Here is a 72,089-nt window from a genome sequence, read left to right as displayed (position 1 = left end):
AAAGTTCCTCTTCCAGTGCCCTTGCTTCTTGCAAAAGAAGCACTCCGCCTGGCTCTGGTCGAGCTTGCGCTTCTTGGTCTAACCCTGTGCAGACATCCCAGCATACGACTGCACCTTCTTATTCTTCTTCTTCTTGTTCTTCTTCCCTTTCTTAAAGGGTCGATGATCAGAAGAAGACCCTCCCACAACATTCACCGACTCCTTATGGAGCCGGTGGTCCTTCTCAAAGTTCTACAGCAACCCCAACAAGCCGTGGTAGTTCACTGCAGGCTTTGTCATTCGAAAATGAGTAAGGAAGGGGAGGAAGGACTTGGGCAAAGAATTAAGGATCGCATCCTTACCGAGCTGCTCGTGCAAGGGAAAGCCCAGTTTGCTTAGGCGCTCAATCATTTTGATCATGTATAGTACATGATCAGTGACTGAAGCCCCATCCCTCATCCGAGCATTGAAAATGGCACAACTAGTTTTGTGCCTTTCAACGTCGTCAGGCATGTCAAGGAGTCGTTCAACATTTGAAGCATCTCCTGTTGTGATCCATGTGGTGTGCCCAAGGCCTAGGGGATCAAAGCTAAGGACAAGGTCCATCATTCATGAGGGCTTTATAGAGGCTCTAGGGCTAGTTGGGCCCTAGGTTGAAAGGCTGTGGGCTTTTCGGGTTCTTGAGGTCTAGGTTATGTGGGCTTCAAGGGACCAACTCTTTATGGGCCAGGTCTAGGCCCAGGATAGGTGAGATTAGGTCGAGTCATGGGTGTACATGGGCTTGGATTAACCTAATCTCCCATAGAGTTGGTCAAGGGAGTTTTGGGTTTGGGTCACTTGACCCTATGTTTATATATACATGCACTGTATAGGTTTGATTAAGCCAAGAAATACGAAAACCCTTTCTTCCAAGTCTCTCTCTCTCTTCTCCATCTCTTTTCATCTATTCTCCATGCCCCAGGAGCAAGAAACCCTAGGGTTTCTTGCCGCCAGGTCCATAGAAGGCAGGAAAAGCAGGGAGGCGCTAGGGTTTTGAGCCCCTCCCCCTTTGTGCCGCCAACCATATTGCCTCTCCCTCTCTTGCAGCTACCCAAACATCAAGTCTAGGACTTGAAATCTCTTGCTACAAGGTTGGTACAAGTTTCTCTCAGATCTGGAGTTGATCTGAGGTCGTTTGAGGTGCGGGTGAGATCTCCATCAACAGATTTACAGGAAAGGCTGCAGCAGGATAGATCTGTAAGGTCTGATTCTATCTACCTTCTTTCCTATCTAGAATATCCCGATTCAAAATCTATGAATTGAAAGACCTCGGTGCAGGCCTGATCTAGTTGGGTACCAGATCTTGAATTTTTTAGAGGTGATCTTAGAGGCATTCTTCATCTGGAACGAAAGGCTGATGAAGAAGATAGCAACCAGGCTGATTTTGTCAAGAGCCTTCAATCGAGTCCAGAAGTCTCCAGATTTATTCGTTGCTGGTTCTGCTGCACCCAAGGTTCATGGGGGGAGCCGGGATAGTGCTCCAATAGTTGGTATCAGAGTCACATTGGTGAGGAAGCGGTTCCAAGCATGAGAAGTTAAAGATCCCAAGTGCTGAAAATTTTCAGCAAGGTACCATCAAGGTATATTCCACACTTCTTGATTTTATATTGCTTGTTTGGCTTGGATCCAGTCATGGGCAGCAACATGAAGGTTGATTTCGAGAAGTTTGATGGCAAGAGAAATTTTTTCATGTGGAAAATTCGGATGGAGGATCTTCTGGTGCAAGCAGATCTGGATCAGGCTTTGGATGAGAAGCCTGAGGGAATGATAGATAGACAGTGGGCATCATTAGAGAAGAAAGCATGCTCGATGATCAGAGGATATTTGGCGGATGCGGCGTTGTATTCAGTGCTGGAAGAAAAGACCCCGAAGGGCCTTTGGTCGAAGTTGCACACCATATATATGGGGAAGAATATGTGCAACAAGCTAATGCTGAAGAAGAGGTTGTACAGTCTTCGGATGTAGGAGGGATCTGATGTGATTGGCCACATTCAGAGGTTCAACCAGTTGTGCACGGAGTTGATGAATATCGGGATGAAGCTGGATGAGGAGGATAAATCTCTGTTGCTTTTGTGTTCGCTGCAAGGATCATATGACTCTTTGGTGACTACACTGCTCTACGGCAAGAAGACTCTAGAATATGAGGACATGGTCTCGGTGCTGAGGTCTAATGAGCAAAGGAAAAAGTTGACCAGAGATCGGGCTCCCCAGGAGGATTTGGCAGTAGGGGAGAGGACAGGTAGAGGCAGAGGCCGAACCAAGTCCAGGGGGTGGTCCAAGTCCAGGAAGGGAAAGAAAGAGATGAAATGCTTCAAGTGCAACGAGTTCGGGCACTTCAAGCGAGAATGTCCACTATGGAAGAGCAAGAAGGGAGAAAGAAGTGGCTCAGAATCAGTGAGTGCAATTGCTGGGCAGCAGGTGGAGGATGATCTACTTGTGGTATCAGATGGTCACAGGCATTACACAGAGGAGTGGACACTAGACTCTGCGTGCTCACATCACTACACACTACACAGGTCTTGGTTTGCGACATACACCAAGACGGATGAGGGATCAGTGACTCTAGGCGACAATCATCCTTGCAAGGTGGCTGGGATAGGGACAGTCAGGGTGAGGATGTTTGATGGGATTGTGAAGACATTGACAAATGTAAAGCACGTCCCGGAGCTGGAAAAGAATCTGGTGTCACTAGGCTACTTGGAGTGCAGTGGATATAGCTTCAGCAGTAGGGCTAGAAGCGGAGTATTAAACATCTCCAATGGAGCTATGGTGGTGATGAGAGGCAGGAGGTTGGACAATAATCTCTATCGCATGGAGGGATCTGTGGTGACCGGAGAGTCTGATGTAGCAGTTGCAGCACAGGACCAGCGGGGGGCTTACAGGATGTGGCACTACCGCCTAGGCCACATGGGTGACAAGGGGCTGAGGGAGTTGAGCAGGAGAGGACTCATCTCTGATCTGGAGGATGGTGCTACAGGGGAGATCTATGAGCCTTGCTAGATGGGAAAGTAGAGGAGAGTTCAGTTCAACATCAGTACAACCCGTAGTGCAGCCCCTCTAGAGTTAGTACACACGGATGTGTGGGGACCAGCCCCAGTTTCAGCTAAGAATGGGGCCAGATACTTCATGACCCTGATTGATGATTTTTCAAGAAAACTTTGGATTTACTTCATGAGAGAGAAGTCTGAGGTCTTCACCAAGTTCTAAATCTGGAGAGCTGAGGTGGAGGAGCAGGGGAGGAGCGTGAAGTGTCTGAGGTCAGACAATAGTGGGGAGTACACCAGCAGAGAGTTCCAGGACTACTATGAGAAGTGTGGGATCAGGAGATACTTCTCAGTTAAGGGGACTCCACAGCAGAATGGGGTGGCCGAGAGGATGAACAGAACACTTTTGGAAAAGGCACGATACATGAGGCTGCAGGCATGGCTTCCAAAGGCATTCTGGGTTGACACAGTAGATGCAGTGGGTTACTTGGTCAATCGGTCACCTCACATCAGGTTGGATGGCAGGCTTCCAGAGGAGGTGTGGTCTGAGAGGACAGTTGGGCTGGGCCATCTACGGGTATTTGGGTGCACGGCCTATGTGCACATTGGAGCTGGTGAGCGGAGCAAGCTAGATGCCAGATCACGCAAGATGGTGTTTCTAGGCTATCTGCGAGGAGTTAAGGGATACAGGCTGTAAGATCCCTTGGAAAAGAAGGTCATCATTAGTCGGGATGTGACTTTTGATGAAGAGTCAGTCCTACAGAGGCGAGCAGGCATGGAGGAGCAGCAGGAGCAGAAGGAGGTCCAGCAGGGTGCTGCTGGACAGCTTACCTCTTTGATTTTGCCTCTTGTAGGTATTACTGGAGGACATGACATTCAGGTGGAGCACCTACCTAAGGTGTCTCCACAAGTGGAGAGGACTCAGACAGATGATCGAGGTGAAGAGGTCCAGCAGGAGCGAGCTAGACCAAGGACTGATATCGGTGTTGCCCTACACAAGCCCAAGAGGACCACCAGGCAACCGGACCGATATGGCTTCGAGGAGACGCTGTCATATGCCCTGGTGACAGTGAATGGAGACCCATATATGTATCAGAAGGCTATTGAGAGTCAGGACAGAGAGTGATGGGTCCAGACGATGTCCGAGGAGATGCAGTCTCTCCACCAGAACCAGACGTGGTGATTGGTGCATTGGTGCAGTTGCCACAGGAGAAGAGGCCCATTGGCTGCAAATGGGTCTACAGTCGTAAGGAAGGGCCTTCAGAGCAGGGAGGTATCAGATTCAAGGCGAGGTTAGTGGCCAAGGGATACTCCCAGAAGGAAGACATCGACTTCAACGAGGTCTTCTCTCCCGTCGTCAGACATACTTCCATCAGAGTATTGCTGAGCATTGTAGCAGCTCAGGATTTAGAGCTGGAGCAGATGGATGTCAAGATGGCATTCCTCCATGGGCAATTGGAGGAGAGGATTTACATGGAGTAGCCATCCGATTTCAGGGATCCAGGATCAGAGGGAAAGATTTGTTTGTTGTAGAAGTCACTGTACGGGCTGAAGCAGTCGCCGAGGCAATGGTACAAGCGGTTCGACTCCTATATGCGCAGCATTGGACTTTTCAGGTGCGAGTTTGATCCTTGTGCTTATGTTCAGTCTCTTGAGGATGGTTCTAGGGTGTTCCTACTCTTGTATGTGGATGAAATGCTTATAGCATGAAAGAGTAGGAAGGTTGTGCAAGATCTGAAGGCATCCTTCTCTCGGAAGTTTGAGATGAAGGATTTGGGCCCTGCAAGGAAGATCCTAGGCATGGAGATTTTCAGAGACCGAGTCTGGAGGGTGCTGCATCTATCTCAGGGGGGCTACATACAGAAGGTCTTAGAGAGGTTCGAGATGAAGGGAGCAAAGCTGGCGGAGCTGCCACTTGTCGGTCACTTCAGACTCTCAAAGACCATGGCGCCACAGACTGAGGTGGAGGCTCAGGAGATAGAGATGGTCCCTTATGCTTCAGGAGTTGGGAGCTTGATGTATGCGATGGTCTATTGTAGGCCAGACATCGCTCATGCAGTGAGTCAGGTTAGCAGGTTCATGGCGCAGCCTGGCAGGGAGCACTGGAGAGCTCTGAAGTGGATATTCAGATACCTGGCGGGTTCAGTTGGAGTTGGCATCTGCTACGAACAGTGAGGAGGTACAGTGGGATACTTTGACATGTCCAGGGAGGCTCAGGGGCTGATTGGCGGTTATGTAGATGCAGACTTCGGTGGAGATGTGGATACCCGGAGGTCTACGATAGGCTTCATCTTTAGCCTGTATGGAGGTCCTATTTCTTGGAGATCGAGTCTGCAGCCTATCACGGCCCTATCCACTACAGAGGCGGAATACATCGGGCTGACAGAAGCAGCTAAGGAGGCAATTTGGCTGAAGGATTTGTTGACAGGGATGGACCTTACTCAGGAGGCCATTAGAGTGCACTGTGACAGTCAGAGTGCACTTCTACTAGCACAGAACTCAGTCTATCATGCAAGGACAAAGCACATCTACATTCGATATCATCGGATCAAGGAGCTTGTGGAGGATGGCGAGGTGGAGCTGGTAAAGGTACACACCAAGGAGAACCCAGCTGACGCACTTACGAAGGTACTTCCACAGGACAACTTTCAGAGATGTGTTGAGCTGATTCGGCTGATGGATAGAGTGGAGCTAGTTGAGGCCTTGGGACACCAAGGTGGAGATTGTTGTAATCCAGGTGGTGTGCCCAAGGCCCAGGGGACCAAGGCTAAGGCCAAGGTCCATCATTTATGAGGGCTTCATGGAGGCTCTAGGGCTAGTTGGGCCCGAGGTTGAAAGGCTGTGGGCCTTTCGAGTTCTTGAGGTCTAGGTTATGTGGGCCTCAAGGGACCAACTCTTTATGGGCCAGATCTGGGCCTAGGATAGGTGAGATTAGGTCAAGTCATGGGTGTACATGGGCTTGGGTTAACCTAATCTCCCATAGAGTTGGTCAAGAGAGTTTTGGGTTTGGGTCACTTGACCCTGTGTTTATATATACATGCACTGTATAGGTTTGATTAAGCCAAGGAATATGAAAATCCTTTCTCTCAAGTCTCTCTCTCTCTCTTCTCCCTCTCTCTTCAGCTATTCTCTATGCCCCAGGAGCAAGAAACCCTAGGGTTTCTTGCCGCCAGGTCCATAGAAGGCAGGAAAAGCAGGGGAGGCGCTAGGGTTTTGAGCCCCTCCCCTTTTGTGCTGCCAACCATATTGCCTCTCCCTCTCTTGCAGCCACCCAAACATCAGGTTCAAGACTTGAAATCTCTTGCTATGAGGTTGGTACAAGTTTCTCTTAGATCTGGAGTTGATCTGAGGTCGTTTGAGGTGCGGGTGAGATCTCCATCAACAGATCTACAGGAAAGGATGTAGCAGGACAGATCTGCAAGGTCTGGTTCTATCTACCTTTTTTCCTATTTAGAATGCCCCGATTCAAAATCTATGAATTGAAAGACCTCAGTCCAGGCCTGATCTGGTTGGGTACCAGATCTTGAATTTTTTAGAGGTGATCTTAGAGGCGTTCTTCATCTGGAACGAAAGGCTGACGAAGAAGATAGCAACCAGGCTGATTTCGTCAAGGGCCTTCGATCGAGTCCAGAAGTCTCCAGATTTGTTTGTTGCTAGTTTTGCTGCACCCAAGGTCCGTGGAAAAAGCCGGGATCGTGCTCCAACATCTCCTACGGCTGGGCGTTCTCAAATCTGCGGCTGAACTCATCATTCATTGCCGCCAGCATTATGCATCGAACAGTGGTGCAGTCGTTGAGCCACATCTGGTAAGTGTCTCGGACCGTCTCTTTGCAGCATTTTTGCCACGTGAGAGGATAAAGATAAGTGGTTGCTCATTTGAATTCAAATCGAATTTGAATTCAAATGCCAACCAACTCATTTTTATCCACTCTACGTGTGAGAAGAGAAGAGGCATGGCTTCTCTTGTGCGTGGAGAATTTACACGAGAAACTCTTTCTCGTGTAAAACAAATGGTGCAAGGATAAAGCTAGGTGGCGTATGGATTGGTTGCACATTTGAATTCAATTTTTTTTTTGAATTTGAATGGCCAACCAACCATCTTTATCCACCCATGTGGTGCACAAATGTGGGGTGTGGGAAGGCCTTTGCATGGGAGAAAATTTACGAGATGTTATTTCTCGTGAATTCAAATGGGCGCAGAAGAAGTGAGGTGGCGCAGGGAGTTGAGGTCAAGGTGGTTTCTAATTTTAACTCAACCTAATTGAACCAACTTAATTAAAATAAGTTAGGTCCAATTAGACTAATTTAAACCCAACATAATTAGACTTAATTAGGCTCAATAAAATTTTAATCAAATCAGGAATTGACTAAGCCCAATCCCTGATCAAATCAGGGACCAAACCACTTCGACGATTAGGTCAACACTTAACCTAATCGGGTCAAACCCAACTGAATCTAATTCAATTGAACTTGATCCAAAAATAATTACTCAATCAAATTGAGTTAATTAGTGATCAAATCACTAATTAAACCTCTCATAAATATTGAGTCCAAATCCGATGGGCAATCGAGTATCAAAGTCCATCGATATGAAATCTTGATCGAAGAGTCCCAAATTAGTGGGACTCTTGACCCCGGTACCCAAAATATGTGGGACTCATGATCAGAGAATCCTAATTCTCGATCACAGAGTCCCAGACACGTAGGACTCATAGTCCATGAGTATTAGGACTCTTCATCAGCCATCAGATCAGATAGGAACCTCTAATGTGTGTGATCCTGCAGGTTCAAACCTAAGCCGGTAGCACAGGAACCAATTTCTGTACTAATCGAAGTGACCATCTAGCAATGGTATCTGACATCTGGATAGGTTGAATAGTCGCAATCACAATATTCAGAACCTACGTGAATATGGTTACTATATAATTCATCCCTTTTGACCCCTGTGTTTAGGACGACTTAGGGTTAAACTGTCAACCCTGATTAGATCATTCGAATCATGCTCAATTCAAACAGTCCTGTGACTCCTCACTAAGACTATCCTGATCAAGGTTTTGCTAAATTGAAACACGACTGTACACAGCTCCTGAACTGGAGTGGACAATCCCATCTCGAAACACACACCGACAAGTCAAGTACTTGACTACACCCAGCATTCTTCCATCGCTGAATTAAAAATTCAGGTAGTCCAGTGCCTAAGTGCAGTGAGTTGCTTGCAAGTCACCGTGGCGGTCTCAGGTCAGAGGGATAGTTATATCCATATCCCATCGGAGTAAATCTTGACAACAGAAATAGCTCCGAAGTCGGTCACGTTCAGTGTAGATGTACCCTTATATCTCACCTGTATACCATACCAGTATCTCCACACTCCTTGATTAAGAGGACAACTAACCCATATGGCACACAATGACCTATACTTGATAAACGTTGTTGTCCTTGGTAACAACGTATTATTTGGTCGCGAATAGGTTTAAGGACTAAACGACAAATCCTCCTTTGTCGAGTCTAAATAGTCCTAAGGACTTCACCACAACACAGGAGTTCATTAGAAGATAAAACAATTTATGATGAAAAATATCAAAATAATTTTTATTAATTTATAATTCATATACTAATACAAGAATGAGCATAACCGTCAACAGGCTGACGATTGACTTTGGGACACTATTTCCAACAGTGGGGCCACATGGACTTTGTTACAGGGAGTGGAGTGGTGTCCGTTGTCATAACTTGTCAGAGAGTGGTGGGGCCACGTGGAGTTTGTTATAGAGAGTGGAGTGGTGTCCATTATCGCGACTTGCCGGGGAGTTCAGGCCGGACGGCTGAAGCTCGATTGGGACGTCTGGCGGAGCGGAATAGCTTTCTGTCTCAGCAATCTAAGAGGAGCTCGGATGTTTTCGAGGTTGCTGACAGGTTAACTGTTGTTGGGTGCCTTAGGCGTTGATACCACAGACGAAAGTCATCTGCTGTAGAAGTCCGGACGAAAACTTTCTGTTGAAGAAATCCGGTTGGAGTCCGATTGCTAGAGAAGTCCGTCTGAAATTTATCTGATGTAGAAGCTTGTCTGAAGACTATCCGCTGGAGAAGTCCGGTTGCATGAGGGATCCGACAGAAGGTCGACCAACAGCAGAATTCGGAAGGCGTTGCGGAAGTTCATCCGCTGGAGGAGTTCCGAGGGAATTTATCCGTTGGAGGGGTTTGGTCGGTGCTGTTGAAGTTCGGTTGGTGCTATTGAAGGTTGATGGAGCCCGTCCGTTGTAGAAATCCGGCTGCTGGAGCCCGTCCGTTGTAGAAGTTCGTCTGGAATCCATCCACTGTAGAAGTTTGGACGGAGTCCGGTTCTTACAGAAGTCCAAAAGGAGGCCGCTTACTGTAGAAGCTCGGATGGAGATCGGTTGTCGTGAAAGCCCAGGTGGAGACCGCTTATTGCAGAAGCTCGGCTGAAGTCTGCTTGCAATAGGAGTTCGGACGGAATTCGCTTACTGTAGAAGCTCGGATGAAATTCGGAAGGCGGTCGATCACTGTAGAAACTTGGATGGAGTTTGGTTACTGTAGAAGTCCTACTACTGGAGAAGCTCAGATATTGACGAAGTCTGGGAGAAGCTCGGAGTAAAGTTGATCGTGATAGGAGGAAGTCTGGAAAAGATTCAGAGAGCAGTCGATCACTGTAGAAAATCAGCCGATAGTGAAGCCCAGAGAGCATTTGGAGTAGTTTGATAGACGACTGAAGGAGCTCATTATCGGAGAAGTCCGGAGGGTACGATAGGAGTTCTTCCGTCGATGGAATTCGAAGGGTACGATAGGAGTTCGTCCATTGGAGGAGTCTGGAGGGTACGATAGGAGTTCGTCTGTTGGAGGAGTCCGGAGGATACCATGGAAGGTCGACTGCTGGAGGAGTCCGAATGGTACTGTAGAAGCTCGAACGGTCGGAAAAGTTCAGAAAGATGCCGCACAAGGTCAGAAGCCGGAAGAGTCCTGGGAGGGTTGGCCTCTTACGAACTTCGACTGGGATTATTTTATACCCAACACCAGTCCCCCTACTTCTGAGTTCGGGTTTCGAATGAAGAAAGTACAAAGAAATTTTTGCAGCCGAAGTTATCCCCCTTGATTTTCGTACTCGATTGTTTCTAGATATTTTGGTGTTTGATGCGTCGGTGCTGGAGCCTTTTCAAATCGAGGCGACCCGAAAAGATTTTTTCAAAATTTTTGTTGGAGCGTTGCTCCAGGTACGGTGCAATAATGATTCTGTCAGTTGTCAGCCGTCTGCCATGATGAGTGGAACATGCGGTGATTATAAACCGGCCAAAGGAGATCTACAATCATTATTGCGTCAGACCCTGAGGTCTATTTAAATCCGTCCTCCTCCTTCAGGGGTTTCACCTTGTCTGAGATTTTTCTTCGGTCCCCTCTTCTTCCCCAAGAGCTTCATCCTCCTCCAGCATCCCTCGCGGTCTTAGGCACCCTTCAGGTCGACCTCCATTGCCTTCGCTACCCTCCTGCTCCTCTTAGACCAGCCTAGGTTAGTTTCGGAACCCTTCTTTTTCTTATTGTTCTTCTATTTTTCTTCCTCCACATTACGCCCGTTCAGTTTCTCCTCGAGCATCTTGTTTCCTATTTTTTTTAATTTTTTCAAGATTTTTATTTGATTCAAAATGTCCTCCAACACTTTCTCCTCTAGCAGTTCTAAGAGTTCGTTTGCTCCAGCCCCCCAAAATCCTGGTACTGTAGATGAATCCGCAGTTAGGATCGAATCTCGTTCGGTCTTTGTACTAGACACCATTCCCAGCTCATTGACCTCGGATGAACTCTCACTGATTAGGATTCAGTACGGGGTTCCTCCGGAGTATGAGCTTGAGCTTCCCGGGCCAACTGACCGGGCTAGCACTCCTCCCCCTGGCCACTTTTACTTATACCAGGAAGCCTTCCGCGTCGGGCTTCGACTTTCACTTCCACCTTTTGTTATTGCTCTTTTTTGCTTTTTGAATATTTCTCTAATTTCTGTAGCACCGAACTCCTTTAGGTTTCTGATAGGATTTCTTTCCTTCTGTCATTTAGCTGAAGTCCGACCAACTCTTTTCTTGTTTAGAAACTTTTATACCTTTAAGCGTCACCCTTCGACAAAGGACTGGTGGTACTTCTCCCCCCAGTTTGGTAGAAAGGGGTTACTGAAAGGTGCCCCCTCTTCTATCCATAACTGGAAGTAGAGGTACTTTTACGTCCGATGCCTGATCCTGAGACTGGGGTTGCCCCCCTGGGCCTCCTTGAGGGACTCCGTCCGTCGGGCTTCTAGCCTGAGAAAGGATAACCTAGAAGCCTCCAATAAACTTAAGACTTATCCAGCTCCTCTCCTCTCCGACCTTCTGAAGGAGCAACTTTTATTCAATGTCGGCCTGAGCCCTCTCAACCCTGCCGGTATTTTTTCTTTCTCAAGTCATTCGCTGCTTCTTCTTTCTCTTATTCTATTTTTAAGCTGTGCCGATCTTTTTCTTTTTTTTTATCACAGATATGGATGCAGACGCAGCTCGGATACTAGCCAAGGGTCTCAAAGCCCATAAGAGGAAAGAAGCCACCACTTCTGGATCGGCGAAAAAGGTAAGGGTAGAGGAGACGAGCTCGACCGTGCTTGCCCAGGCAGCCAATGTCGTCGATGCTCCCTCCGACGTCGAGCCCGCAGTCCCCCGAGCTTCTTCAAGAAGCCCTCCGACTGGGGTTCCCGCTCCCGAATCACGTCTCGAGGAGGCACCGGGGGCCGAAAGAAAGAGAAGGAAGAAGATGGTGGTCCGCAAGATCAGCAGCAGCAGGGCTGCCATCGAAAGGTCCACCGGCTCTAAAGAGGATCCGGGGGAGAATCCCTTCAACAACAGGGATTTAATAAAAAAGTTGGTCGATGGATGCGTTTTGCCCGAGGTCGTCCACAGGATCGTCCATGCCGATCCTGAACAGTGGGTTTGGGACTCTCTGGGGTCCTTTCTTGAGGTAGGCCGATTTACTTTTTTCTTCTTTTCGCTTCTTCACTTAGTGCATTCCTTAGCTTTCATATTGACTTCCTGGTCGCTCTTGCAGATTGGACACCAGCTCATCGCCAACATCGAGGTGATGAACAATATCAAGAAGGAAGCAGCCCAGGCGGAGGAGGGTCACCAGGCCGAGGCTGCCCGTCTTAAGGAGAAGGTCGTCGAAGTCGCGAGTCACCAAGAGGCACTTCAGAAGGAGAGACAAACTTCGATGGATCTGAAGGCTGCCTTGGAGGAGGAAAGAAGGAAGGCAGAGGTCGAGGTCTCCAAGCTGAAGGAGCAGATCCCGACCCTAGTCTCGGAGGCAAGGGCCCAAGCAGTGGAGGAGTTCAAGACCTCCTCCGAGATGAGGGATTTGAATATCAAGTTCGGCCAGGCCGCCTTCATTAAAAGCTTTGAGCTTTGCCAGGAGAAGGTGGTTGAGAAGTTTTTCGAACTCAACCTCAGCTTCCTGGATGAAGCATCCGACGATGAAGCTGGACCTTTCGAAGCTGCTGCCGGTCTCCCTCCAGTCGGAACCTCTTCAACTGCCGTGGCCGACCTTCCGGGGGCGCCGAGCTCCTCCACTTCTGCTCCAGAGTCTGAGACCTCTAATTTTATACTTTTCCTTTGTTACAACTTTTTTCCTCTTGTACTTAAGAATTATTCAATCAATGAAATCGGATTCCTCTTTCTTGTAATGATTTATGTTGTGACACTCTTATTTTTCGACAACAGTGCCCTGCCGAAGCTCTTCCCCTACCGTAGGGGATTTCTTTGAAGTCAATGATCCGAGATCTGAGAAGGAAAGTTCGTCACCTAACGAAGAAATCAAAGGAGATGGACGATGAACTTCACAGGTTGAGGAAGAGCCATTCGGAAGCTACCGTGGAGGTTACTCGCCTTCGAAACCTCCATAAAAAGGGTTTCATGGACTACATCCGGAAGAAGGCCAACTTCGTGAAGGAGCTTGAGGAACTCCAGAAATGCACCAACGATCGATCTTGGACTCAGGCCTCCAAGATCAGCTCCCTTGAGGTCGAGTTGGTGGCCGCACGGGAGAAGATCAGCCAATTGGAAGGGAGTTCGTCCTGGCTTACAACTCAGGCCGACCACGGCTGGGACTGGTCGAAGAAATTCTCTGACCTCCAGAAGCAGCTACAGGACGTCGAGATGAATTACAACACTCATCGAGTCGGCTGGTGCAGGCAAATAGATAACTATAGAAGGAGGCTCAAGACGGCGACCGACGAGGTTGCCCGCCTTCAGAAGCAGTTGTCCGAAAGAGCCCAGGCCATTTCGGTTCAAGGCTCCGACGAGATCTGATCCTTGAGGGGGACCATAAAAAAATTGTTCGTAGCCCTTGAGAAGGAGAAGGTCGAACTACAGTGGCTGAAAATTCAGTTGGCCTATGAGCAGTAGGCGGTCAAGGATGCAGAAGTGGAGACTGAAGTTTTGAGAAAGAGGCTTTGAGAATCGAAGGGCGAAAGCCGACGATTCCACCAAATGTATCGGAAGATGTTGTTAAGAAAGAAGAAACTGGAAGAAGAAGTTGAGAACTTAAAGCAATCCCTGATAATAGCTGGAACTGAGAGTTCGAAGTCAGAAGAAGCCGAGCTTTCTTAGAGCTTCTTTTACCTTTTGTTCCATGTATTCTTTTCTTTTCTTATTATTTTTCTTTTTTTTTGGCCTTCAAAGGCTTTTGTAATGCTCTCTTTACTAATTAAATGAAAAGAAATTTTCTCATTACCTTGTCTATTCTTGCTCTGAGTTGTCATTTACCGAGCTTCTCGTGTCTTTTGTCTTATTCAATATCGATATTGTTTGAAGGTTCCTGGTCATCGCCGCATTGATTCGCCCTTTTTGATCATGACCGAAGGTCTTTTCGAGGCCATTCGAATTTGACGCTTTCTCCCGATGTTCGAGCTTGGGGCCCGAACTTCTCATTACTTTGAAGAAGTCCATTTTCTTCTGCTGGTGCTGGGTTTCTCCTTAGAGACTGAGAATTTTTGATAAGGGTTTTCTTACTCATTGAGACGAGATCCCTTGTGTCTTAGATGTAGTTCATTTTTTTCTTATCTCTGGCGTAGCTCGTCGCTTTTCCTTTTTCTCTCCCCCTCCTTTTTTTTATGTTTGGGCGAGGGTTTTTTCTCTGCTCCTAACGGGGTTGTAAGGGTGTAGAGGAGTCATTGAGGAGGCTTTTCCCCTCATCCGATCTTAAACGATCAGGTCTTCGTTTGTGTCAGGATGAGGTTCTCCTCCTGTTTCCGACACAGTCAATTTCAGCTCACGTTAGGACGAGATTTTTCTACTATTCCTAACAGGACTGTGGGGGTGCATAAGGGCCGTTGCGAGGGCCTCTCCCCCCATCCGATCTCTTAATAATAGAACCTTCGACTTTGCTCATGTTAGGACGAGGTTCTCCTCCTGTTCCTAACATGGCTGTGGGGGTGCATAAGGGCCGTTGCGAGGGCCTCTCCCCCCATCCAGTCTCTTAATAATCGGGCCTTCGATTTTACTCATGGTAGGATGAGGTTCTCCTCCTGTTCCTAACATGACTGTGGGGGTGCATAAGGGCCGTTGCGAGGGCCTCTCCCCCCATCCGATCTCTTAATAACCGAGCCTTCGACTTTGCTCATGTTAGGACGAGGTTCTCCTCCTGTTCTTAATATGGCTGTGGGAGCGCATAAGGGTCGTTGTGAGGGCCTCTACCCCCATCCAGTCTCTTAATAATCGGACCTTCGACTTTGCTCATGTTAGGACGAGGTTCTCCTTTTGTTCCTAATATGACTGTGGGGGCGCATAAGGGCCATTGCAAGGGCCTCTCTCTCCATTCGATCTCTTAATAACTAGGCTTTCAACTTTGCTCATGTTAGGATGAGGTTCTCCTCCTGTTCCTAACATGACTGTGGGGGCGCATAAGGACCGTTGTGAGGGCCTCTCCCCCCATCCGGTCTCTTAATAATCGGACCTTCGACTTTGCTCATGTTAGGATGAGGTTCTCCTCCTGTTCCTAACATGGCTGTGGGGGTGCATAAAGGCCGTTGTGAGGGCCTCTCCCTCCATCCAATCTCTTAATAACTGGGCCTTCGACTTTGCTCATGTTAGGACGAGATTCTCCTCCTGTTCTTAACATGACTGTGGGGGCGCATAAGGACCATTGCGAGGGCCTCTCCCCCTATCCGATCTCTTAATAATCGGGCCTTCGACTTTGCTCATGTTAGGATGAGGTTCTCCTCCTATTCCTAACATAGCTGTGGGGGTGCATAAGGGCCGTTGCGAGGGCCTCTCCCCCCATCCGATCTCTTAATAACTGGACCTTCGACTTTGCTCATGTTAGGACGAGGTTCTCCTCCTGTTCCTAACATGCTTAGTTTCGATTATCTGAAGGAGCTACTCCCTATTGTTATAAGCTCATGCCAAAAGAAAAAATATATGAATATGGAACTTTCATTTAAGGCAAAGTTATCAGTAATACATTCATAAATTTTTCGAATTCTATGATCGCGGAAGGTCTGCTTCTCCGAGCTCTTTTAGATAGTATGTTTCGGGCCGAACTACCTCCCTGACTTCTTACGGGCCTTCCCAGTTTGGGACAAGTTTCTCTTGGTTCTAAGGTTGCGAAACAGTGGCTCACCGAAGTACTAAGTCTTCCGCTCTGAAGGCTTTGCTCTTGACCCGGGAGTTGTAGTAGCCGGCTACTTTCTGCTTGTGGGCTGCCATCCGAACTTGAGCTGTTTCTCACTTTTTTTCTAACAAATCGAGATTGGCCTTGAGATCTCGTGAGTTGCACTACTCGTCGAATGCCACGACTCGCGCCGACGGAAGCTTGAGTTCAATTGGGATAACGGCTTCTGTTTCGAAGGCTAAAGCAAAGGGGGTCTCCCCCGTGGGCAATCTTTGGGTAGTTCGGTATGCTCATAATACATGATAAAGCTCGTCTGCCCAAGTTTTCTTTGCTTTTTCAAGTCTTGCCTTGATTCCTTGCAACAGAGTCCTGTTAGTCACCTCGGCTTCACCATTTGCCTGTGGATGGGCTACTGACATGAAGTTATGGGAGATGTTTAAGTCCTCACAAAATTCAGCAAACCTTGCTCTAGCAAACTGTCACCCATTATCAGTAATAAGAGTTCTAGGTAAGCCAAACCTACAAACGATTGACTTCCAGACGAAGTCCTGTACTTTAGCTTCTGTGATTTTCATCAAAGGTTCAGCTTCGACCCATTTGATGAAGTAGTCAATTGCCATCAGGAGAAACTTTCGCTGCCCGGACGCCATGGAAAAAGTGTTGGGAATAGTGTCCCAAAGCCAATCGTCAGCCTGTTGACGGTTGTGCTCCTTTTGTATTAGTACATGAATTATAAATAAATAAAAGTTATTTTGGTATTTTTTCATCACAAATGTTTCATCTTCTAATGAACTCCTGTGTTGTGGTGAAGTCCTTAGGACTATTTAGACTCGACAAAGGAGGATTTGTCGTTTAGTCCTTAAACATGTTCGCGACCAAATGATACGTTGTTACCAAGGACGACAATATTTATCGAGCATAGGTCGTTGTGTGCCATATGGGTTGGTTGTCCTCATAACCAAAGAGTGTGGAGACACTGGTATGGCATACAGGTGAGATGTAATGGTACATCTGCACTGAACGTGACCAACTCCAGAGCTATTTCTGCTGTCAAGATTTGCTCCGATGGGATATGGGAATAAATGTCCCTCCGACCTGAGACCGCCACGGTGACTTGCAAGCAACTCACTGCACTTAGGCACTGGACTACCTGAATTTCTAATTCAGTGACGGAAGGTTGCTGGGTGTAGTCAAGTACTTGACTTGTCGGTGCGTGTGTCAAGATGGGATTGACCACTCCAGTTTAGGAGCTGTGTACAGTCGTGTTTCAATTTAGCAAAACCTTGGCCAGGGTAGTCCTAGTGAGGAGTCACAGGACTAATTGAGTTGAGCACGATTCGGATGATATCATCAGGGTTGACAGTTTAACCCTGAGTCATCCTAAACACAGGGGTCAAAAGGGATGAATTATACGATAACCATATTCACGTAGGTTCTGAATGTTGCGATTGCGATTATTCAACCTATCCGGTCGTCGGGTACCATTGCTAGATGGTCACTTCGATTAGTACAGAAATTGGTTCCTGTGCTACCGGCTTAGGTTCGAACCTGCGGGGTCACACACATTAGAGGTTCCTTTCTGATCTGATGGCTGATTATGAGTCTTATCTATCTGAAACTCTATGATTGAGAATTAGGATTCTCTAATCATGAGTTCCACACATTTTGGGTATCGGGGTCAAAATTTTGAATTTCGAATTTTGAATTTGAAATTTGAACTCTTTGATCAGAGTTTCATATCGATGGTCTCTGATGCCTGATTGCCCATCGGATTTGGACTCAACATTTATGAGAGGTTTAATTAGTGATTTAATCACTAATTAACTCAATTTGATTGAGTAATTATTTTTGGATCAAGTCTAATTGAATTGGATTCAGTTTGGATTGACTCGATTAGGTTAAATGTTGACCTAATCGCTAAGGTGGTTTAGTCCCTGATTTGATCAGGGATTAGGTTTAGTTAATTCCTGATTTGATTAGGATTTTATTAAGCCTAATTAAGCCTAATTGTGTTGGGTTTAATTTGGTCTAATTGTGCTCAACCTATTTTAAACTAGGTTGGCTCAATTTGAATCAAACCACCTTGTTTTAAATTCCCTGAGTCACCCAACTTCCTTGCACCCATTTGAATTCACAAGAAGAAACTTCTCGTGAAATTTTTCTCACGCAAAACCCTTCCCCACGTCCTCATTTGTGCACCATATGGATGGATAAAATAATTAGTTAGCCATTCAAATTCAAAGCATGTTTGAATTTGAATGGATAACTTATCACTTGCCCTTTCATCCTTATCCATTTTGTGCACCACATTACTTACACGAGAAAAGGTTTCTCATGAAACTTTTTCCACGCACAAAGAGCCACGCCCCTTCTCTTCTCACACCCAAAAGGATAGGGATAAGTTGGTTTTCGTTTGAATTCAAATTTGATTTGAATTCAAATGTGTAACCTCTTGTCTTTATCCTCTCACGCGGATAAGACACGTTCGACGTTGTTTTAAAAAGAGGAGAAAGGTGGGACGTGCGTAGAAAAATTAGGAGAGAAACTTTGGGGCGTGAGGAAGGCTTCTGTGCAAGGTGAAGGTCCAAAACCTTCCGAGAGAAAAAGAAAGAAAAGAGAGAAAATTAGGCGCAGGGTTTTTGGTGTGTACCCTAGGGTTTCTACCTAGGGTTCGGGAAGTGAGATTGGTGTGCCACGAGTGTCGTGAGTCTACCAAATTTCAGAGAGAGATCCATCAGCCTCTCAAGTAATTGTGTAGATGATCCAGAGCATTTGAGAAGTCGGCACACATCGATCGAAGGAGTTCGATCAACATCTGCCATCAAAAGGGTGAAATCACGAACTAGCATTCGTGAGGAGCTAATCAGATGGGAGCTTCATGTGGACGATCCGCAGAGGCCAGATAGTTGGGTGGCTACGACGTGATGATCAGAGCCCTCCGACGGTGATCAGATTGCGGTGATCGACTACCCGCAAAAGGTGATGTGTTCTGAACACAGTACTGTAAAACGTTTACTGATTCAAATTTGAATTTCAAATTTAAATGCATGCTGTTGTATCATATTTAGATCCTAGTGTAGGGTTAATTAGTATTAATTAATGAGATTAATTAATAATTTCACTGTAAAATAGTAATTTTGAAAAAGTTTTAAAATTACCATTTTGCCCCTGCACTAAATTTTCGCTTCAATTGGTATCAGAGCAGGTTCTAGAATATGATATACATATGCATGCGTAGATTAAGGTGTAATCTATAAGTTTAAATTTGAAATTCAAAATTCGAAATTCGAAATTCAAAAAGATTTAAAATTTGAAATTTGAAATTTGTTAGAAGTTTCAAATTTGAAATTCAAAATTTGAAATTTGGTTGAAATCTCAAATTTGAAATTCGAAATTTGAAATTTGAAATTCAAAATTCAAAATTTGAAATTTAAAATTTGGTTGAAATCTCAAATTTGAAATTTGAAATTCGAAATTTGAAATTTGAAATTCAAAATTCAAAATTTAAAATTCAAAGATTGAAAATTCGAAATTTGAAATTTGGTTGAAATCTCAAATTTAAAATTTAAAATTTGAAATTCAAAATTTAAATTTTGAAATTTATATATTTAGATATACTTGATCCAAGTAGCAAGTAATCTAATTGGGTTGGTTGCCATGGCCGTCCGGTCATAGAAGAAAAGTAGGGTTTAAAGGCCCTCTCTTCCCATTCGATGGGGTCTCCTATGGCGGTAGGGGTGCCGATGCAATTATATCCCATGCCGATGAAGCAGCGAAAGGACTTAATTAAGAAATTTATCATGAATATGTTAGATTAGATCTAAAAAAAAATTTATGATTTATTTTGAGTTATTTTCTGTTATGAAATGAGCAATAGAATTGCTGTTTATGAAATGTGCTGACCCGTTTGTGAAATGAGTTAACACATTTGGTGAACAGAAAATAAAATCTTTCAAATTTGAAAATTGTTTTCGAAATGCCAAACCCTGACCCATCAGCCCAAGTACTTAATTAAAGGAATTAAGTATTGTCTAGTAGGTCTAGAATTGTGAATTAAGACCTAAGACAATTGCATAAACTTTTGGGTCAATGGGTTAGATGAATTAGGTCCATAATTGGGTTAGACCTAAGGTTAGTTTAAAAAATGGACGAATTGGAGTAATTGGTCAAATCTAATCAAAAGTTGAATTAGATTAGGTCAAGGATACTCTAGACTCAACTTTAATAGTTGTAGTTGAATGGGTCCATGTCTTTAACCAGACCAAGATGGACTTAATTCATGGCTACGCGGTGTAGCTCTATTTACTAAGTTGATCAAAATTAAAACTAATGAACCGGTTGGTGTCTAAGGTAAGTTCGGCAGTTTTGACCAGTGGTTCTTAAGCGGGAGCTACTCGCATTGATTCGATCATTGACGAGTTAATGGCAAATCCCCACCACTGATCTCACTTACCTGGCCAATCTGGTAAGTTAGATTTTGATTAGATCACTTGGTGATTAGAGCTCACCCATGTCATTAGATAAATCAGTATGACTGATTTAGGTGCTCCTAATGCCAGCTTTAATTAAATCTTTTTTAATCTGACTTGGTGAAGTCAGTGGGAGGATTGAAATTGGCTGGATGATTTCTTCTCTACTATTCTTTAATAAAATCCTCAAAAATTATTAGGTCCCTAAAATGATTAAGTTATAATGATAACTAAGTCATAGCCTCCCATTAAGTGAATGATAATGAGTCCATTAGTTCAATGATCATTGGAGGCCCAAAGGCCTGGTGCTCATTGGCTAATGGAATTATTATTCATAATATGATAATTTGATTGAGTCTTTCTGATGGTGGTTAGGTTGGCCGGCCAAAGTCGGGCCTGATCATTTATTGGTCCGATTCACTAAATTAAGTCATGTTAATGGTTGGACCTAACCAGATCTTTTCAGTGGAGGCCAAAGCCTACTGATTAGGTTCTGGGGCAAAAATAAATTACTAGAAGTTGTTTAGAGAAACAACTGGTTAAGAACCTACCCATAGATGCACATGGGTTGACCAACCAAAGTTGGGCTCGTGTGTAGTCTGTGTGGATTCTAGTACCCATTAAGGAATTAAAGTAATTTCTCAAATTGGAGGATGAGGCTACCAGTTCGTAAAAATATTGGGAAAAACTTTAGACTAAAGTCCAAGTCTTTAGTATTAATTTATGTACTAATAGAGGTCTCGTTTTCCTTTAAGCAGCTATGGCCACTACCCTGTCGCTCCGGTCATTATTAGATAATGACAAGCTCATGGGACCCAATTTCGATAGCTGGTATCAAAAATTGAAAATCGTCCTTGAGCATGAACGGATCCTTTATGTAGTAACGGATCCAGCACCTGAGGAGCCAGCTCCGAACGCTAGTAAAGCGATCCGAGACACTTACTTGAAGTGGCTCAATGACCGCACCACCGTTCGATGTATTATGCTGGCAGCAATGAATGACGAGTTCAGCCGAAGGTTTGAGAACGCCCAGCCACAGGAGATGCTTCAAATGTTGAACGACTCCTTTGGCACGCCTGACGACGTTGAAAGGCACAAAACTAGTTGTGCTATTTTCAATGCTCGGATGAGGGATGGGGCCTCAGTCACTGATCATGTACTGTATATGATCGAGATGATTGAGTGCCTAAGCAAATTGGGCTTTCCTCTGCACGAGCAGCTCGGTAAGGATGCGATCCTTAATTCCTTGCCCAAGTCCTTCCTCCCATTCCTTACTCATTTTCGAATGACAAAGCCTGCAGTAAACTACCACGGATTGTTGGGGTTGCTGCAGAACTTTGAGAAGGATCACCAACTCCATAAGGAGTCGGTGAATGTAGTGGGAGGGTCTTCTTCTCGTCGTCAACCCTTTGGGAAGGGGAAGAAGAACAAGAAGAAGAAAAATAAGAAGGTGCAATCTCATGCTGGGACAGTAGCACGGGGTCAGACCAAGAAGCGCAAGCATGACCAGAGCCAGGCGGAGTGCTTCTTTTGCAAGAAGCACGGGCATTGGAAGAGGAACTGTCCTCAATACATTGCCTCCCTGGACCCGAACAGGCCAAAGAAGAAGCAAAGTAATTATATGATAACTCCTTGCAACTTTTCGATTTGTGATACTACTGCCTGGGTATTGGATACCGGAAGCCCTTATCATATTTGTAATTCGATGCAGGGTCTGCAGGTCAGTAGGAGATTTGATGAAGGCGAGAGGTTCCTGAATGTTGGAGATGGAAGCAAAGTTCTAGTTCTAGCTTTAGGAATCATGAGTCTTGTAATCAATTCTCGTAATGTAATTCTGAGTGAATGTCACTATTGTCCAAGTTTTTTATTAAATATTATTTCTGTAGGCCTTTTGGCCATGTACGGTTATGATTTTTTAATAAAAGGAAATATTTGCAATATCATTTTGAATGGTGTTACAATATTTGTTGGATAATTAAATAATGGAATTTGTTGCTCCTAGATTGATTTTGATGATTACAAAGCAGATTGAAGGGATACAAATAATTTTAAAATAAAAAAGTCCTTATGCTCTTCAAGGGCAAAATTATAATTTTACTAAAATTTTGATTTGATAGTATCATTTGATAGAACAAATAATTTGTAAACTATTGATGAAAATTTCATTGTATTTGGACTTATATTTTTGAAGTTATGAAGGTTTGAAGTGCATGAGTCGACTCATGAGTCAACTCATGGCACTGTGAGCTGATTGGCACGCAAAAAATTTTCATGGCACGCTGGATTTTTGACTTGGCACGACCTGTGAGTCGACTCATGAGTCGACCCACAAGGCATGAGTCGACTCATGAGTCGACCTCTACTGATTTGAGCCGAAAAATCCAAAAATCAGACCTTCTGGTCTGTGCAACAGAAGTCGACTCATGAGTCGACTCCTGATGCATGAGTCGACTCATGAGTCGACCCCTGCGATGGAAAATATCAGCAACGGCTATTTTTTTGCCCATTTTAATTGCCATTTATGCTTCCTAAAATTGCTCTAACGGCTCTTTATCTACCTAAATTATTTTCTCTTGCTTCTAATGCTACAAAATGCTTGAAATGGTGAAAGAAATTACAGTTTAAATAGCAGATCAAATTGGAGAGAAAAAGAAGAAGATCAATCGGCAGATCAAAGAGAGAAGAACAGAAGAGAGGATCCAAAATCTGCACTAAAAAGCCTGAGATCAACGAAAAATCCAAAAAGAAAAAGAGAGAGGATCCACAATATACCAGAGAGATTGTGAAAGAGAAAAGCAAGAGCTTTCAAGGAGAGAATTCTTCACGCCTATTGTTTCAACCTTGATCTAGAGATCGTTCAAAGCTTTCAAGAGATCTTCAATCAACAATCAACCTCTTCTCAAGCGTTCAAGCGTTCATCCACTTTGAGAAAATCCGAAAAAGGGGTTCTTCATTTGAGTAAAGCTTTTATTGTTATATTCGCTCATTTAAGGAGCTGTTATTGTATTAATCTGTGCTCAAAATTTTCTAACTCTTTGTGAGTTTTTGTTCTTATTTTTGGAGGATTTCCAAAACAAGGAAAGGTTGATCTGAACCTGAAATCGGAGTGTTTTGGGTTTACTTGTACCCGAGAAACAAGTGATCTAGCTTGGGATAGCTAGTGTCGGAGTTTCCGACGTTTTGTATTCGGGTTGAATACAAAGTATAGTGGATTGAAATTCCCAAGTAGGATCTTGGGGAGTGGATGTAGGTGCAAGGTTAGCACCGAACCACTATAAATCCTTGTGTTTGTGGTGTGCTTTATCGCTTTATCTTATTTCTTTATTATATCCTTGCAATACTGCTTTAGGTAATTAATATTGATTTAAAGTCTTTGTTTTGTTCTTCATAAGTAATCAGTTGGGCTTAAATTTTTTAGAAACCCAATTCACCCCCCCTCTTGGGTTGCATAGCTGGGCAACAAGTGGTATCAGAGCCGGTGCTCTAGCCCTTCTTTGATCTAACAATCAAAGAGCCAAAGATCTATGGCAACCCATGTCGGTACTTCTCTAGCCGAGGGGCAATCTACAAACCGACCTCCACTTTTCAATGGGTCTAATTACACCTATTGGAAAGCTCGGATGAAGATATTCATACAAGCACTTGACTATGATATGTGGAGTATCATAGTGAACGGTCCTCACACACCCACCAAGATTATAGATGGTGAGGAGTCAACCAAACCCGAAAAAGAATGGGATGAGGTTGACAAGAAATTGGCACAATTAAATGCCAAAGCCATGAATGTCCTTTATTGTGCACTAGATGCAAGTGAATTTAATCGCATTTCTACTTGTGCATCTGCTAAAGAAATATGGGATAGGTTAGAAGTAACCCATGAGAGAACAAATCAAGTAAAAGAGTCTAAAATAAACATGCTTGTACATAAATATGAATTGTTCAAAATAGAGCATGATGAGTCCATAACTGCTATGTTTACTCGTTTTACTGATATAATCAATGGTTTAAAGAGTCTTGGCAAATCTTATACTAACAGTGAACTTGTAAGGAAGATTCTCAGATCACTGTCAAGAACTTGGGAAGCCAAGGTGACTGCCATCCAAGAAGCAAAGGACTTGAATACTCTACCTCTAGAAGAGCTTCTTGGATCCTTGATGACTCATGAACTTAGCATGAAGCAACATCAAGAGGATGAAATCAAAAAGAAAAGAACCATTGCCCTCAAATCCACAACTTTGCCTGATTATGAAATGGATGAATCTGAAGATGAAGAACAGGATGAAGAGATGGCTCTCATCACCCGAAAATTTAAGAAGTTTCTAAGAAAAAGGAAACAGGGGATGAGAAAGAAATTCACAAAAGGGGATCAAAGCAAAGAAAAGGAGAAAGATCAACCCCCTATATGCTACGAGTGCAAGAAGCCAGGACATTTCAGATCCGAATGTCCACAATTGAAGAAAGGTCCAAAGAAGTTCAAAAAGAAGGCAATGATGGCGACCTGGAGTGCGAGTGATGACTCAAGCTCCGACGAGGAAACCTCAACAGAACAAGCCAATCTGTGCCTGATGGCACATGAAAATGAGGTAACTTCTGAATCCACTAGTGAATTTACTTTTGAAAAATTGCATGAAGCATTTTATGATTCAATTGATGAATTAAAGAAACTAGGGAAGAAAAACAAAGAGCTGAAATTGGAAAATCAGTCCTTAGTGAAACAAGCTGAAAATCTTTCAATTGAAAAATTTACCTTGATTCAAGAAAATCAAAACTTAAAGGATGAAATGAACAAGCTGAAATCTATAGTAGATAAGTTCACCTTAAGTTCAAACAAACTAAATATGATCCTTGAAAATCAGAAAGCTATATATGATAAGGCTGGACTTGGTTATAAACCCCTGAAGAAACAAAAATTTCTGAAGGATATTTATGTAAATTATTCAAGTAACAAGTCTACAAATATTACTTGTTTTAAATGTGGAAGAACAGGACATAAATCATACACATGTCTTATTAACAAATATGCAAACACAAAGAAAATATGGGTTCCAAAAGGAACCATTCTGACTAACCTGAAAGGACCCAAGAAAGCTTGGGTACCTAAGACAGAAACGTGACCTTTGCTTGCAGGTGTGTCTAGCATCCCAAGAAGGAAACAGAAAATGGTATCTTGACAGCGGATGCTCGAGACACATGACTGGTGATGAATCACAATTCATCACGCTTGATGCTAAGGATGGAGGGATGGTCACCTTTGGAGATAATGGCAAAGGAAAGATCATCGGGATAGGTAACATTGGTATCACTCCCTCCAAATACATTGAGAATGTTTTATTAGTTAAAGGTTTAAAGCATAACTTACTTAGCATTAGTCAATTCTGTGATAAAGGTTATAAAGTAAGTTTTGAATCATCTGTTTGCATTGTGACGAGTCCTATTAACGATGGCATTAAATTTATAGGACATAGGCATGGCAATGTTTATATGGTAGACTTGAATGATTTAACTAAATTAGACATGCAATGCCTAGTTTCCTTAAATGCTAAAATAAATGAGACTAGTTGGCTGTGGCATCGTAGACTTGCACACATTAGCATGCATTCTCTCTCAAAATTAATTAAAAAAGATTTAGTTCTCGGTTTGCCAAAGCTGAATTTTGAAAAGGATAGAATTTGTGATGCATGCCAATTAGGTAAACAAACTAGAGTATCATTTAAATCCAAAAATACTGTTTCAACTTCTAGACCTTTAGAGCTCTTACATATGGATTTATTTGGACCAACAAGAACCACCAGTCTAGGAGGAAAACGATATGGCTTTGTAATTATAGATGATTATTCTCGTTTTACTTGGATTTTCTTTTTAGCTCACAAAAATAAAACTTTTCAAATTTTCACGAAATTTTATCGAAAAGTCACTAATGAAAAAGGGTTTTCAATTCAAAATATTAGAAGTGATCATGGAACAGAATTTGAAAATCATGACTTTAAAAATTTTTATGATGAAAATGGAATTGGCCATAACTTCTCTGCTCCTAGGACACCCCAATAGAATGGGGTAGTAGAAAGGAAAAATAGAACCTTAGAAGAAATGGCCCGTACCATGCTTTGTGAAAGCAACCTTCCAAGATATTTTTGGACAGAAGCTATTAACACAGCATGTTACATTTTAAATCGTGCTTTAATTAGACAATTTTTAAAGAAAACCCCCTATGAACTTTGGAAAGGAAGAAAACCAAATATTGTATATTTTCATGTTTTTGGTTGCCGATGTTTTGTATTAAATAATGGCAAAGAAAAACTTGATAAATTTGATGCAAAATCAGATGAAGCAATCTTTCTAGGTTACTCCTCCACTAGTAAAGCATTTAGAGTTTTCAACAAAAGAACTTTAGTAGTTGAGGAGTCCATACATGTTGTTTTCGATGAATCTAACGATCTTCCTTCAAGAAAGAATGAGGGTGTTGATGATGCAGATCCACTAATAGAAGGTATAAAAGAGATCACTCTGAAAGATTCAGCAACTCCAGAAGACAAGGATCAAGAAGACGAACAAAATGAAAGAGGTGAAGAAATTCAAGAACAACCTCAAGGTACAAATGACTTACCCAAGGAATGGAGGTATGTTCACAACCACCCTAAGGAGTTAATAATTGGTGATCCTATGCATGGGGTAAAAATCCGTTCTTCACTTAGAGATGTACTTAATCATTGTGCATTTGTATCTCAACTTGAACCTAAAACTTTTGAAGAAGCTGAAAATGATCATAACTGGATTAATGCTATGCAAGAAGAACTTAATCAATTTGAAAGAAATAATGTTTGGACCTTAGTAACAAGACCTAAAGATTATTCAATAATTGGCACAAAATGGGTCTTTAGAAACAAATTAGATGAGCATGGAAATGTAATTAGAAATAAAGCAAGACTGGTTGCTAAGGGATATAATCAAGAAGAAGGAATTGATTTTGATGAAACCTTTGCACCTGTTGCTAGATTAGAAGCCATTAGACTTCTACTTGCTTATGCTTGCTTTATGAAATTCAAACTATTTCAAATGGATGTTAAAAGTGTATTTTTAAATGGATATATTTCTGAAGAAGTATATGTAAAACAACCCCCTGGATTTGAAAATCATGCTTTTCCCAATCATGTCTTTAGATTAAATAAAGCTTTATATGGTCTAAAACAAGCACCTAGAGCATGGTATGAAAGGCTAAGCAAATTTCTACTAAATAATGGTTTCTCAAGAGGCAATGTAGATACAACCCTATTTATTAAAAGAAACCAAAATGATATGCTAATTATACAAATTTATGTTGATGACATAATTTTTGGGTCTACTAATGAATCCTTTTGTCAAGACTTTGCTAAGCTTATGCAGGGAGAGTTCGAGATGAGCATGATGGGAGAACTCACCTTCTTCCTCAGACTCCAAATCAAACAATCAAAAGAGAGAATCTCCATCACCCAAAGCAAGTACACCAAGGAACTACTCAAAAGATTTGGAATGGAGAACTGCAAACCAATTGGCACACCAATGAGTCCCTCAAGTAAGCTTGACAAGGATGATGAAGGTAAAAGCGTAGACTTAAAATACTATAGAGGTATGATTGGCTCATTATTATATCTAACTGCAAGTAGGCCTGATATCATGTTTAGTGTTTGCTTATGTGCTAGATATCAATCTAATCCTAAGGAATCTCATTTGAATGCTGTTAAAAGAATCCTTAGATACTTAAATGGTACACAAACTATAGGGTTATGGTACTCTAAGGACTCACAAATTAATTTGTTAGGATATTCAGATGCTGATTTTGCTGGATGTAAATTAGATAGAAAAAGCACAAGTGGAACTTGCCAATTTCTTGGAGTTAACCTAATCTCATGGTTTAGCAAGAAACAAAATTCGATGGCACTGTCTACGGCTGAGGCCGAATACATTGCAGCCGGAAGTTGTTGTGCTCAAATCTTGTGGATTAAGCAACAACTCGAAGATTTTGGAATCAAACTTAATGAAACACCAATAAGATGTGACAACACAAGTGCCATAAATCTATCTAAAAATCCAATACAACACTCAAGATCCAAACATATTGAAATAAGACATCATTTTATAAGAGAACATGTTCAAAACAAAAATGTAATTCTTGAATATGTTTGCACTGAAAATCAATTAGCCGATATCTTTACAAAGGCCCTTAGTGAGGATAGATTCTGTGAAATTAGGAGAAATCTAGGAATTCTAGATCCATTTGCCTAAAATTTCTCAATTTTCAAAGAATTGATTAGAGCTCAATTTTCAACATCCATCCTGGTCCCAAAAGCTCAGATTTATTATTCTAAAAACTTATCATTGAGAAAAATTCCTTCTCCCAAAATTTTGAATTTTTTTGGAATTTATTTGCATTTTTGCTGAATTTCTGAACTTCATGAGTCGACCCCCATGAGTCGACTCAATGGCAAACTTGTAAATCCCACAAACTTCCCACGGGCTCATTGTTTTTAAACGGAACCCTGTTTGTGAGACGACTCATCTTCTCATCGTCTTCCTTCCGAAAGCCGTTCTTTCCAACTCTTTCTTGCTCCAAAACCAAGGATTTATCTCGAGGCAATTCTCCCTCCTACTCTCCACCAAAAATCGCCTCCTTGGAAAAGAGATTTCTCATGCTTTCTCGCATTGCTCGGCGCGGTTGGAACGTGCCCTAGCACTTCATCGAACTTCCAAAATCCACTTCTTTTCTTCACTAAAATTCCTCTTTACTCTCTTGTGATCCCTCCTCCTCTCAATTCAAGTCTTCTTGTCTGCTACTTTATTGGTTATGGCTCCAAAGATGAAGCTTCCCCAAAGAAGGAAATCAATCCGTGAGCCTGAAGAAGTTATCCGAAAGAAAAGGCATGCTCAGTCTTCAACTGTTCCCACTCCAGTTTCAGTACCTGCTCAAGGTCTCTCTCAATCCTCCATAAGCCCCAGTGTAAATCCTCTTTCTGATAGAAAAGTAGAAATCGAGAAAAATATAGATTTTCGATTCTTTGAGAAAGAAGGCTTTACTTTTGCTACCAAGATCAAAAATCAAGGATGGGAACTCTATTGCTCTCTTAAGGAAGTCACCTATGTTGACCTTGTTAGAGACTTCTACCAGAACCTACATTATGGAAACGGGTCAGTGACTTCAACAGTCAAGGGGATTGACATATGCTTGGATTCTAGGATATTGGGAGATATACTTCAGTTGCCTAGTGAAGGATACTCATATATGGAACTCCCAATTAAAGAAGAAGGGATCAGAATTATTTTAGGAGAAACCTTTTCAGGAAATTTAAACAAATTGGATGCAAAGCTATTATCCATTGAGATGAGGGTCCTGCATCAGATTGTAACAAAACTCTTCTTTCCTAGGAGTGGTAGGCATGATCTACTATCTGGCAGAGATGTATGTGTCATGTTTCATATCATCACTCAGACCCCCCTAAACCTTCCTGCACTTATGATAGAGGCCATGAGAGAAACTTTGAACAGATCCAAGGCACACTTGCCTTATGGTATGGCCCTTACTAGAGTATTTAGGAGGTTTGGAGTTAGCTGTGAGGGGGAGACACCTACCAAACTCTCACATGTGGACACTTTCAACCAACACAGCCTGCACCGAATGGGAATTACAAAGACTGTTGGTGGTTGGATCAAGGGCTCTGAAGAAAGAGCTGAGGAGAGAGCTGAGGAAAGAGCTGAAGACAGAACTGAAGGCAGAGTAGAAGAAGAAGGTCCATCTTCTCCTGTACATGACTTCAGGGAAGCATCACCGGATACCCAGTTCATTCCTGATACTGAGGCTGGCCCTTCTGAGTTTACTAGGATGCCCACACCAGTGTATCAGCCAGAGAGCAGAGCACCTCATTCAGAGTTCAGACTGGCTGACGATCAGATCGAGCATATATCTCAGCGTGTGGCTTCTTTGCTGTCTAGCCAGTGGGGTAGTACTTCTTTTGCACCTGGAGCTACCTCTTCTGATCAGACCATTACTCCCCACATCTCCACTGTGTTTCAGATGATATCAGATCAGTCCATCAGGATCCAGCAGCTTGAGGACACAGTCTGGAGACTGACTGGCAGAGTTCTTGACTTGCAGGGGCAAGTCCTTGCATTGGCCCATCCCCAGCCACAGGAGTCTACTATTGAGGTCACAGACCTCACTGCAGAGGCTGGCAGGCTCAGAGGAGCTCTAGAAGGTGGATATGAATTACTGAGGAAAGAAATCCGAGGATCGAGTGAGCATGCTACCACCCAGTTCACTGCTCTACTTCAATCTGTTTCCAGAGCACTGAACGTACTCGATTCTATCAGACTCATGGTATCAGCCCTAGCATCTCAGCATTCTCAGCCACCCAGTTCATCTCGCTCTCTTGCTCGTGGCAGAGGCAGACGGGGTAGAGGACGCACTTCTGATCCATCATCTCCTCACCCTATATCTGATGACTCCGATCATTGACTTATCTTGATCTTTACTAGATCCTAGGTGTTAGTGTCTTGTTCTAGGATCTATACCTTGGGGCCATGTATTGACATTTAGCTGGTTGAATTTTATGTATTGAAACAAGTATGATATTAATGGAATCATCTTTTACCTATATTTCTACCTCTTTGTAATGATATCGATCATATTTTGGTTATATATTTTCTTCTTATGGAAATATTGTCTTCTCCTTGTTGTTGTTTGCTGTTGATAATTGCTATATTAAGGGGGAGCAAACATCTGTGAAAAACTCAAAAGGGGAAGAAATTAAAGAATGTTTCAGAAAAAGAATGTTTGATGATGTCAAAAAGGTAGAGAAATTAAACAAAAACAAAAATTGAAATTAAAAAAAAAATAAAACCCTAAATTATGAGAAAAAGGGGGAGAAATTAAAGAAAAACAAGAATTGAAAGATTAAACCAAACTAGAGAAATTAAACAAAAACAAGAATTGAAAGATTAAACCAAACTGGAGAAATTAAACAAAAACAAGAATTGAAAGATTAAACCAAACTTGAGAAATTAAACAAAAATTGGAAGATTAAAAAATATATTGGGAAACAAATATTGAAGAAATTAAACAAAACTTTGAAAAATTTGGTATCGAAATTTGGTATCAGACAGAACTTAAACTAAAAGCCATCCATCAAAAGCAAAATCATAAGTACAATGCAAATAAGTATTTTTTTATATGCTCTGATATATTTCAAAATTCAAACTTGCTCTGATACATCTTTTGAAATTTTATACAACTTAAGAAATTTGATTTACTCTGATACACCCTAAAATTTCTTTTAACTTGCTCTGATACATGATAAAATTTGAGCTGATACAGTGTGAAAGTTTCTCTGATATATTATGACATTTGCTCTAATACAGTGTGAAATTTTCTCTGATATATTATAACATTTGCTCTGATACAGTGTGAAATTTTCTCTGACATTTGCTCTGATACAGTGTGAAATTTTCTCTAACATTTGCTCTAATACAGTGTGAAATTTTCTCTGATATATTATAAAATTTTCTTGCTCTGATACATTGTAAAATCTTTTCTGATATCATTGTAAAAATTATTTTTCTTGCTCTGATACATTGCAAAAGTTATTTATCTTCTCTTGCTCTGATATATCTTAAACTCAAAATGATCTAATACCCTTTTCAAATCTTTAAGAAAATGGACAAACTATTTTTGCATTTATATTACATGCCAAAAGAATCATACTCTTTTCAAGCATATACACCTATAATGGATTCTTTTGAAATTAATGCATTAACATAAATATTTTTATTCAAATGTTTTGTCATCATCAAAAAGGGGGAGATTATTGCTCCTAGATTGATTTTGATGATTACAAAGCAGATTGAAGGGATACAAATAATTTTAAAATGAAAAAGTCCTTATGCTCTTCAAGGGCAAAATCATAATTTCACTAAAATTCTGATTTGATAGTATCATTTGATAGAACAAATGATTTGTAAACTATTGGTGAAAATTTCATTGTATTTGGACTTATATTTTTGAAGTTATGAAGGTTTGAAGTGCATGAGTCGACTCATAAGTCAACTCATGGCACTGTGAGCTGATTGGCATGCAAAAAATTTCCATGGCACGCTGGATTTTTGACTTGGCACGATCTGTGAGTCGACTCACGAGTCGACCCACAAGGCATGAGTCGACTCATGAGTCGACCTCTGCTGATTTGAGCCGAAAAATCTAGAAATCAGACCTTCTGGTCTGTGCAACAGAAGTCGACTCATGAGTCGACTCATGAGTCGACCCCTGCGACGGAAAATATCAGCAACGGCTATTTTTTTGCCCATTTTAATTGCCATTTATGCTTCCTAAAATTGCTCTAACGGCTCTTTATCTACCTAAATTGTTTTCTCTTGCTTCTAATGCTACAAAATGCTTGAAATGGTGAAAGAAATTGCAGTTTAAATAGCAGATCAAATTGGAGAGAAAAAGAAGAAGATCAATCGACAGATCAAAGAGAGAAGAACAGAAGAGAGGATCCAAAATCTGCACTAAAAAGCCTGAGATCAACGAAAAATCCAAAAAGAAAAAGAGAGAGGATCCACAATATACCAGAGAGATTGTGAAAGAGAAAAGCAAGAGCTTTCAAGGAGAGAATTCTTCACGCCTATTGTTTCAACCTTGATCTAGAGATCGTTCAAAGCTTTCAAGAGATCTTCAATCAACAATCAACCTCTTCTCAAGCGTTCAAGCGTTCATCCACTTTGAGAAAATCCGAAAAAGGGGTTCTTCATTTGAGTAAAGCTTTTATTGTTATATTCGCTCATTTAAGGAGCTGTTATTGTATTAATCTGTGCTCAAAATTTTCTAACTCTTTGTGAGTTTTTGTTCTTGTTTTTGGAGGATTTTCAAAACAAAGAAAGGTTGATCCGAACCTGAAATCGGATTATTTTGGGTTTACTTGTACCCGAGAAACAAGTGATCTAGCTTGGGATAGCTAGTGTCGGAGTTTTCGACATTTTGTATTCGGGTTGAATACAAAGTATAGTGGATTGAAATTCTCAAGTAGGATCTTGGGGAGTGGATGTAAGTGCAAGGTTAGCACCGAACCACTATAAATCCTTGTGTTTGTGGTGTGCTTTATCGCTTTATCTTATTTCTTTATTATATCCTTGCAATACTGCTTTAGGTAATTAATATTGATTTAAAGTCTTTGTTTTGTTCTTCATAAGTAATCAGTTGGGCTTAAATTTTTTAGAAACCCAATTCACCCCCCCCTCTTGGGTTGCATAGCTGGGCAACAGAATTTACTTACTATCACAGCCTGTTAATGTGGTTCAAAAATTCGATAAACGCTCTAGAATAGATAATGTGTCAGAAGTCTACCTTTGGCACTGTAGGCTAGGTCATATCAATAAGAACAGGATAAACAGGTTGGCTCAAGAAGGAATTCTTGAAGTTAGTGATTGTGAATCACTTCCAACCTGTGAGTGCTGTCTTCTTGGAAAGATGACCAAGTCACCTTTTACTGGAAAAGGTGAGCGAGCCAGTGAACTCTTAGGTCTGGTACATTCTGATGTATGTGGACCCATGAGCTCAAGTGCAAGAGGTGGATTTTTCTACTTCATAACCTTCACATACGACCTATCTAGGTATGGGTATGTCTATTTAATGAAGCATAAGTCGGAATCATTTGAAATGTTCAAACTATTCCGAAATGAGGTAGAAAAATAAACTGGGAAGTGTATTAAAACTCTTCGATCTGATCGAGGAGGTGAATACCTTTCCAATGAGTTTCTGACGTATCTAGGGGAGAATGGGATTCTCTCTCAGTGGATTCCTCCTGGAACACCACAGCATAATGGTGTGTCTGAAAGGAGGAATCGGATCCTGTTAGACATGGTTCGATCCATGATGGGGTTTGCTGGTCTGCCGATCTCCCTCTGGGGATATGCGCTCGAATCGGCTTGTTACCTTCTAAATAGAGTTCCGAGTAAGTCTGTAGCCAAAACGCCATATGAGATATGGATAGGACGTAAGCCAGTACTCTCGCACCTTAGGGTTTGGGGGTGTCCGGCTTATGTTAAACGTTTAATTACAGACAAGCTTGGACCTAGGTCTAACAAGTGTAATTTTATAGGGTACCCAAAAGAGACCAAAGGGTATTATTTCTACCTTGCTGATGAGCAAAAGGTGTTTGTCAGCCTTAAGGCAATCTTTTTAGAAAAGGAGTTCCTTAGTGAAGGAACTATTGCCTCTAAAGTCGAACTTGACGAAGTTCGACAAGTGGAAAAACCGACACATGTTACTGAACCTGAACCGAATTTGATTAGATCAGATCCGGAGCCCATTGATTATGCACCCTTAAGGCGGTCTGGTAGAGTACCACATCAACCGGACAGATACTATGGTTTCTTGATCCGAGATGGTGATCCTATCGAACTTGATGAAAATGATGAGGATCCGATCACCTACATGGATGCAATGCAGAGACCTGACTCTGAGAAATGGCTAGAGGCCATGAAATCCGAAATGGAGTCCATGAAGGTCAACGATGTGTGGACATTGGTTGACCCACCCGAAGGAGTAAAACCCATAGGGTGTAAGTGGGTCTTCAAAAGGAAGAGGGGCGCAGACGGAAAGGTGGAGACCTATAAAGCCTGTCTGGTTGCCAAGGGATATCGTCAACGTTATGGTATAGACTATGACGAGATGTTTTCTCCTGTGGCAATGCTCAAATCCATTCGGATTATGCTTGCGATAGCTGCCCATCTGGACTATGAAATCTGACAGATGGATGTGAAGACAGCTTTCCTAAACGGAGAGCTGGACGAAGAGGTGTATATGATACAACCTGAAGGGTTCACATCCACAGATGAGTCTAAGGTGTGCAAGCTACAGAGGTCCATTTATGGACTTAAGCAGGCATCTCGGAGTTGGAACATACGTTTTGATAGGACGATCAAAACGTATGGCTTCGTTAAGAACGGAAAAGAACCCTGCATTTATAAGTGGGCTAATGGTCCAGCAGTAGTATTTCTTGTATTGTATGTGGATGACATTCTCTTAATCGGGAATGATGTCCCTGCATTACAGGGAATAAAGATTTGGCTATCGTCACAGTTCTCCATGAAGGATCTGGGAGAAGCTTCCTACATCCTAGGGATGAGGATCTATAGGGATAGATCCAAAAAGTTGCTTGGCTTATCCCAGTCCACGTACATTGATACTATGCTGAAAAGGTTCAGCATGGAAAATTCCAAGAAAGGCTATCTACCGATAGGCCATGGAATTTCTCTCTCGAAGAGGGATTGTCCGACAACACCTCAAGAGAGAGAGCGTATGGGTAGGATTCCATATGCTTCGACAGTGGGATCTATCATGTACGCCATGACATGTACACGACCAGATGTGGCATACTCACTAGGGGTAGTGAGTAGATACCAATCTGATCCAGGAGAGAATCACTGGAAGGTTGTTAAAACCATCCTGAAGTATTTGAGAAATACTAAGGACCAGTGGCTTATATATGGTGAATCGGACTTGAGACTTATAGGGTTTACAGACTCTAGTTTTCAGTCTGATCGAGATGATAGCAAGAGTGTGTCAGGATTTATTTTTACCCTTAATGGTGGGGCTGTCTGCTGGAAGAGTTCCAAGCAGCACACTGTGGCTGATTCAGTATGCGAGGCGGAGTATATTACTACATCAGATGCTGCCAAAGAAGCGGTGTGGCTGAGAAAATTCATCATCGAGCTCGGAGTAGCACCCTCCCTTGTTGGTCCAGTTCTGCTCTACTGCGACAGCTCTGGAGCCATTGCTCAGGCGAAGGAACCAAAGGCACACCAGCGGACGAAGCATATTCTGCGTCGCTACCATCTCATCCGGGAGATCGTGGATCGAGGTGACGTCGACCTTCAGAAGATCGACGGGAAGGAGAACCTGGCCGACCCATTCACTAAAGCCATTGCGGTGAAGGAGTTCAACGACTACAAGTCGAAGATGGGTATTAGATACTGCACCGATAGGCTTTAGGCCAAGTGGGAGATTGTTGGGAATAGTGTCCCAAAGCCAATCGTCAGCCTGTTGACGGTTGTGCTCCTTTTGTATTAGTACATGAATTATAAATAAATAAAAGTTATTTTGGTATTTTTTCATCACAAATGTTTCATCTTCTAATGAACTCCTGTGTTGTGGTGAAGTCCTTAGGACTATTTAGACTCGACAAAGGAGGATTTGTCGTTTAGTCCTTAAACATGTTCGCGACCAAATGATACGTTGTTACCAAGGATGACAATATTTATCGAGCATAGGTCATTGTGTGCCATATGGGTTGGTTGTCCTCATAACCAAAGAGTGTGGAGACACTAGTATGGCATACAGGTGAGATGTAATGGTACATCTGCACTGAACATGACCAACTCCGGCGCTATTTCTGCTGTCAAGATTTGCTCCGATGGGATATGGGTATAAATGTCCCTCCGACCTGAGACCGCCACGATGACTTGCAAGCAACTCACTGCACTTAGGCACTGGACTACCTGAATTTCTAATTCAGTGACGGAAGGTTGCTGGGTGTAGTCAAGTACTTGACTTGTCAGTGCGTGTGTCAAGATGGGATTGACCACTCCAGTTTAGGAGCTGTGTACAGTCATGTTTCAATTTAGCAAAACCTTGGGCAGGGTAGTCCTAGTGAGGAGTCACAGGACTAATTGAGTTGAGCACGATTCGGATGATATCATCAGGGTTGACAGTTTAACCCTGAGTCATCCTAAACACAGGGGTCAAAAGGGATGAATTATACGGTAACCATATTCACGTAGGTTCTGAATGTTGCGATTGCGATTATTCGACCTATCCGGTCGTCGGGTACCATTGCTAGATGGTCACTTCGATTAGTACAGAAATTGGTTCCTGTGCTACCGGCTTAGGTTCGAACCTGCGGGGTCACACACATTAGAGGTTCCTTTCTGATCTGATGGCTGATTATGAGTCTTATCTATCTGGAACTCTATGATTGAGAATTAGGATTCTCTAATCATGAGTTCCACACATTTTGGGTACCGGGGTCAAAATTTTGAATTTCGAATTTTGAATTTGAAATTTGAACTCTTTGATCAGAGTTTCATATCGATGGTCTCTGATGCCTGATTGCCTATCGGATTTGGACTCAACATTTATGAGAGGTTTAATTAGTGATTTAATTACTAATTAACTCAATTTGATTGAGTAATTATTTTTGGATCAAGTCCAATTGAATTGGATTCAGTTTGGATTGACCCGATTAGGTTAAATGTTGACCTAATCGCTAAGGTGGTTTAGTCCCTGATTTGATCAGGGGTTAGGTTTAGTTAATTTCTGATTTGATTAGAATTTTATTAAGCCTAATTAAGCCTAATTATGTTGGGTTTAATTTGGTCTAATTGTGCTCAACCTATTTTAAACTAGGTTGGCTCAATTTGAATCAAACCACCTTGTTTTAAATTCCCTGAGTCACCCAACTTCCTTGCACCCATTTGAATTCACGAGAAGAAACTTCTCGTGAAATTTTTCTCACGCAAAACCCTTCCCCACGTCCTCATTTGTGCGCCATATGGATGGATAAAATAATTAGTTAGCCATTCAAATTCAAAGCATGTTTGAATTTGAATGGATAACTTATCACTTGCCCTTTCATCCTTATCCATTTTGTGCGCCACATTACTTACACGAGAAAAGGTTTCTCGTGAAACTTTTTCCACGCACAAAGAGCCACACCCCTTCTCTTCTCACGCCCAAAAGGATAGGGATAAGTTGGTTTTCGTTTGAATTCAAATTTGATTTGAATTCAAATGTGTAACCTCTTGTCTTTATCCTCTCACGCGGATAAGACACGTTCGACGTTGTTTTAAAAAGAGGAGAAAGGTGGGACGTGCGTAGAAAAATTAGGAGAGAAACTTTGGGGTGTGAGGAAGGCTTCTGTGCAAGGTGAAGGTCCAAAACCTTCCGAGAAAAAAAGAAAGAAAAGAGAGAAAATTAGGCACAGGGTTTTTGGTGTGTACCCTAGGGTTTCTACCTAGGGTTCGGGAAGTGAGATTGGTGTGCCACGAGTGTCGTGAGTCCACCAAATTTTAGAGAGAGATCCATCAGCCTCTCAAGTAACTGTGCAGATGATCCAAAGTGTTTGAGAAGTCGGCACACATCGATCGAAGGAGTTCGATCAACATCTGCCATCAAAAGGGTGAAATCATGAACTAGCATTCGTGAGGAGCTGATCAGACGGGAGCTTCGTGTGGATGATCCGCAGAGGCCAGACAATTGGGTGGCTGCGACGTGATGATCAGAGCCCTCCGACGGTGATCAGATTGCGGTGATCGACTACCCGCAAAAGGTGATGTGTTCTGAACACAGTACTGTAAAACGTTTACTGATTCAAATTTGAATTTCAAATTTAAATGCATGCTGTTGTATCATATTTAGATCCTAGTGTAGGGTTAATTAGTATTAATTAATGAGATTAATTAATAATTCCGCTGTAAAATAGTAATTTTGAAAAAGTTTTAAAATTACCATTTTGCCCCTGCACTAAATTTTTGCTTCAAAAAGGTCCAAGGATATCCATTCCCCATTATGCAAATGGCCATGGGACACTCAAAGGTGTAAGTTTGGAGGTGGGCTGTCTTTGGATATTCGCATATCTCTGACACCAATCACACTTTCTGACATATTCAATGGAGTCGTGGTACATTGTAGGCCAGTAATAATCTTATCGAAGTAGTTTGTGAGATAAGGATCTGGCCCCTAGGTGACTTCCGCAGACTCCTTCATGTACCTCCCACAAGGTAAAGTCGGCTTCAGAAGGCCGGAGATATTTCAGGAGGGGCAAAGAGTACGACCTCTTGTACAGCATGCCCTCATAAAGGATATATCGGGAGGCCTGGTGTCTGAGCTTTCGAGCTTCTTTTGCATCATGAGGAAGAACCCTGTCTTTGAGGTATGCAACCAGTGGGTCAATCCAGCTGGGTTCATGGCTGATCTCCATTACAAGCTACGGTTCTTCCGTACTTGGACATTTTATAACCTCGAAGAGGACTTCCTTGGGTAGTTTAGCCAGAGCTAGTATAGCCAACTTGGAGAGAAGATCGGCTCTGGTATTTTCTGCTCTTGAAATCTACTTGATGTCAAAGCTTTCAAAGGCAGGGATGATCTCTTTTACCTTTTCAAGATCCTTGACCATATTGTCATCCCGAGCTTCATAGTTTTCGCTGACTTATCTCACCACCAATTGGGAGTCACTGTAGACTTGGAGCCGATCTACTTCTAATTCTTTGACGATCTTCAGTCCTGCAATCAGAGCTTCATATTCTGCTTCGTTATTTATCGCAGAAAATTCGAAGCGCAGCGCGTACTCCACGATAATTTCTTTCGGATTGACCAAGATCAGGCCTGCGCCCGTGCCTGATACGTTGGAGGAACCATCCACGTAGAGGGCCAAAAAATCATCAGAGAGATCTGTTCCTTCCTCAAGAGAGTTTGACTGGAGCCCTGGGTTGTCAGCTTCACCTCGTTCAAGTTCAGCCTCTTACAGGATAGTGCATTCCACTATGAAGTCAGCTAATATCTGAGCTTTTATCGTCGGCTAAGGTCGATAGTTGATGTCAAATTCTGTGAGCTCGACAGCCCATTTCGCTATCCTTCCGGAAGCATCTGCTAAATGCAGAACTGCCTTGATCGGCTGGTCGGTGAGCAGTGTTATGGTGTGCCCTTGAAAGTAATGTCGGAGCCTTCAGATTGCAATCAACAGGGCATAAGTTAGTTTCTCTAATTTAGTGTACCTGGTTTTGGTGTCTCTCAATACTCGACTTATGTAGTAGATCGGCCGTTGAATTTTTGCTTCTTTCTTAACCAGAACTGCTGCAAGAGCCACAGGGGAGACCGCCAGGTATAGGAACAACTCCTTTCCAGGTTCGGGCTTTGCCAATAGCAGAGGTGAGCCGAGGTAGTTCTTCAATTCTTCGAATGCTTGCTGACATTCAGTGGTCCAATAAAAGTTCTTCGGCTGCTTGAGAGTCTGAAAGAAAGGTAGGCATTGTTCGGCTGATCTTGAGACGAAGCGATTCAGAGTTGCTATTCTCCCAGTAAGACACTGAACTTCCTTTATTGACTTCGGGGTAGTCATTTCCTGGATGGCATGAATCTTTTTCGGATTTGCTTCGATCCCGTGCCCTGATACCATAAAGCCCAAGAATTTCTCTGAGGTTACTCCAAAAGCGCACTTGGTTGGGTTTAGCTTCATCTTGTATTTTTGGAGGGCGCTGAAGGTCTCCTTAAGGTCGGCGACGTGGTTCATTGAGGACTTGCTTTTTACAAGCATGTCGTCCACATAGACCTCCATGTTATGGTCGATCTGCTCTTTGAAGATCTTGTTCACCCGTTGTTGATAGGTCGCCCCTGCATTTTTTAGGCCAAAAGGCATGACCCTGTAACAGTAAAGACCACGGTTAGTGATAAAAGCAGTCTTTTCTTCGTTCTCTGGTGCCATCCTGATTTCATTGTAACCGAAAAATATATCCATGAAAGTGAGAAGTACGTGGCCCGAGGTTACATCCACTAATTGGTCAATTCTAGGCAGAGGGTAACTATCCTTCGGACAGACTTTGTTTAGCTTCTTGAAGTCTATACACATCCTCCACTTGCCGTTCGCCTTCTTGACGAAAACCACATTGGAGACCCAGTTCGGATAGTTGACTTCTCTGATGAACCCGGCTTTCAGAAGTTTATCAACTTCCTCAGCTATTGCCTTTTGCCTTTCTGATGCATGACCTCGAATTTTTTCCTTCGTCGATCGATGTTTGGGATCAACAGCTAGACGGTGTTCCATGACTTCCGCATCAATCTCCGGCATGTTCGCCGGAACCCAAACGAAAATATCTGCATTCTTTTGTAGAAAATTGATGAGCTGTGTCCATACCTCTTCTCCTAGGTTGGAGCCGATCTTCATCACGTGCCCTTCATTTCCATCATTCAAAGGAATTGAGATAAGATCTTCAATTGGCTCACCCTGTTCTTCAGCAAGATCGTCGTAGGTGTCTAATCCATCAACCAGATAGAGATCAGACTGACCATTTCTTTGTAAGGCTATGTTGTAGCAGTGTCTTGCCAAGACTTGATCTCTTCTGACCTCTCCGACTCCTTAGCTTGTAGAAAATTTCAATTTCAAATGGTAAGTCGATACCACAGCTCGGAGAGCGTTGAGGCCAGGTCGGCTGAGTATTGCGTTATAGGTAGACGGCACCCTTACTACCAAAAAATTCACTTGCGCTCTAGATTGTTTCGGGCACCGACCTGCAACTACGGTCAAAGTTATTACTCCTTCCACCAGCACAGCATCGCCAGTGAACCCTACCAATGGAGAGCTTATCGGCTCTAATCGATCATTCGGAATGGATATTTTTGAGAATGCATCGTAAAATAAAATATCGATCGAGCTTCCATTATCAACAAGAATGCGGCATACATCAAAGTCAGCAATATTTAAAGAAACTACGACCGCATCATTATGGAGGAATTGAATCTCCTAGGCATCTTCTTCAGTAAAGGTTATAGATTCTTCAGTCCTTTGCCACTTGGGCGGTCCGGCCGATCCACTGGTTGCTCCCCATGGGGTCCTCCAGAGATGGTGTTGATGATCCTGATTGGAGGTCGATCTTCAGGCTGTTCTTCCCTTCTTGGCGGCTCTGGTTGTGGTAGGGCCCTCGATCGATCTTCTCTACCTTCAGGCCGACGTCGGATGAATCTGTTGAGCCGACCTCGTCTGATGAGCTCCTCAATCTCATTTCGGAGCTGAATACACTCCTCCATATCGTGGCCATGGTCACGATGATAGAGGCAGAACCTGTTAGGGTTGCACTTCCCAGAATGTGTGCACATCTTTTCCGACCTTGGCAGCTGCTCCTTGATCTCCATTAGTACCTGGGTTTTTGGAGCATTGAGAGGGGCGTAGCTGTGAAATCTTCCTAGGGGAGAACTCCGCCAAACTCTGCGGTCTGGGCTTCTATGCCTACGAGCTCAGGGGGAGTTCGGACACGCTTGTATCCAGAGGGAGTTAGAGAATGTGGCCGAGCTTCACTCGGCCCTTTTTCAGCTGCAGGCTTGCTGGGGTCACCCGCCTGCTGCTCCTTCGCGGCCTCCTCGTCCTTTAGCTTGAAGGCTTCCTCTGCCTGAGCATATCCTTCGGCCCGGGCCAGCAAATCCAGGGACTTCTTTTCCAGAGAAAATATAAGGTCATTCTTTTGAAGACCGCTCTTCAGGACGGCCATTGCAACTGATTGGTCCAAGTTTCGGACCTCCAATGTGGCGGCGTTAAAACGGTTGACATAAGTTCGGATAGATTCTCCCTCCTTCTGCTTGATGTTGATGAGGGACTCCGAACCTCTCCGGAGACGTCGGCTGCTGATGAAATGAGCCGCAAACTGGTGGCTCATTTGATCAAAGAAAAAGATAGTACCTGACTTCAGCATCGAGTACCAATTTCTTGCTGCTCCCTTCTAGGTAGATGGGAAAGCTCGGTACAGGATGGCATCTGGCATGCCATGGAGCAGCATCATTGTCCGAAAGACCTCTAGGTGATCAACCAAATCTGAGGTCCTGTCGTAGCTCTCAAATTGGGGGAGCTTGAAGTTCAACGAAATCTGTTCCTGTATAATCATTTGAGAAAAAGGAGAGTCAGTACAGATATCCTCACCATAAGCAGGGGGAGCATGACGGAGTTCTTCGATCCGTCAGTTCATCTCTTGGAACTTTTGATCTAAGAGATCTTCTTGATCGCGAATCTCGATGGTCTTCCGGCCGAACGGAGGTAGGGACCCTCCGGGGGTGGAATCGTGATCAGACAGAGGGCTCTCTGCCTTCTGCCTCCCCTTCCCGGGGGATACAGGGCGACTGGCCCAAGTGGGCCGCTCGATCGTCAGATTCTGGAATTCCGACGATGCTCTTTCCAGCCGCATAGATGCCTGCGGCTGCTACTGCATGGCCTGCACCACTTCGGTGAGGCCCCTAATTTGCTGAACCAACAGGTCGAACTGCTCCATACCGACTGTCGTTGCCGGAGGAAGAGGAGCTTGGAAAATTGGAGACGAGGTCGGAGCTGGCGGATCTTACTGAGATCTGGCCATGGAGACCGTAGATCGCCTGGTGGATGCCTTTCGGAGAGGCATCAGGTTGGGATCTGGTCGGAGAAGAAGAAGAAGATGTCGAGGAAGATGACCGGAGACAGTCCCGTTGAGTACTCCTTTAAGAACAAGGGTCCTGCGAAGACACAGCCCTTCCTCTAGCGCCAATTCTATTGGTGCAGAATTCTGTCGATGCCGGAGAAGCTGGAGATGAGGGGATCACGGCCGCCGTCGGGACCTGCAAGGAAAGTCTAAACCGGAGTTGGAGGTGCTCTGACAAGATCCTCCGATGCTCAAGTCAGTACTCTGCCTTAACAGAAATGGAGCACTCGAATGGGATTTTAGCAAAGTTTAGAGATAGTACTTAGAGCTTAGAGGAGAACGTATCTGGGGGGTCTCTTTTATAGACGAAAGAGCGTAACCGATTGACAACGACGTCCGTAACTGCCTGGTAGTGGGCCGTTCGAGGCCACGTGGAGTTTGTTACGGAGAGTAGTGGTGTCCGTTGTCGTGACTTACCGGAGAGTGGTGGGGCCACGTAGAGTTTGTTACAGGGAGTGGAGTGGTGTCCGTTGTCGCGACTTGTCGGAGAGTGGTGGGACCACGTGGAGTTTATTACAGAGAGTGGAGTGGTGTTCATTGTTATGACTTGCCGAGGAGTTCGGGCCGGATGGTTGAAGCTCGGTTGGAACGTCTGGTGGAGCGGAATAGCTTTCTGTCTCAGCAATCTAAGAGAAGCTCGGATGTTTTCGAGATTGCTGACGGGTTAACTGTTGTTGGGTGCCTTAGGCGTTGATACCGCAGACGAAAGTCATCTGCTGTAGAAGTTCGGACGGAAACTTTCTGTTGGAGAAATCCGATTGGAGTCCGATTGCTAGAGAAGTCCGTCTGGAATTTGTCTGATGTAGAAGCTTGTCTGAAGACTGTCCGCTGGAGAGGTCCGGTTGCATGAGGGATCCGACAGAAGGTCGACCGACAGCGAAATTCGGAAGGCATTGTGGAAGTTCATCTGCTGGAGGAGTTCGGAGGGAATTTGTCCGTTGGAGGGGTCTGGTCGACACTGTTGAAGTCCGGTTGGCACTGTTGAAGGTTGATGGCTGGAGAGGTACGGAAGACACCGGAGATAGTCGGTCACTGTAGAAATTCGACTGCTGGAGCCCATCCGTTGTAGAAGTTCGTTTGGAATCCATCCGATGTAGAAGTTCGGACGGAGTCCGATTCTTACAGAAGTCCGAAAGGAGGCCGCTTACTGTAGAAGCTCGGATGGAGATCGGTTGCCGTGGAAGCCCGGGTGGAGATCGCTTATTGCAGAAGCTCGGCTGAAGTCCTCTTGCAATAGGAGTTCAGACGGAATTCGCTTACTGTAGAAGCTCGGATGAAATTCGGAAGGCGGTCGACCACTGTAGAAACTTGGATGGAGTCTGGTTACTGTAGAAGTCCTACTGCTGGAGAAGTCCAGACATTGACGAAGTCCGGGAGAAGCTCGGAGTAAAGTTGATCGTGACAAGAGGAAGTCTGGAAAAGATTGGGAGAGTAGTCGATCACTATAGAAAATCGATCGATAGTGAAGCCCAGAGAGCATTTGGAGCAGTCCGATAGACGACTGAAGGAGCTCATTATCGAAAAAATCCGGAGAGTACGATAGGAGTTCTTCCATCGGAGGAGTCCGGAGGGTATTATAGGAGTTCATCCGTTGGAGAAGTCCGGAGGGTACGATAGGAGTTCGTCCGTTGGAGGAGTCCGGAGGACACCGTGGAAGATCGACTGCTGGAGGAGTCCGAATGGTACTGTGGAAGCTCGGACGACCGGAGAAGTTCCGAAAGATACCGTACAAGGTTGAAAGCTGGAAGAGTCCTGAGAGGGTTGGCCTCTTACAAACTTCGGCTGGAGTTATTTTATACCCAACAAGACTATTTTAAACTTATATCAGATTCTATTTTATTTTAAAATTACCTAATAAAATCACATCAGTTATCTAACTCCAAATAATATGTCATATGACACTGGTAGTAAATTTTTTTCCAAATTGAAGGATCGATGAGAGATATTGTAATAATTTATAAAATATAAAGTTGATATTACTGAAATTAAAGATGCAGGAAGGATTTGCAAATTGGGATAAAATGTAGGGTTTTTATTTTTTATCCAAAATCAAAGTCGGAAAGATAGCAAAAAAAGATGGATATTGGTGATGTAATATATCATCAAATTTAAAAACAAAAATTGTCAAATGGAAGAGATACGAATATCTTCTTCACTATTTTACTTCGGCGAAGCAAGGTGTCAACCAACATAATGTTGTGTGAAAAAAAAAAAAAAAAATCGCCGGTCTGAACAAGTGATCAAAGCTTTATCTTTGTCGCCCATTAAAAGAGTAAAAAAAAAAAAAAAAAAAAAAGGACAATGAGCGTTTCCATAACACTTTTTCGCCGTTATACCTCTAACCCCAATCATTTATCGGCCGTCCAATATTTCCTTGGCGCTGCGAGATAACGGCAATCGTACCGTACTGGTGGGTTTGGTGTCGCGGGGCTCCGTCGTTTTCGGAGCTTCTTCTGAGCGGACAACGATTCTACCATATTAAAAACCCAGCCAACCTCGAATCAGGAGAGTAATAGATTAGGGAAATAAACGGGAGAGCGTGTGCGTGAGAGGGAAGGGTTTAGGGTTCCGACAGCCATAGGCCCTCCGGAGGACAAAGCCGGCGAGGCCCGGCCGGCCGAAGAGGGTTCGTCTCAAGCTGAGATGACGGCTGCCGGCGGCGACGGACGCCGCATCTCGACTGTCCTCATCATCATAGGTACTGAACTCGGTTTTGGGTCCCCTCCTCCTCTCTCTCTCTCTCGATATGTGATTTGGTTACCTGATTTGATCTTTCTGCGATTGGTAGCGATGCAGACGGAGGCGCTTCCCCTCGTGAACAAGTTCCAGCTCTCTGAGGACACCGATGGATCCCTGTGAGCATATTTGGCTTCTCTCTTGCTTCTAAAGACGAGAAGTTTAAGTTCAAGATGTGATTGGGTCGTCTAGTGATAGGAATGAATTTCGCATAATATTTCATTTCTGTAGCTAAACACTACCTGTTTGGATTGAATTCTGAGTAGGTACGTTGAGAGGTCTATTTTGTGAAGTGATACAAACTTGAATTTTGAGTAGATAGATTTAGAGGAATTTAGTTGTTAAAGGCCTGTTGTGGAAGGACGAGGATGTTGAGGAATTGTGGTAGACCACGTGCTCCTGGATGTTTGTGATGCTAAAAGTTACCTTTTAGGGCCTGTTCTTTTGAGGGTAAAAAGTTTACCCAGAAATCTATATTTTTCTAGGTAAGTATTTTTCCAACAACATTTAGACAGAAAAATAATTTACCCATATTTTTTTATACATGAAAAAATGGCTCAGAATTTGTTATCCATGTTCTTTTGCATTACTAGTTTCCTAGATAAGTTGCTAAGATCTATCCATATTTCTCATAATACTCTTTATTATATAAATATTAATATATATAATAGTATAATATATTATATTATAATATATTATTATATTATTATATTACTATATTATAATATATTATATTATTTTATTATTATATATTATTATGATATATTATTATAGTGTATTATAATATAATATAATATATTATAATATATTATATAATATTATTATATATAATGATATAGTATAATATATGATATTATATTAGTACATATTATTATATTATTATTATAGTATTATATTATTATAATATATTATAATAATATGTAGATTATATAGTTATTATTATATGTTATATTATATTATTATTATGATACATTATATATAATATATTATTATATTATATTATATTATGTTATTATTTATTATAAGATTAAGGGTATATTAGGAATGAATTAAAAAGATTATTTTCTCGGTTGATGGAAAAATAATTTAGCCACTATCTAGGTGGGTAAGATTTTTTCTTATTTGATGGATAAATGCTATCCATGGGAAAGTAACTTATCCATCTTAAAAAGCATGAGGATATGGTTAAGTTAGTCAATGGGAAAGTTGATCAACTTTTTCATGATATTTATTCACAAAAGAGCAAGCTCTTAGATTGATTAGACATCTTGGAATCTATATATAACCTGTGGTAGGAAGTGTAACTTCCTAATGATGGGCCTTGATTGAATATGGATGGTTAGGTTTGACATAATATGTGATGAACAAAACCTTTCTTGTTCCTTAGTAAAATAGCTGGAGAGTAAACAAGGATTATTGGGAGCATGTGAACCAATAGCAGCAAAACCATGATGGGGACAGCTTACATAATCTATCCTAGTCAGTTTTGTGATTCCTTCTAATCTTTTTGCTTTCAATAACTAACTTCTTCATCACAAGGTTGTAAAAGTTTTAAAGGCAGAATCAAGGAAGTTTGGCTTAATAAGGTAAGGGGAAACTACTTGGATCACATATTATATGTGTGAAGTATGTGTTTGTAGTCCTAAGTGTCAACACATATTATACATGTAACCCGTGTCTCAAATACTTCCAACTCTATGCCATCTGTTGTCCTTAGTGTACATACCTATTGGTGGTGTTAGGTCATATAAATGATGAATGCAACATTAATTAGATAGAGAATAAGAACAAGAGAAACAAAGTTTTAGGGGAAAAAGAAAAGAGAATAGCATGACAAAAGAAAAAAAAACTCCATTTGTTTGTAAAAAAGAGAGGGGGAGACCACTTAATAACAAAACAATGGTGAAGACAAAGATGCTGATGTGATGGATAAGGGAAATACATTATCTAATGATGCTTTTCACCATCTTCTTTTTTTCTTTGGACATAATCCTAATGCTTAAGGTTGCACAATGTCAAGCTGCTCCCAAGAGCATTCCTTTTATAGTAAAAATGTACAAAAAGCTATACCCACTTGTACCCATGCTTTGCTGTATCGTTTGGTATGGGGTGTACCCTATCGTACTGGTGTCGAATTGATATGTTGTCTCATATTATACCAACATCCGTATACTATTTCGTATGGTACCAAACTGCATATTGATATTGTAATAGGATAGTACTGGTACAAGGTCTGGTGCCAAGATAGTGAACCTTGTACCCGAGTCAAGTATAGTCTAAGTTAATACAACACAACTAATATTAAAAAATATATATTTTGGACTTATTTTATATTTTATTGTGAATTTTATATCTATAACACAGATAAAGATTTTTGAACATAGTCCCCCCCCTCGGCCAATTCACATACCCCATCATTTTGCTCTTGCATACACCTGGATGTGTTCAAATCCAACCTTCCTATTTGTATTCATAAAAATCTGAAACAATTTGGTTGATAGGCTAGTCTCAACACAATGTTTATTGACCTTGCCTCAAGTTGTAAGCTTCATGCCTGAAGGATGAAACTTTTGTTTTCATGCTTCATCCATAAGCTGTCAGGAGTTCTCCTTCATAATTATCTTCCGAGTTGTTTTGGTCTTATTCTATATTTTCATCAATATTCTATACAAATTCAAGCCCTTAACCATGGCAGTGCTTGTAATTGTTGCTATTGCACTTGATTGTATGGTCCCAATTGATATTTGACGATCATGCTAACTCATTTTTCTTAGATTTACTAGCTATTGGCACTAACATTTTCATCATTAATACTCTAGTCCTAGGTTTTTCTAACCTATGATGCTATCTATATTTCAACATGTCGATCATGAAACTTTCAAAACTTTATTTCTTTTCTAGGAGCAACTAGAAGCACACTTGTTTACTCATTCTCTATATTGAGATTCTATAGCATATGCCATTATTTGTATTGCTGGTAGATGTTTTGTGATTTGTTTACTTTACAAATAATTTCTTTTACGTGTGGTAGATTGTGGTCAAATGCCCCCTTTTTTTTTGTTTCTTCATTTCTGACTGTTGAGTAGTTTCTGTCAACTGAAGTGGGAAATAATGTACTCATTTAACTTATACTTTAGAATGCTTCTAATTCCTTTTTAGGTTAGTGAAGTGCATCAAGAATTTTACGAATATTTTTCATTCTTTTTCTTATTCTAGCAAACCAAATATTAATAGATGCCTGAGATTTTGGTATAACTTTGATGACATGAGTGATAAATTATACTCTTTGGTTAAATTTTGTCTCTTTTAGTTTAGCTGTCTGTCTGTTCTGATGCAGTTTGTGATCTACAATATTCCTTCTTCCTCCTTATTGGTTTTATGACTTGATTTTTTTTCTTTTTGTTTCTTTTTTTGAATTTTTGCTTACTTATATAACAGGTTTCCTACAGGTGTTCCATGGATTAGATATCACGGTTTATACAAAGAATTGCATATAAATTTAGTCTGGCCAGGGAAAGATTCAGTTCTGGGTAAGCTTTCCATATTTTTCCATTATCAATGCATGATCCACATGATATTGACCAGATTTTTGTTCATCAAGTACCAGCATAAGACAAATCTCAAAAAAAAGTTACAAAGCTCATGTCTAACTCTTTTATAGCTCCCTTTTCTATCAGCACCATGCCGGCTATGTGATTGAGGAGCAATATAGAAGTTGGTGCTTGTTTGTGTGAGAACTTTTGTCTTTCCTATTCCTTACCTGGCTTTGTATATGATTGATTTCCCAAAACATTGAATTTCAATATATGTGCTATTTTAGTGTGGTTACTCTTCAATAGTTCAGTAAGAGTGGCTGCCTAGTGACATTGCTTTTAAGTTCCAAATGGTGGTGTTAAATTAGGACCCCAACCCCCCAACCCCTCCCCCCAAAACACACACACACAAAAAAAAAACCCTCTTTTTTGGATTTTTCATTTAGATTTCTGCATGATCATGTAGTGAAGAAGTTCAGTTTTACATACGCTTCCATAGTCTGTTCTATATTAAGGCCAGAATTGGGGTTTGAAGTTAAACTCTGCTGAGGAGATAGGGATGTTGTGTTGGTGTGTACAAGCCTTGTCTAAAAGGTGATTGAGTCTTGTACATAACTTTGGAAGGATCTAAGACAATAATACTTCAAGAATAATTTAGCCTGATGCAATTTTGTGGTGGATAAATGATGTTTATAATATGCTAACTTCTGATGCTCTCTCTCTAGACAAACTATAAAGTATAAACTTTTCCAAAATAAGTGCTGTTATCATATTCACTATATATTTTGCTATTGATGGCCTAAGGGCACTGTATATGAAGGCAAACCATACATAGAATCAGTTTTTTACATACATACATGCATGCATGCTCGCATGCATGCATACGGACATACATACATAAATATTTTGCTAAAATGATAGTTGGGCACAAGGATGGTACAAGAATAAAAGTTCCAATTTATACTGGTCCATACTGTGTACCATCCTCGATTGGAAGGGAATCTGGTTATGGGATAGGGTCAGATTGGGAATAAAATAACAAAGCTAAGAAACGTAAGCTTTCTAAAATATTTGAATAGTTATCTAGTTGAATATAAGTATACAAGAGGCAACAATAACAAATGACAGAAAAAACCAACGCTATTGGCGATCATATTTGACATCAATAGTTTGTAGAACTTAAATATTTCTTCAATCAGTTGTAATTAACTCATCAATAAATTGTAATATCAATTTTGTAATGGGAGAAAAATCAATAATTGTTTCAATATTTTGAAGAGTGTTCTGACTGTATAAGAGAATGATGGAGGGAGAAAGAGAGTGATGTTGTTTAGGAGACCTTAGATTTGGCCAATTCAGCATGGGTCTGGTCAAACCCAAGCCTAGAAGAGGTTGGTGTGAGGTTAAAATGGTCATCTTTCATCTCTTTTCTTACCATGAAAAAAGGCTGAAGACCACCTACCTCAAGAGAAACCGCATTAAATTTTCTTCATTCAACAAGTTTTGGATATGTTACAGGCTGGGTATTTAACTACAATTTTTTGAACTTTTTTGATGTGTTTTCTATAGTTTCACAAAGGAAATATAGTTTCACAAAGGAAATATAATGGCATATTGCAGTATAGATATGTGTTAGATGTATGCCCTAAAAGTCAATCGGACTGACACATCAATTCTTTCAAGAACATAATTTCATACTTGATCTAATTATAGTTAATAACTATTCATGTAGTGTATGTGTCTATGAATCGTCTAATGAATTAACAAGATGATGACATATATTCTCAAGAGTTGAGAATTTGAGGTATGCGTCATTGGTGGTTAATTCATAAATTGCTTCGGACCGTAGGATCATCATGAGGATGATGATCGATCTAAATAGGTTGGTGCATGGATCGCTTCCTTATGGATAGACAAGTCTCAAGTCTACAGTGTGGGGACACTGAGCAAGAGTGCAGGCACTTGTTAGGGAACAAGGATGCTGAGCGTGACCAACACAAGAAGTCACTTGCATATCGACTCACTCGTCAGTGACATTCTCGATGCTGTAGTAGTGTGAATGGTTCTTTGACCTACGGTGTTTTGGCTGTTCACAATGAAGTTACTGTAGTTTGATTATACCATAACTCGATCTCGTAGCTATATGGAGTCTTGAAGTGTATGTTGGCTGCAGTAGGTTCATTGTAGGAATAGGGTATGCACCTAGATGGGATCTATCAATCTTAGTAGAAAAAAGAGAAATTCTATGCAATTCGTGAGATTGAGTTCAGAAAATCTTTAGCCAAAATAAGTGTGAATACTGAAAAAGAGTTTTTACGAAAATTCACAAGTGAACTTGAGTCGAGTCGATCTTGCAATGATAGATGATGGGGTTTGACGAGTTTTTCATAACTCTGTCTAGTCGAGACTCACGATAGAAGAACTGAATCACACGGTAACTACATCTAGAGGTTCATTCCGTCCATTCTGCTGGGTTGCCACTATATACTGCTAGGTGTCACTGGTAGATCGTGAGACTCGTCGAGTGTCGTCTTGATGATTGATGATCCTTGATGGACAAAATTGAAATTGCTCTAATTTATTGAAAGAAGTTTCAATGATATTTTGATGAAGATCAAAATATATCTCACTACTAGACAGAATAGAACCTACGAGATTATACACAAAAGAGGTCCTGACTGATCGAGATGTCGAATAGCGATTTCGATTTGCAAAAGCATCTAATTATCAATTTGATTGATGATTGAACTAATATGTAAAAGTTACATGAAGGACTTGTTAAGAGTAAGTTATAAGAGGACTAATTTGCAAATATTGATAATTATTTGATTTGATCAAATATGGACTGAATTAAATCAGATTGGATCTGATTGGGTTTGGTTTAATTTGGATTTTCTAGTCCAAATAGAATTTGGATTTAATTTCTGATTGACTTTGGCTCAATTTAGATTCGAATTAGATTCGAATTAGATTGGAATTAAGTTAGAAAACTAGAGTCCCAATTTAATGGGACTCTCTCCCCTTATCCATGCCCAAGAGAGATGCCCAAGCAGGTTTTTACCATGGATTTTCATGATCTTTGCGTGGAGAAAGTCGGCACTAAAGAGGAGGGCGGCAAGATGTAGAGTCCTCTTTTAGGGACTTTAACAAACCCTAACAAATCCTATGTGATAAGGTTTAAAAGGGGGCGCCTCCTTGAGATCTCTCATGGTGGTTATGAGAGTTTGTGGCGTGAAAAAGAACGAAAAAGAAAAAAGGGGACGCACAAAGTGTTTGGCGTGAGGTTGTTGGGGCCTCTCCTTTCCTTTTTACAACCAAGAGTTGGTTGTAAGGAAGGCTCTTCTTTATCTCTCTCATTTGTCCAAGAGATGGACATGGCCCTTTCTCTCCCTTCTTCTCCACAAATGGACAAACCAAGAGATGGACATGTATTTCATCTCCATAGATGTCCAAGAGTTGGACATAGTTTCTCCTCCATGATCAATCCAAGAGTTGGACGAAAAAGAAGAGAAAAGAGATTAGATCTCTTGTTCTTTCTTTCAAGATCTTCTTCTTTCTCTTGAGAATAGAAAGGAAAAAGTAATCAGATTAGATCTGATTTCTTGATCCTCCTACGGATCTCTTTGATTTCTTTGAGAAGAGAATCAAAAGAGATCAAAGATTCGAAATCCAAGAAGTAATTTTTGCAAAGGAGCTAGCACCCCGGTGAGATTGGGATTTTCTAATCAGATCAGCCTCATGTGGATACCTGTAGAGGTCGGACACTTGTGCAGCTTCAAAAGGACCTTGAAGACATTCATAAATCATCAGATCGTGCTTCAACAGACCATGAAGATATTCACAGATCATCGGATCGTGGTGAAGATCTACCCGCTCAAAGTTAAAAATCATATTTTTATTTTTGCTAGAATCTTAATCTTGTACATATGATAATGCCTGGGTTATGTTGAGATATGATCTCTATATACATGCTTGATTAGATTAGATCTAATTATAGATTTGTTTTAACATCGTTCTGGCATAAGATTATCTTGGCATAACGAGGGTCGTTATGTTGTATGATTGTCCTAAAACGATGCTGAAAAGTTTTTGAATTTTTTTTCCGCTGTGTGTTTAAAATTTTTGAAATCTCTGCATGTATACCGGATCGTCATGTGATGGCGTTTCCTAACAATATGTACATGCCACCCATAATCCTTATAGAAACTTTAAGACATGGGCTGTAAAACAGCGCTGACCCTAATAATAACTCTATAACAATAGAAAAAATAAAGAAAAAGAAAAAATTAGGTACTGGTAGCAGTTTGGGTGCATATTTGGACTATATTGGTTTGGTTTCCCGCCGCTACCAGTACTGGTATTGGTACTTTGATATTTAGGCCTTATGTTTATCTTAGATATTTGGCAGGAGAGTAAAGGGCAGGTAAGTCTAAGTAAATTACCTAGGAATGACAATAGAAATAACTCAACTGCAGCAGCAATAGTTTATTGTTCTCATGTCAATAGAAACAACTCAAAATGTTCGAAAATATTATTATGTGAAATAAAAGCTTTTTATAATGTCTTGTTTTGTTTTATAGTTTCCTTCTTCCTTCTACATTTGAGTCCTGCATAATTCTTGCAGGAGTTGATAGTGTAGGCATGATATCAGCATCTCTTGTCACATATGCTTCCATTCAAGCATTGAACCCAGACCTCATCATTAATGTGGGCACTGCTGGTGGCTCTAGGGTATGTTTCTACTTGTTGAGAAGGATTTTTGTTACCTAGAACCCATCCTAAACATAATTAACATAGTTCAAATCAGTGTAGATGCATCCTGACCTTTGAAAGAAGATATCAGCATTCACTCCAGTTCATGCATGAAATTTCATGTCTGATCATTTGAACCTCATCCTCAAGTTATTCTTTAGTACCCAACCTTAAACCGGTGTGGATCATGATCATTACGGCAATGGATCAAGTGGAAACTCTAGTATATAATCCTTAGAAAAAAACATTGAGAATTCATATCCCTTAAATTATATTTAAGACTTTGTAAAATTCTTTTGGATGTCAACAACTGTTCATTCTTTTTGTGGGGATTGGATGGGTTTCTTTTTCCTTTCTTCTTCCTCTTTTTTATCATCTCTTTTTTTATTTTTTTATTTTTTGGTTTCTGTGTGTGTTTTTTTTTTTGGGGGGGGGGGGGGCGGTTGTGGCATGGTGGCTGGGGGTTAGTCATGCAAATTTTCTTCCTGGATTAGTGCTGATGTTTGACTCCTTTGTGGATCTTCCACTTCCACTTGATCTTGACATCAGCTATATTATGAAAGTGATGGATAGCTCTCCTTAGTGGAGTAAATAAAATGAATTGGTAATGGATAGCATGCCTTCAGGTCAAAGGTACTGATGCAAGTTATATTTAAAGAATCCAACTTTTCAGTCATGATGTGGATTCTCAATGCTATAATTTATAAGAAATAGACGAACTTTTAATTGTAAAATTTTTGATTAGTGGAATAAAAGTCTTGATTAAATGATTAGAGGGATTCCATTTTAATATGCTTGGCAAGATGGTCTATAGTGGTGATCATTTAACTGCACATTCATAATTTGAATAAGTACCAGTTGCGAGGATGAACTGATCACCTCTGCAGCATTTATACTATATTATCTCTCACTTCAAGATTCTTCTGAAATTGTACATGATAATTGTTTGAAGAATAGACAAATCATATGTTCTTTACCTGCACCAAGACCTTTGTAGGATTTTTACTTTTTATAGGTTTTTTTTTCAGTCCTTTTTTTTTTTTGTATTCTCTGTATGTTCTCTCCCTTAGTTTTTTGGCATGAAGCTTTCAGTGGCATGACCTTTTGTTCCCTAAGTGTGTAACCTATTTATATTTCGATAACATTTACCTGCAACTGTTCCATTTTTTACTTAAGAGTATTGCTTGGTAGTTAACTATTCAATATGTTCTAATTAAAGATGCTCAAAGCTGTTGACATGAAAAATCACCTGCCATATGCTTACTTTTGCCATATCTACCAGTTTGTCCCATTTCCATCTTGCAACATGGCAAGGTCCCCTCCTTGACATAGCCTACTTTTATGTTCTTTGGTTATGCTGGTTGACCTGATTATCTTCTTTCAAGTATGATGAAGATTTCTTGCAAAATATATGTGATTCTTGGTCCTAAACCAAAGGGCCTATTTCAGGTTTTGAGAATGACTATGAAAAATTATTCTGAAGTACATGTTCTAATGCTTGATTACACTTTATTTTACTTTGTGGATATTGGCTTATGTTTGTATTTATACTCTTTTGAACCATGAATAATTTATATTTGGTTACACTTTTTAGTTTTTATACTATTTCTTCGTTCTAAACAATAATGATTGTATACATTAGTTGCCTGCGGTTTTCAATTTGTAACATTTTCTTTTTTTTTTTTTTTTCTTTTGAGCACAATATAATCAGATTATATAACAAGAATGAAAACGTCGAGTTGTGGACATTTCAGGCAAAAGGAGCATGTGTTGGGGATGTGTACCTTGCATCTAATGTTGCTTTTCATGATAGAAGGATACCAATCCCTGTGAGTTTTTCTATACATGTTACAAAATTATTTACAGTGACTAGTTTTTCTTGATTTCATGGATACAATAATATTTGCAGAAGTCAAAACTGAATTATCTTGTTCTGTCCGAGGAAATTTTCCTATCGGCAAAGTTAAACATCTCTCTTTAGGTAAACAAGTTTATTGTGCCCCAAGTACAGGTGAAGTCCTGGAACTTCGTGTATTATTAAGAGATGCCTTTAGTAATCAGAAACAACTTTGCCATTTTATAGGTCATTTCTTATATCCGATAAGTAACCCTTTGTGTTTTAGTCACCTGTTCTGCACCATAGAAAGATATTTTTCAGCATGCAAGCCATGCCATGGAAAAAAAATAGCATCACTTTCCATTAGTCACTTTTTTCTGTTCAGGAGAGGTTGCCTGTCATAAATTAAAAATTATTCAGTGATCCAAAGCTAAAGAAGACACTATGTTAATTGTAGCTGAAAATACCCTAATGCTTCGTCTGCCTCCACCTTTGCTCATATTTTCAGCTTCACCAGCTCCAAGATTATTTAGATGATCAACAAAAAAGAATTGGAATCAACATGGCTAGGGCTAAGAAAATGTGAGAGTTTTACAGCTTTGAAGAGAAACTATATTTTAAGATTATGAAATCTTCTGAATAAAGGGAAAGAATTCTATTATATTTTTTTCTTACCAATGTTCTAAAAGAGTGTAGGAGACAAACAGTTGGCATGTGGGCCATGCAGCACCTAGTTAGTACACGGGTGCCTAGAGGTCAAGGCAGCCAAGAAAAAAGAGGAAAAAACTAAAAGAATATAAGGAGAAATCTATAAGAAAGTGAATCCAAAAAATGAAATACAAAATATCAAATGAGATGTAGTAAATTGATGGGACGTACTAACTCTATAATGCAAAACACCAAAGGTGAACCTTGGCATCTCTGCATGGACAGCTTTTTTTTTTTTTAAAAAAAAATCATTCTTTCTAACATAGATGGGACTAAGGATTGTTGAATCAACCCAAACAGGATGGTTCGGCTGGTACCAAACCAGATCAACACCGGCCTAAAATGGTTAGGTCTATTTCAATGGTTTGTTTTTTAAAAAAAAAAAATTAAAAAAGAACTCATCTCCTCACAAGAGCTTCAAGAGCCTTCGAGGGTTCTCTCGTACCACTTTCTCACTCTCTTCGCCTAAAGGTAAGCTTCCCCCCTCTCACAGTTCCTGTCACGATGTCTTGGCTCCTTTCTCATGTTAGATCTCGATGCCCTTTCGATCTGGATGCTGGTCATGAAGCAAAGCCTTGGAGCTTGTCGTTGGATGCATCCTCATCATCGCAAAGTCCTCGTGAACTCTTAGGTGAATCCGGAGGCCTCGGCCTCTCTCTCTCTCTCCCCCCACTCCTCTCTCTCTTAGTCCCTTAGTCTCCTACCTCTCTTCCTTTTTCCTCTCCCTCTCTCCCTCCCTTCCTCTACCTCCCTCCCTTTCTCTTTTCCTTTCTCATTCTCCATTTCTCCTGCTCTCCTTGTCTCGATACACCCCAGAGTGGCACGGTATGAACCTGTACCATGCCAAATCGATTGCTTGCCCATACCCCCTCTGGTACTGGTTTGGCGAATCTTGCATGGGACTATTGTTAAGTGTGCAAAAAACAGTATGTCTTTGCCAAAACAAATCACCCTGAAGACTGAATTAAAAGTGTATTGAGCTCATTATCATAACAACTATTGATTGAATTTAAAAGGAGAAACTAGCTCAAAGGAGGAAGCAGGGTTGTGAAATGCACCACTGAAGTTAATTAAGATAGCATTTAAATAGTTTGAATTTTATAGCTTTCATCCTTATTGATGTATACATGTAAGTTGTAACCCAAAAGGAACACTTTTCTTTTTTTAATTGAATAACCCAAAAGTAAGCCAAAGGAATGTGTCTCCATTGTGGCTATTATGTCTTGGAAGATGGTTGTTGTATCTAATATTAATCTTGCTATCACCATGCTGCATATGATATGGGGATGTTGAGGTAGAAGTTAGAGACTTGATTCTCTTGTTGAGAATAGCTGATTTAGTAATATGCAAAAATGACCAAGGATTCAATTACGAAGAAGATTATTAGATAAAATATTTCCATGATATAGAGTTGAAATTCAGCATATATTTCCATCCAGCAATCATCTTCCAAGCCGTTTCCTATTGAATTGGGGTAGTCAACTATGAAGCACAACTTGTCATGAAGTCTCCATGAAGAATGAACCTCTATCTTTGTGAGCAGTTGTTGATGCTGACAGGCCAAGCTTGTATTTGTATGCTTTTGCAAGCTTGGTGTTTCCATGTGCATGATTATCTATTCTTGCATGGGATGCTCGCACATATGTTTACATTTGTTGGCATAACAGAAAGGATGTTTACACCACTAATAGAAAAGATTGTTTACACGGCTTTGCATCTTCTGTTATGCCATTGCTTGGAACATTGGCGACATGTTTAAGTTTCAATTTTCTCAATTGATAGCAATCATTTAATATTTGTTTCATTTTATTGATCAAGCCATTATGCGGTGGGAGGAGAAGTTTCTATTTATTTATATATTCACATATCAAACTGTTTTCCTTTTTTGCTAGAATTCCTTATACATAATACCTTACCTAATTTTTATACCTGTGCAGGTTTTTGATATGTATGGAATTGGATCTCGGCGTACCTTCTCTACTCCTAATCTTCTAAAAGAACTCAACTTGAAGGTGGTTACCTGTTACTGCATTTTGATCAAGTACATCTCAATTTATATCCTTTTGCTAATAGGACAAACCACAATAGGGGTAGGAATATCACAGGAAGTTCAGATCAATATGTTTTAACACTTCAACTAGCTTATGTAGTTTATGAGTATTGATTTTCCTTCATCATGATGCTTAATAGATGAGTACCTTAGAAGGTCTACATTAGCCTTTGGTCAAAATGAATGTCCATTTCAATATAATTCTTCATCTTCCTCATATTTAGGTATATAGACTATTATACTACCTAAATGGCAGAGGAAAATTATGTTGACTTGTTTTCCTGTTTTTCCCATATAGCATCTTATAAGACTTCTTCTTGAGTACTTACTGGGAGATGATTCTTAACATTTTTTTTTCAAGTGGAGATTCTCTTAACAGGTGAATGCTCGCTCTTTTGCCACAGGTGGGAAAATTGTCTACTGGTGACTCCTTGGATATGTCACCGCAGGATGAAGCATCAATCCTGGCAAATGACGCTACAATTAAAGATATGGAGGTAACCTCTTTATCAATCCACTATCCCTTACCCCTTATTAAATACTGACACAAAGCAAAATTTTCAGAAGTACATACAAGGAATCAGCAGATAACTTGTATCTTCCCTCTAGAAGAATGTTAGTTAGTGAGGAAAGAGAATAAGGATCATGATATCGAGAATGTGTTTGGTCAAGGTTATATATTTTTGATAATAATTAGGGGTGAAGAAGTTGGTGGGTTGGGTAGTTGCATTGATCCTGGCCTTCAAGTCCAGACCCAAAAACTATCTTTTGGTCATGGAGGGATAGTTTGATTCTGGTTTACATGTTCTTCGTAGATCTTTTTTTTTTTAAAAAAACTATACTTTCTTGCTTGCAAGTGTAATTTGCTTGCACCTATGTTTTAAATTACTTTTTTATTTAGTATCTTTACCATCCTCTTGTATATTCTTGTCGTTTTCTCTATGATGATGCCTCTTTAGTCCAACACATCTTCAAGTCCAGGAACTTGTTTGTTGTATTGCCTTTTATGGAAAGATATATATATATATATATATATATATATATATATATATATATATTTCTTGGAATATAAGTTTTGGTTTATCAAGTAAGTTGAATATTTGGAGGAAAAATTGATAAAATTTATTAATCTTAGCTTTCTGGGCTTGAACATAGACCAAGAATTAAAGATCTGCTGAAATGGGATGGTACTATTAGTACGATACCCAAGGTCTATCAAACCAAATGGAACTGTCCAATTCAGGGTATGCCGAACCTAATTGGTGGCCAACTGGGATGGTTCCGATGTTTGAAATGAAACATTAGCTAGGACGGGAGGAAAGAGAAGGAAAAGGAGGAAAAAAGGGGGGAGAAAAGGAGAAGGAAAGGCTGGAGAGACCATCAGAGGTCCGTCGAGGCCATCGGAGGGTCACCGAAGCCTCTAGAGCTGCGCCCTCCTTCGTATAGAGGAAAAGATAGAGAGGGAGGGAGGGAGGGAGAGGGCGGTCGTCGTTGGAGAGCCGCTAAGGCCTCTGAATAGTCAGATCCTTCTCCACAGCCTCGTTGAATTGAAAAATGGGCGACTCGCCCATGTTTCGATCGTGATTATTTTTTTTTTTGCCGACTCATAATGAGGATGATTCGACTATCTGGGGGCCTCTATGACCGTTTGGCGGCCACCGCCGGCCTCCCCACTCTCCTTCTCTCCTCTTCTTTCTCTCTATTTTTCTCTTTTCAGTTCTCCCTCTCCCCCACTCTTCTGGTCATCCGGGGGCCTCCACAATCCTCCAGTGGCCACTGGCATCCCCGCCCTGTCCCTCTCTGTCCCTCCTCCCTTCCTCTCTTTGATTCTCCCTCTTTTTGCTATGTTGGTTCGGGCCCAACACAAAATGGGATGGGGCCGTACTGAATCGTGCCACCAACTAACCTATACAAGCTCTGACATTGGCACAGCCGACCTTAATCGTTTCTTTTAGATTGAAAATAGAATTGGTATAGGATATGGGACACCAATACTTTACTATATTGGGATATCTACTAAGTCAAAATTGGTAGGAATGGGTTGAGAGCAAGGTTTGTTTAGTTGGTATTGAGCATGATCTGACCAGGTCTTTAAATTTGGAAAAGAAAAAGTGAAAGAGAGCTTCTTGTGGCCACACGCTTTCCTTTTATTTGTTTGATAGGTCTGTTGCGGTTAGAAACCAAGAAAGAAGGGGGGGAGGGAGGGAGAGAGAGAGAGAGTAGAAAAAAGAGGGGAAGGAGCATAGATCTAGCATGTCCTCTGTATGTTCCAGCCTCCTTAATGTTGAAAACATGATCAAAATATCTCAAAAATCATATAAACATGGAAAATACAAAAAAATGTTTGCTCAAAATTTGTTTAAGATGTAAAAAATTGAAAAAAGGGGGAAAAATAATTATGTTGTAGGTATCAAGACGTAGGACCGCCCTAAGAGTTAGGACAGTGCCAGTATTGGCCGGATGAAATATTGATGCAAGCGCCGGTACCAATATTCTTAAGGGTGAAAGTGGCATGGTAATCTGTATGGATCTATTTTTATATCTAAATCAATCCATATATAAAAAAAAAAATTGAGGATCCGACTCATATCCATATCTGTTAAAGAAAAATGGATATCGATAAACAACTATTCGATCTGTATCTAAATATCCGAAGCTACTTGTAACCCTACGTAATTTTATATTAGCACTAATTAATTTTTAAGAAAAATATACGATCATATAAAAATGTTGTTAACTTGATTTCTCATCTATTTAGTAATATCTTTGATTATGCAGCCATAAAGTTTAATTATCTAACTTATATTCATAATTATATCCATGCTTTCAGTATCCGAATTGTATCCATATCGATTTAAAATAAATATGGATATAAATTTTGGCATTCGAATATATCCGTATTTATATTTGTATTCGTCAGACAAAACAAATATGGACATGGATATGCTGGTATCCAATCCAGTTTCAGCCCTAAGCATTTTAGACCTTAACATAAACACTTTTCCTTTGGTACTAGTAGCCATTGTTTTAGCCAGACCTCTATTTTTAGTCTTCAGTCTATGTTTCATTTTGAATTATTAGCCGTATTGAACTTAGTAGTTGCAATATTATAGAGCTTTTGAGGATTTGCACAACTTCATATTCATTTCTTTTCTTGTGATGAATTATCTTAGGCCTGTTTGGATGTCAGAAGAACTTATGCATGCAATGAGATCTTCTGCACAGTCTTTCCATACGAAAATTATGGTGATGGCAAGCAATGGTTTAAAGAGATGGGGCGGCCAGCATCACAACTCACAAGTGATCCTTGTTTCAGGGATAAGGTAAATCACCTCTAAAACTGAGTTAACTATTCTAAAAAAGGGGATTAGTTGTATTGCAGCTGCGTTGGATCTCTTCAAACTACTTACCCTCCACCATAGGATTAAAAGATAAGGCCTTCTGGAAAGATCTTATTTCAGATAATTTCCCAGCATCTAAACAGGCCCTTAATGTCATTGGGTGACAGGCCAACCCATGCAGATAGTGTTTGCAACCTCAACTACAGAAAGCATGGCAACATGTAAGAACTAGGGAATAAGGGTGTTAGAAGATTCTGATATACTACCTTTCATAAAATGGGAAGAAATGAAAATGGAACTTCCTTGTGAATTCTTGCACGTATCATGAACAAGAAGAGTTTAGAGGTACATGAACCTTTGTTCTGTTCTAGGAACTCTTGCTCTTGTCAGTTAGCATCTTCTTAAGCAGCTTTCGGAATGCAGGAAACTTTTAAAGGTTTACAAAATAAGTTAAAGCATTTAAAGGAAATTGTGAGAAAGCTTTCTATTCTCACTTGAGAATCTTTGATGCTTTAGTGTTGATCTGAATCCAAATCAGCTCTCCCAAGTCCAAAGTACCGAGCTTTAGGATTTAGCATAGAGTGCACTCAACAGTCATCGACAAGGTCATTGAGTTAAGATGACCCTTTTTTTGTTGACTAATATGAAAGAAAATGCATACACTATCTGATCAGATACCTCACACGCTATATATTAGCATTGAGCCAGAGTGACTCATATGGGGGAGTACTTCTGAGTACCATATGGGCGTGGAGTGAGGATGATCTTATATTTTCACATTAATAGCCATTTTCTGGAAATTGCTGAAAAGGTTGATTCAGGCCATTAATTAGCAGTGTCCATTTGATGAATCATCTTAATTTTATTGTCATTTGTCATTCTGCTACTGATATGGGAGAAGGCTTGTTTAGTGTTTGCACCATGTAATCTTTTGGCATCCATGATTTGAGATAGCCTAGCTAAGGGATGGGAGGTGTACTTTAAAGTTTGACAGAGTTGAGGGACATGCTTTCCCTATATGATCATTAGCTGAGGTTGGAGCTTCAAGCATTAGCTTGATTATTTTTGGTTTCCAGAATGGGTAGAAACTAAAGGATATTTCCTTGATTCCTTTCCTCTTTTTTTTTTTTTTGGGAGAGCATTTATCCAGTTTTATTGATTTTAGATCTTCTGATAAATGCGGATTTTTTGCAAGATGCTTCTTGCTGAATGCTAGAAAAGTATGGTTATTTCAGCCTCAACTGGCATTGTCAGATCAATTAGTGCATTAAAAGGGGCAATTTTGATGGTTGGCATCTCACCTAATGGCATGTTTGGTAATTGGTCAAGTTAGATTCACTTTTGAGTACACATATGTATGAGTCTCAATGGTATGAATATTGATTATGGTTCTTTTCTTTCTCTAAGAGCCTTAAGAGGGTAGCTGTTCTCAGATTCTATGAATTAATCATCTGCTTCAATGTCCCTTTCTATTTTGACTAGATCTTTATTCTTCAAGAGAGGTGAATTAACAAGCTGCCAAGATAGCTTTGAAATGAGCAGTATGATACAAAAAACAATGACGACAATGAGGATTATGTTGTATCATGTTAACCAAGATTTGTTGTACTGGTTGATATGTACCATACTAAACGTACCGTACCATATTGATACCGAATTGATGCACAATCTTGTACCATTCTGATAATCTGTACACCTTGCTGTCTTGTACTATACCGCGTATTGACACTATAATAGAAGGGTACCGATACGGGGTCAGTACCGAGACAGCAAACCTTGATTGTTGACAATATGATGTAGGACAATTGAGGGAAGGGGAGAAGGGTTTAGGATAGGATTGAAATCAAAAAGGTCCTGGAATTTCTGTTGCTGATCTGAGTTCAAGAAACCCAAACTAGAAAGATAATATTTGTGATGAGAATAGGTAATTCTGACCTAGGGTTTAGGATTCTGGGGCTTAAATTGAGATTTTAGTGGTTTATGCAGTTAGATATCTGAAAGAGAGTGCTTGCTGGAATACTCTGAAAGAAAGTCTGATATTTATATGACCCAAAAATAATCATATGGTAAGTGAACCGCCCCCCCACCCCTTTCCCACAAGAAAAAAGAACGAAAGAAAGAAAGAAAGAAAGAGACAATAAGATCTACAAGAGACAAAATAAGAAACAAGCGAAAGACCAAACAAAGTTTCTGTGGGATCAAACTAGGAATAAAGGGAAGGGAAAAGATAATATTGGACTCACTCTGAAACCTAGGACTCATACTTAGGGTTTGAAGGCCTCACACTTTGTTGCAGAATCACCCCATAGGAGTAAAGAATATTAAAGAATTCATTATTTCATTCGTAATCTGTATAAAGTCTGATTATATGAAATTCTAAGAGTCCCTTTTTATTACAAAATAGAAAACTTAATCAACTCTAAATTAAGATCCCAAAACTGCCCCTTATAATGTATGGTTACAGTTCACAATTATTGCAGCATTCAAACCTGGATGTAAAGCAATGGATTGTCGTTCACATTGGTGAACACACTGTAACCATCATCCATACCCAGACTTTTCCTGTTTCTTTCTTGTAGATCGTGTACCACAACCCAAGATCCATGACCTTTTTGGTTATAGTAAGAATTGACATGCTCCAAGGACTAGGCTTAGGATTTGCTGACTGATTGCATGGTTTTCTAGAACCAAATAGAGAGGGTTAACAGGTCTACAGAAATTTTAGATCTGACTGGACGCACATGAATCCAATTTTAGATAAATCGAGATCTGAAATAGGTATTTATTGGTACTTGTAAAATGATTGCTATGCAAGAATTGTAACAAGCATATAGTGATTGTTTTAGGCTATAATATGGCAGAAATTAGGAAAAGGAAAAAAAAAAAAAGAAAATGGAAGTACTGTCAGGGGATATTTTAGAGAAGAATAAAACTGATCTCACACCAAGTTGGTAGGGAATCACTTCCTAGGGCCTTACACCCATCTTCTATGCTTCACACGCAGAGAATAGAGAAAACGTAACTTTGATTTCATTGATGAAAAATTCTGCATACAATGTTCATAAAAAACTTTTAAAAAAAGAAGCCTTAAAAGGGCATGGTTCTATAGCGTTAATGTTCATGACAAATGCTACAGGATCATAAACAGTAACCCCCTTATGTTAATTCCTAAAATACTCTCTGAACTCTTTAATAACATGTGACTAAACTAGTTAACTTAAATTGTGTTCTTTCATACCATACAAAACAAAACATGGCTGAAACAGAAAATATAATTAAAATAGAAACAAATGACTCTAAGATCCAAATCTCGACAAACTTCAATGATGCTCGATAATATTCATGAAGCTTCTGTGATGGCGCTAGGTCATCCATGTTGATCCAAAGGCTCTAAATTTTCTTGCCTCTCCTTGCGTAGACTCAAAATCCATTGCAATCCCCATCAATTCTTCCCTGCTTGGAAAAATTTGCCTTCGGTGCATCGAGGCCGCAGTATCTCTCCAGCAACTCTATGTTAAGCTGTTGCAGCTCATTAGCTGTGTTCCATGTGCTATCTGAAGCTTGGCATCCTCTCCACTTGACCAAGTATTCTGAGATCCATCATTGTTGGTAGAAACTATCTTCTCATCTGTGATGTCTTCAATCTCATCCTCTTTCTTCCTTGTCAAGAGTGGGTGAGGTGGAGTGGAAGGCTGTAGGAGTGGAGATATTGCATCTCATCGAGATGCAGAAGATGCAGCAGTAGGGTTTGAAGGCATCATTAAAAGTAAGGGGAAGGGAAAAGATACCAGATTCACTTAGAAACCTGGGAATCATACTTATGGTTTGAGGGCCTTAGGCCTTGCACCTTTATTGTGGACTTATGCAAAGTGTAAGGAAAATTAAAGACTCCAGTATGTGATTCATAATATGCATAGGCTGATTACATCAAACCTTAAGAGTCCATTTTTATAACAAAACAGAAATCCTAATTCAACTCTTTTTTAAAATCCTAAAGCCAACCCTAATAAGGCATGGTTACCATTCACGGTCATTGTAGTGTGAACAATGCCATGAACAGTAAGGCACTACAGCAATTAGGTTCCTAGATAAGCATTGAGATCTTTTAATTTCAGCCATTAAATTTAAAGCAGTCCGCTAAAACCGAAAATAACTAGAAAATAGAAGAAACATACAGAAAAATAATAATGAAACCAGATCTAATAAAATATATAAGCTGCAACCCTCTGATGCAACATGGCACAACTTGAATCTCCATGACAGTGTATACAAGCTATTGCCAAAAACTGAAATCTTGTGCTTGCTGGAATATTCTAAAAGAAAATATGATATTTAATGATGAAAAGAAAATCTATGGGAAGTGAAACTCGAAAGAAAGATCAATGAGGGATGAATAAGAGACAAGGGAGGAAGACCAAATATGTCTCTAGAGGATCAACACAAAAAAAAAAAAAAAAAGTGAAGGAAAAAGATAATACCAGACATACTCTAGAACCTAGGAATCGCACCTAGGGTTTGATGGCCACGCACCCATTGTGGAATCTCATCACAAGAGTAGAAAAAGCCAGAGACTCCATTATTTCATTCATAATTTGCATAAAATCTGATTAAATCAAACACTAAGAGTAAGTCCTTTTTTCTAACAAAACAAAAACCCTAACTCAACTCTATATTTAATTTCCAAAAACTGCCCCCTATAAGGCATTGCTACTGTTCATGGTTACTGTACCACGAACGGTACCATGAATTGTAGTGCACTACAGCAATAGGTTCCTAGATAAGCATTGACGTCTTTTCATTTTGGCCCCAAAGTCCAAGATAACTCACTAAAAGTGAAAATAATCAGAAAATAAAAGAAAAATATAGAAAAAATATTACTGAATTAAATCTAATAAAATATCTTACAAAACTTGGATCTCCATCACAATACATAGAAGCTATTGGCAAAAACTGATTAACACGCTCAAATCAATTTCAGCCCACGTTTCTTACTAAGTTTGCCCTGGATCACTCTCATGGTTGTTGCATCATGATGATTATTTCTGTTATTCTGAAAGAAATCAGTTGAAAAGCAAAGGAGTCAGCGGCATTTTTGTGGCATCTTAAGTTATGCATAATGTATTGGAAAGCTACAAGCTAGCACAAGCAGAGTGTATGCACTTCTTTTAAGTTCAAGGTCTGGTGTATATTTTTTCTCTAAAGCTATTAGGGTAATCATAAAAGCATACATTGATGGCACATTAAAGATACTTGTTTTCTTTGGTTTTCTTCGGTTTTCTTCCTTCATTGCAAGAAGCTTCTTTCTTATCTTTAATTCAACTACATTTTAACTGTGCTATATTCCTTTTCCCAGGGAGCAGCAGTGGCATATGTGGCTGACTTACTGTCTGTCCCAGCAATCTTTGTTAAAGCTGTAACAGACATTGTTGATGGAGCGAAGCCCACTTCAGAGTTCTTACAAAACTTGGTTACCGTAACTGCTGCACTGGACCAGGCTGTTAGCCAGGTGATTGATTTTTTAAGTGGTAAATGCCTGTCTGAGCTTTGAAGTCTATCCCTCGGTCATTTATAAATAGATCATCACCCTCCCATAATTTCAAGGGTCCTTGATACCGATACTGTTAGGCTCAGGTGCTACGTTTCACTTCTACTGGTGTATGATCAGCCTGTTGGAGCCTCTACAATATATGGGCTAATAATGAGGCCTGTTACACATCTATTTTTTGAACAAAGCCCCAGGAACTTTTATTATAAATAAACCCTTTTTTGATAGCATTTAAAGACGGCATTCTACCGTATGAGGATTGTTTGCCTACATAAGATAGATGTTTATATGCATGGATCATGGAAGCTTTTGATAAAATACTCGTGTTGTAGCTTTATCTGGCTTTATAAAAACCTTCAACAAAGATTTTGTTTTGTCCGTGGAGAGCAGAAGAACCTGGTGGCAAAGCTGATTTCCAGACTCACCGAGGGGCATATTCTGTTGTTGATGGGATCTACTGGGATTTTCTTGCTTGGGAACACTGGCTGGTGAACTACATGATTTTGTTTAAGTTGGATGATCAAGCTGTCTTTTGATATATGCCATTTAATAAAGGGGAGTAAAATTGCTTTTTATTAGACAAATGGGATTAAATTCTTGTATTATAAAATTCTCCTTTCATAGCTTTAATTTTCAGAGTATCCACTTGCAGAGTTGGTCGTTTCTTGTATTGATACAAGTTATCTTTGTTCAATTCTGTTGCTGTGCCTCTCTTCCTAGATGGTGAGGTAGTAGGACAATGCAGATCACCTGCCAAGCTAGAGTAGTTGAGTATTGGTCTGGACTTTGAGGATTTGCAAGAAAATCTGCACATATCAGAAAAAAAGGTGGAGGTTCTTCAATGAGGGATCTTTCGATGGTTAAGTCAGAAAGTGTTAGGGGGAGAGCAATGAAAAAAAGATGATGAGAGTGCATGGAGTATTTAGAATCCTTTTTTTTTTCTCTTATCCTTTATTTTTATAGAAAAGTTTGCTAGGTAGTTAATACTTGTCAGAATTGGAGTAGAGGCTGTTAGAGCCAGAGTAGTGGGTGTCGGCAAGTTGTTACAGGACCGGCCATCTATGTTTAGAGAAGTGGTGAATTATTGCAACAGAATGTCAATTCATCAGTGATTATCTATGGTTTCTAATCCGTAGACTAGTTTGTAGGAATTATAATGTAGTTTGTAGAGATTTGAGGTGGCGATGAGGTCAGGTCGGCTAAAAGTTGGTGACATTGATTTCATCTAAGAACCGACCTAATGTGATCAGCCATCTGCCAATGACATCGTTAATGCATAGGGCATGCATCTCAGGTCATCCTCATTATGATGTCAGATATCTATCATGTCTTCAAAGATCGGACATCATCAGGTGGGTCAATTTTGGTTCAATACTTGTCCCCACTTCTCGGTATGAAGTATTTAGCATTGGGAAGTAGTCCATCACTTGACTTCCATGGTGTGTGCTGCGGTGAGCTCCCACGTCTTTGCAAAGCTTCACTTTTCGGGTCGAAGAGGTTGAGCACCACTTCAGAGATCATTCGATATGAAGCGAGTTCGGCTCCTCAGATAGTGTTCACAGTCATTGGGCACTCTTTGGTCCGACCACCTACAACGGCGTGATCTCCACTGTTAAACCATCGCCTCTCATTTTGTATTAATTATTCGTTGTGGAATATGAGGGGCACGTCGTCTGAATTTGAAAAAAATGTTGACATGTCCTTCCTACGGCAATGTCAAGGTGAGGCTCGAGGCGTCGCAATGATTTCAAAAGAAGCAGTTTCTAATACGCCACCTTAGTCCACCAAACAGTGCCAAGTGGCATGCTTAGGTGTCGGATCATGAGATTTTAGGAATCACAATAATTGACATTTCCATATTTATTTGGTCATTTGAGAATGGTCTTCATCTCTCTATCATTGCCGTTGCCTTCGTTCTTGAGGTCTCTTAACCGAGCAAGCATCTTCCAACATTTCTTGATCAAGTTTTTGATAAGACATCCTTCAGTCGGTGTTCTTTTCTTCTCCTTCATCTCCTAAACTTAGGTTCTTCGGCTTTCTCGATAGTTTTCTTAGCCTTTTCCTTAGACTCCATGGCTCCTCGTAGATAGAAGAAGGATAGTAGCCCTAAACATCCGAGTCCTTCTTGGGTAGCTCCTCAGGAAGCCACTGATGAGGCTCCTCATGATCGGTGACGAGCATCCTTAGGACCCAACCATGAAGGGTTCCATCTCATTGAATCCGACTTGAAGGAGTTTCGGGTTTAGTATTTTATTCCATTGCCTTTTAGGTTAGTAGCTCTTGATAGGGAAGGTAGGGTTTCTAAACCTCTAGAGGGTTGTGTTGCTTTTTATGAAGAGGCACTTCTTTGTGACCTTCAATTCTTCCTTCACCCTTTCATCTGTAATCTTTTAGATTATTACTAGATTTTTCCCATCCAGTTCGCTCCGTAGGGATCAGGTCCTTAATGGCCCTTATTTTGATCGACGACATCATTATGGTTTCTCTTTGATGCTCACTCTTTCAATCTCTCTTTTCTTTGAAGAAACACATATACGATAAGGGCTCGTGGTATTTTTCTCCTCGATCGAAGTGTAAGATCGTAGTAGGTCTTTCATCTTCGGTATATAGTTAGAAGAATATGTATTTTTTTATTTCTTCAGACCAACCGTGGGGTTTTAGGATCACTTAGGACCGTCCTAGGCTGAAACTGAACTCTAGAAAATATCCACTCGAAGAGGACTTGGAAGACTACTAGAAGCTGGTTGGGGTCCATTTCTCTCAATTCAAGAATCTTTTGACCGATCAGGATCTATTCGATGTGGGTATCAGTCACATCGCTCCCTAATGTAGGTCACCATTCTTTGTGCTTTTTGCCCTTATTTTTGCTTTTTTTATTGCTATAGACTACTGACTTTCTCTTGTTTTCATCGTTGCAAAGATGAAGCTCATATTCGACACCTCGCGGTTATGAAGAAGAGGAAGAGTTCAGCCCGCCTACATAGGTCGAGCCCCTGAAGAGGAAGAAGGCCACCACTTCGGGTCCTTCCCGACCTTGGTCAAAATCTCCTGATGTGGTGGTGGTAAGGAGCCGAGGCACAAGATCCCTGACATTTTTTCGACCAAAGCAAAGGTTGTCTTTCCGATGACCATGGCTTCTAGGCCCTTTTCGGGTGTCAACCAATCCTCTTCCGATGCTACCGTCTAGAGGAAGTCAATAACACTGATGAAGACAATTGAGGGGGATGTGTTGGCATTTTTTGACCGTCACCTCGTTAGGGAGCTGACAGACATTCTCATTCTTTCGATAGATTGAAGAAAAAATTCATTCGATCTGATCGGATGGCCAGGGTGCATTTAAAAAATTTTCTATACTAGTATTAATATAATATTTATATTTATCTTAGTTGTAGCAAAATAGGGATCAAATATTGAGGGTTTCTTGCTTGAATCTAAAGCTTCACGAGATCTGAAAGTACAAGCCCTCTACTCCACGCGCACGTTAGGCTCCGCAGGGAAGAGGGATGATCATTTTGGGATGTTGCTCCTTTAGAAGGGCAGCAAGGGAAGGGAAGTGATCTCATCACCATGCCATCAAGAGGAACCAAGAAGGACCCATGCTAGAAACAATTTTTAGCGTCTTATTTTGTTTCTCACGATAATATATTTTTTTTGGTTTTGTCGCATAAAACCAAAAACCAACCAACTGACCGGTGGTTAAGCCCTCCCCTTTAAGTAGATGTAGGCATCCCCTTTTTGATCATGTCCATGGTTGGTTAGGAGTCTAACTCAAACCATATTTGAATTAATCTCAAACTAATCCAACTAGGAAATCCAAGAGAGAAAGGAGAGCGCCTATTTTTGTGGCATCCTTTCTCTAGTCACATGAACAAAAGTGGGAGCGGAAAAAACCAATGCTCTTTTCTCTTTTGGTCGGCCACGGAGAGAGTCCCTACTATGTGGGACTCAATTCAAACTTTAAGCCCTCTCCTTTAAGTCCAAATTTAGCTCAATTCGAACCTGATTCGAATTGGATTTGAACCAAAATCGAAGAGCCTGTCAATCCCAATCTAATTAGAATTTTGGTCCAAGTCTAATTTAAATTTTTAACCCAATTAAGTCTTAATTAAATCAGATCTAATTTGAAATTAATTAGGATATAAATTGACTCTCTCATAAATATCTTGAATCATTGGTCAGATCATTATCATCTCTAAAATTAAACCCGAACCTCATGTCTAGTGCTTGCTAGACATAGTCAACTTGTTTAATCCCATATAATCT

At 40.8% G+C, this 72,089-nt stretch overlaps 1 protein-coding gene across 5 annotated transcripts; it reads left to right on the top strand.

The window, feature by feature from the left end:
• The first annotated feature begins 45,696 nt into the window (after positions 1-45,696).
• On the top strand, positions 45,697-68,410 carry LOC105033910 (5'-methylthioadenosine/S-adenosylhomocysteine nucleosidase). Of its 5 annotated transcripts, none has more exons than XM_019846807.3 (10): positions 45,715-46,022; positions 46,121-46,179; positions 49,510-49,590; positions 54,218-54,324; positions 56,100-56,174; positions 58,828-58,902; positions 59,345-59,437; positions 62,114-62,263; positions 67,635-67,787; positions 68,217-68,410. In XM_019846807.3, exons 2-10 carry the CDS (start codon positions 46,170-46,172, stop codon positions 68,316-68,318), a joined length of 846 nt encoding a protein of 281 aa, XP_019702366.1. In that variant the 5' UTR covers positions 45,715-46,022; positions 46,121-46,169; the 3' UTR covers positions 68,319-68,410. The 5 variants fall into 5 exon arrangements, with proteins under 5 accessions (XP_019702367.1, XP_019702364.1, XP_019702366.1 ...); XM_019846806.3 differs by having other exon boundaries at positions 45,716-46,022; positions 46,113-46,179; XM_010908886.4 differs by having other exon boundaries at positions 45,716-46,022; positions 46,113-46,179; positions 49,499-49,590.
• Positions 68,411-72,089: the final 3,679 nt, after the last annotated feature.

This window comes from Elaeis guineensis, chromosome 16, assembly GCF_000442705.2.
Source record: "Elaeis guineensis isolate ETL-2024a chromosome 16, EG11, whole genome shotgun sequence".
NCBI lineage: Eukaryota > Viridiplantae > Streptophyta > Magnoliopsida > Arecales > Arecaceae > Elaeis > Elaeis guineensis.
Note: the sequence above shows the minus strand (reverse complement) of the source record. Positions and strands in the feature narration are given on the sequence as shown.

Bases quoted from the DNA above. Each gene is read 5' to 3' on its own strand.
- LOC105033910 (XM_010908886.4), top strand. From the start codon at position 45,968: ATGACGGCTGCCGGCGGCGACGGACGCCGCATCTCGACTGTCCTCATC. The intron at 46,023-46,112 runs GTACTGAACTCG...TGCGATTGGTAG, and splicing joins GACTGTCCTCATCATCATAG to CGATGCAGACGGAGGCGCTT. The intron at 58,903-59,344 runs GTGGTTACCTGT...CTTTTGCCACAG, and splicing joins TAAAAGAACTCAACTTGAAG to GTGGGAAAATTGTCTACTGG.